The sequence below is a fragment of the Vidua chalybeata genome, chromosome 30 (assembly GCF_026979565.1).
Source record: "Vidua chalybeata isolate OUT-0048 chromosome 30, bVidCha1 merged haplotype, whole genome shotgun sequence".
Classification (NCBI taxonomy): domain Eukaryota; kingdom Metazoa; phylum Chordata; class Aves; order Passeriformes; family Viduidae; genus Vidua; species Vidua chalybeata.
Window position 1 is genome coordinate 358,715 of NC_071559.1, and position 64,452 is coordinate 423,166.

General features: G+C 51.7%; 2 protein-coding genes, 1 long non-coding RNA gene and 1 pseudogene across 6 annotated transcripts; 1 reads left to right on the forward strand and 3 right to left on the reverse strand.

Moving 5' to 3' along the window:
• Window positions 1-6,125: 6,125 nt before the first annotated feature.
• LOC128801502 (uncharacterized) lies at window positions 6,126-6,586 on the reverse strand. Its single transcript, XR_008435194.1, has 2 exons — window positions 6,536-6,586; window positions 6,126-6,487 (listed from the first exon to the last, which is right to left on the reverse strand). It is a non-coding gene; the product is annotated as an uncharacterized LOC128801502 (long non-coding RNA).
• A 14,778-nt stretch (window positions 6,587-21,364) lies between these two features.
• On the forward strand, window positions 21,365-22,871 carry LOC128801495 (olfactory receptor 6M1-like; annotated as a pseudogene).
• A 12,675-nt stretch (window positions 22,872-35,546) lies between these two features.
• Window positions 35,547-36,563, reverse strand: LOC128801425 (zinc finger protein 3-like). Its single transcript, XM_053967299.1, has 4 exons — window positions 36,512-36,563; window positions 36,243-36,325; window positions 35,872-36,137; window positions 35,547-35,760 (listed from the first exon to the last, which is right to left on the reverse strand). Exons 1-4 carry the CDS (start codon window positions 36,561-36,563, stop codon window positions 35,547-35,549), a joined length of 615 nt encoding a protein of 204 aa, XP_053823274.1.
• Window positions 36,564-48,996: 12,433 nt separating this feature from the next.
• On the reverse strand, window positions 48,997-53,703 carry LOC128801582 (serine/threonine-protein kinase pim-1-like). 4 transcript variants are annotated; one of them, XR_008435215.1, is made up of 7 exons: window positions 53,015-53,703; window positions 52,845-52,895; window positions 52,274-52,640; window positions 51,542-51,718; window positions 51,148-51,299; window positions 50,047-50,908; window positions 48,997-49,774 (listed from the first exon to the last, which is right to left on the reverse strand). XR_008435215.1 is itself a non-coding variant. In XM_053967580.1 (5 exons), exons 1-5 carry the CDS (start codon window positions 53,576-53,578, stop codon window positions 51,193-51,195), a joined length of 1,266 nt encoding a protein of 421 aa, XP_053823555.1. In that variant the 5' UTR covers window positions 53,579-53,703; the 3' UTR covers window positions 51,037-51,192. The 4 variants fall into 4 exon arrangements, 2 of the variants coding, with proteins under 2 accessions (XP_053823555.1, XP_053823556.1); XR_008435216.1 differs by lacking the exon at window positions 52,845-52,895; XM_053967580.1 differs by lacking the exons at window positions 48,997-49,774; window positions 50,047-50,908 and having other exon boundaries at window positions 51,037-51,299.
• Window positions 53,704-64,452: the final 10,749 nt, after the last annotated feature.

Here is a 64,452-nt window from a genome sequence, read left to right on the forward strand (position 1 = left end):
CGTGAAGGCTTTTTATGCCTGCGCCTCATTTTAAGCACAGAAGTAGCTGCGTTAATTCAAATTAAACAAAACCACCAGCTGTCCAAGGATCGGGGGTTCATCTAATCCATATGTAGGTTTTTCTTGGGGAAAAACATTTTGCAGAGGTCAGCAAGGTTTACTTGGTGGTTCCTACAGCACAAGGCTTTCCCTGCTGTTTAGAGCAGAGGCTCAGCCAGCCATGGGGCCAGGAACTGGCTCTGACCAGGCTCACAGGGGACCAGGGAGCAGAGCCATGGCACAGAGCCACCCTGATGGACCACAGAGCCACCCTGATGGACCACAGAGCTCCTGCTGAACAAAAGAGGGGGGAAATGAAGGGTTTTGCTGTCACAGGTGCCAGTGCCCGGGCACGGAGCTGGTGTGCCCACCCTGCATGTGAGCACGCACATGTGTGCCCCCAGTGCCTCACGCAAGGCTCGGGATCCACCTACAGCCCTCAGCTCGCTGCTGGGCTAGGGAGTGCAGCAGCCTGCCAGCACACAGGCTGCACAAGTATTTCCTTTGATTGGCTCTAAATTTACATGCTGCTAAATTAAACTAAATGAGGTCTTTTGAAAGAAGATAGGACTGATTAGTTCCGTTCAAACACTCCTTCATTACTCATCCCTCCATCAAGTCTGCTCCTACTCCTATCCAGGTTTTAAAGAAGTTCCTCCCCTACACACAGTCCGAAATATCTTGCTTTGCTGTCCATCAGGATGGCACATCAGATAGGAGAGTCTTCCCTCCTTGAAGCAACCACTTTGTGCCCAACAAAGCAGAAAACCTGCCCACAGCAGCACCCAACACCAGCTCCTGCCCCCAAAGAGCCTCTGCCCCCAGAAGCCTTCAGGGACATGGAGGGAAGCCTCCTCTCCTTCCACTCTTTCACTGGTACCTTGTCCCTCCACTCCTCTTTGCTACTTCTTCCTCTCCCTGCTCGGTTTTGCCAGAAAAAGAAAAAGCAACCCCCCACATCCCACTGGTCAGTGGTGGACAGGAGAGGGACAGAGCAGGGAGCAGAGGTAACAGTGCACCTGATGTACTTCTGCATCTTCCAGAAACTCCTGAGCAGGGTCTTCCTGAACAGCAGCCTCTACCTCTGAGCCACCTCTACCACATCAACGGGATTTTTCTCATTAATTGGTTTTGGAACAGATCTGGATTTCTGATACCCACAGCATCCCTGAGCAATGAGTTCCCCTGCTTAACTCACAGTGCAGGAAAGCATCACCTCCCATTTCCCCCTTCAGTGCCTCCTCTTTTCTAAACGGTCAAAGAACCACCTCAAGGACCCACAAGCCCTTATTAAACCACAGCTGGAGTAGAAGAAAAGCCCCCTATTTTCATAAGCCAACAGGTGGCCAGAGCCTCCATTTCTCTCGTGGGACAGGGCCAAGAAAAACCAGGCTACAACCAACACCCAGGCTCCTGAGCTGGCACACCCAGAGCACAATGCACAGCCTCAAACGCCCTCTGCTCCCAGCAGATCTTGATCTTTGTGCCCTTCTGGACAGTCCCACAGTCATGACCTCAGTCCAGCGTGACCACAACACACAATTCTTTCTCATCTCAGAATGAACTGCTGCTTTTTACACAGGTAACAGGTTTTTGGGTTTGGCTGAGTTCTTTTCAGTTATAAAACAAGTAGCAAAACTGGAATAATGAAAAATAGATGTATCCCTCAAACTTTATCTGCAAGCCTGGAAATAAAAAGAATGAAAAAAAAAAAGGAAAAAGAAATTCAACAAAGCAGTGGCTGAAAGCAAATGCACACTCCCAATAAAAATAGAGCTCACGTGTACCGAGGAGGCTGCTAGCAAATGACAGCACAGCCTCTTTCAAGCCTCCAGCCTCCTGCCTGCCTGGCAGATGATATCTGCACAACAATTAGCACTTTGCTTCGGTCCCAGGTAGGCAGGAGGAGCCAACATGTGCAACAGGGGGCTCTGGAGCTCCTGGAGAGCAGCCTGCACAGGCTGACATCTCCTTACAGACAGACACACACAGAGGGCAGGAGAGGATTTCCACATTGAGTGTTCTGTGGACACAACGGATGTCCAGAAACAACCCTTGCAGCCTGTGAAGCAGAAAGGGTGGTCATGGTGACCCCTTCTGCACAGGGAATGTTTGCTTGGATTTGAGGGCATCTTTGGGGATCCAGCACATATAGCAGCCAGGCTGGACTAGGGAGGCCACAAATTCCCCTTGTGCAGAGTGCAGGGGTTGATTTTTTTCTTAATAATCCTTTTTTGTCAAAGAAAATCAGATACGAGGGAAAGAGCAAAGGGTCAGACTCTGAGAAGTCTCCACTGCTGGCAGTAACCCTCCTGTCAGAGGAGGAGATGTTGCTGGCTGCGAGGTTCTGCTCCACAGCTCCAGAAATCCCTGTCTGTGGGAAACAGCAGCCCAGAGCTGTGCTCCCCATTAGCAGGGACGTTCCACTGAGGGCAGAGCTGTGCACAGGGAGCTACGCAGCTCCCACAGTCACAGTGACAGCTCCAAGGAAGCCAGGAAGAGGAGCACATTTCATTAATGCCTCCTGCTGTGCTTTCACATCCTGGCACAGAGCCCACGCTGCCCGTCCTGTGCCACTCCAACAAATCCGCCGGGAGCCTCATCTGAGCTCTGACCTGCTGCTCCAGGAGAGAACACAGACATCCCAGAGCTCCACAGCCCCAACATCAGCCTCTGACTTTGCAGCCAGCTGGAAGCCAAATTCCAGAATCGTTGAGGTTGGAAGAGATTTCCAAGACCATCAAGGTCAAGCTGTGCCCCATGCCCACCGTGTCCCCAGCCCAGAGCACTCAGTGCCACCTCCAGTCCTATCCAGGACACCTCCAGGGATGGGCACTCCAAACTTCCCTGGGCAGCCCCTGCCAAGGCCTGACCACCCCTTCCATGGAGAAATTCCCGCTGATGTCCACCCTGAGACTGCCCTGGCAGAGTTTGTAGGCCATTTCCTCTTGTCTTGTTCCTTGTTCCCTGAGAGCAGAGCCCGACTCCAACGTGGTTCCACCCTCCTGGAGAAGATCCCCCCTAAGCCTCCTTTTTTCCAGGCTGAGTCCCTTTCCCAGCTGCTCCTCACAGCACTGTCCAGTCCTTCCCAGCTCCATTCCTTTCCCAGACACGCTCCAGCCCCTCCATGTTTTTCTTGCCATGAGAGTTCAGAACTGGATACAAGATTGGAGGCCCCTCAGCAGTGCCAGCACAAGGGACAGGCACTGTCCTGGTCCTGCTGCCACCCCAGTGTTGATACAAAAATACCAATTATCTCTAAGAATAAGCAATAGCAATAAGCTAATCCTTGTTTTCACCTAGGGATGACCTGAGGGAGCAGGATTGGTATTACAGTCTTGTAAAACTGCCTGCAGATGAACAAATTCAGGCCAGATTTCTGTCCAGGCAGCCTCGCTGAGATGGCAATGGGAGCACCAGCAGCACATCGTGTGCCTCCCAGCACAAAGCACCAGCAGAGCTCCCTTGCTGAGTGCAGGGCAGAGATGGGAACCCTCAGGAACGCGGCCCAGGCACCTCCAGCTGAACCACGGCACAAAGACCTGCCGGCACTTGCAGCCTCTGCGGCTGAAGGGGAAGTTTCCTGGGCAACAGCCGCTCAGGGAATGATCTCTAGCCAGCAATGCACAGGGGCTGTGGGATTGGAGAGGCTCTCAGGACACAGAGTGCACTTACAGCGAGCCAAGATCCCCTTCACACACAATGTCCTTCTAATGGGTGGCACCCACGGCCAAGCCCACCATGACAGGCTGGGTGATGTGCAGTGCCACAGAGAAAGAGAAGGAAATGTAGCTGACCTGACCTGCAATTTTCCTCCTCTGAGCAAGAGGGTCCCTCCGGAGCTGGCCGAAAGGAAGTGCCGCTTGCCGGCGTCTTTCGGCAGAAGCGGCTCTTCGGAGCGCACCGCTGCCGCTCCAGTGATCTGTGCGCAAAGTAGCCGCTTCTTGTCCTCCGGCAGCCGGAGATCGCGGTAGCTTGCAAGAGGCGAAGAACGAAGCCGCGAAGAAGCCGGCTTGCGTGGGAAGCTCGCAGGCTGCTGCAGGACGGTGGCTGCTGCTCTCCTGCCTCTTGAATTCACTCTTGGCATGCCAATGGGAGGTGTTCCAGGACAACTTTCCTGGGTTCTGACGTAGTCCTGATGCATCCCACCTTGGAAAGTCCTGCTGCTCTCCAGAGGCTCCGAGATGCAGAGAACACGGTGGCAGCTGCTGAAAAGAAGGGCAACTGTGAGTTGGTGAAGAAGCAAGAACCTAGGCAGCTGCCTGTGCTTGGCAAGGAGCAGCTGCTGGATTCTTGCAATTGCCTTCAGTGCGCACAGAAGCCCGCTGATCTGCTGCTTGGTTTTTCGCCTTCAGTCAATTGCACACTACTGCTGAAGCTGAGGCAGGCTGTTCAGCTTTGCTGCTTTTCAGCATTTCATCTGCCCTTCTGCTCTGTGACAGCTCTCCAGGTTTCTTGCCTTCACCAGGCTGCAACGTGCTCGCTACTACCAAGAGCTGGGCAGGAGTGGGCAGAGAGCACGGCCATCTGCCAGCAGGTTGCAGCTTGCCCAGGAAAATGCATTGTCCTTGGCATGTGCAGCAAATCTTATTTCCTGGCAAGTTAGGGCTAAGTGAGCAGTGCTGGTATACTTTCTCCTTGAGAACTGGAGTGGAAAAGCTTTTCGCTAAGATGTAGGCGACTAGAGAGGCAGAATACGCAGCTCCGGAGCTGGCCGAAAGCAAGTGCCGCTTCCAGGCGTCTTTCGGCAGAAGCGGCTCTTCGGAGCGCACCGCTGCCGCTCCAGTGATCTGTGCACGAAGTAGCCGCTTCTTGTCCTCCGGCAGCCGGAGATCGCGGTAGCTTGCAAGAGGCGAAGAACGAAGCCGCGAAGAAGCCGGCTTGTGTGCGAAGCTCGCAGACTGCTGCAGGACGGTGGCTGCTGCTCTCCTGCCTCTTGAATTCACTCTTGGCATGCCAATGGAAGGTGTTCCAGGACAACTTTCCTGGGTTTTGACATAGTCGTCATGCATCCCACCTTGGAAATTCTTGTTGCTCCCCAGAGGCTCCGAGATGCAGAGAACACGGTGGCAGCTGCTGAAAAGAAGGGCAACTGTGAGTTGGTCAAGAAGCAAGAACCTTGGCAGCTGCCTGTGCTTGGCAAGGAGCAGCTGCTGGATTCTTGCAATTGCCTTCAGTGCGCACAGAAGCCCGCTGCTCTGCTGCTTGGTTTTTTGCCTTCAGTCAATTACACACTGCTGAAGCTGAGGCAGGCTGTTCAGCTTTGCTGCTTTTCAGCATCTCAGCTGCCCTTCTGCTCTATGACAGCTCTCGAGGTGAGACAGAGATTTTTTGAGTTAGGTTAACAAAATGAATGAAGCATTTCTAATTTAGCTTGTAGTGTCATGTGTTGAATTTTCAACCTTTTACTTAAGAAACCTCTGCCTAATACAAAGGGCAAAGGAAAATGCAAATTTCTGAAGCTTCTTGCATAAAGAACAATACCAGAAGAAGCAAAGAACCCAGATAAAGAAGCTCCTGTGTCTCCAAGCCTATCAAGACTGACAGACGTACTGAGATAAGCACTAAAGGACCAAAAGCGCACACGCAGAGAGGAAAAGTTCAAAAGTTCAATCATGAGGAAGACCACAATCTTCAGCCTCAGGACCACCGAGAGACCCCCGTACGACCACCACAGCAAACCACGCTTGCCCAGAAGGGCGTGGACTTACTTAGCATGAGAAGCGAGGACAGGCGGGGCCAGGGGTTGAATACGCATGAAAAAGTTGTGCAGTGTATTGCATATGGAACGTCTTTAAGAATAAAAGTGTGGGTCAGACTGAGGCTCGGGGCACAAGTTTTGGAGAGCTATCTCACTTGTGCCGGGCGCTGACGTACCTACCCGCTTCATAACTACCCCAGGTTATGGAGTCTATTGATTTATTCCGCGTATCGTTTCAGTTGGCGACCACGAAGGGACTGCTCTGCTCACCCGCAGGTCCGGTTGGGAGCAGACACCCTCAGGCGCCACGGGGCTTTTCCCCGGAGGGACTCTGCGCCTCGGCTGTACACTGCGGGGAGCAGACCATGGCCCGTCGACTAGCGGATGAAAGCGGTATGTATTAATTTATTTTCTTAAGGTTGGCACTGATAAGTCGCAAAAAGATGTTTTTGCGCGCAGGTTTGCCTAGGGGCTTGCAAGCAGACCGCCATCGGGGGAGAGGCCGGTGGCGGGAGGACCTCCCCAGCTGAAAGCGCGGCTCGGGGAGGGCGAAATCGCGATTTCAGTGTGTGGTGTGTGTCCCGATTGCAGTGTAGTGTGTCTGTTACGTCCGGACGTGCGTGCTTGTGCGTGTGTGTGTATGTGTGAGTGGAACGGTGATGCGCGGTGCGGCGTTGCTAAGATAGAGAGACGCGGCGCGGCAGTGCTAGAGAGCGCATGCGCAGGGCAGCTCTCAGCCCACACTACCTGCTAGTGCGGGTAGTGCGCATGTGCGGGGCAGCTCAGCCACACTACCTGCTAGTGCGGGTAGTGCGCATGCTCGGGGCGGCTAGCAGCCACTCTACCTGATCGAGCGGGTGGGGTGCATGCGCAGGGTGTCCCAGGGTGGGTTGCTATCATCCTCAGGGGACTCTTTTGGATCTTTCTGATAATGTTCATTATCTCGGTTGCTTTATTTTTGTTTAGGCGTTTGTTGCTTAAAACGTTGGGAAGTGCTTATTTAATAAATAAAAACGGGGGAGATGTAGGAGGAGGGGTTAGGGAAGGCAGTCTAGGGTTGCTATGGGAAACAGCAGTTGTATGAGTTCTCCACCCCCTTTGGAAGAGAATTGTACCCTCCCCCTCTCCTGTCAGCTATTGTTCAAGTCTGCCCCTTAGCCTAGAATCTTCTCTGTTCCACGTTTTCCCTTTGGTTCTTCCACCAAAAACACTCCTTTCCCTTTTCCCCACTGGTTATATTTCCCCTCCCTTTAGCCTTCTCCAGATTGTACCCTCAAATGCTAAACCCTCCTACCCCTACGCAGTAAAAGAATCCTCACCCCGCCCTTCGGGGCTCTCAGAATCTGCCTCCCTTCTGATTCGTTGTCTCCCTGTTTGCCCCTTATACGACCCTTCAATCAACGAGCAGGATTTCAGCAGCCCGAGTGTCCCTCCTGTTCTTCTGGTGGACCCTCAGATGTACCAGCTATCCGAGCTTCGTGCCGAGTGCCTAAAAGCCCCCACGGCTCGGCAGTTATCATCCAGAACCGAGGAGACCAATGTGACGTCATGGTACCTCGTGGAACCAGGGCTCCATTTTTACCGTCCAGAACCATGGAGACCCTTGTGACATCATGGAACCTCGTGGAACCAAGGCTCCATTGCTATCGTCCAGAACCAAGGAGACCATTGGGACATCATGGAACCTCGTGGAACCAAGGCTCCATTGTTACACTCCAGAACCAAGGAGATCCTCGCGACATCTTTGAACCTCGTGGAACCAAGGATTCATAGTTACCATTCAGAACTGAGGAGACTATTGTGACATCATGGAACCTCGTGGAACCAAGGCTCCATTGCTAGGAGTTGAAAACCAAGGAGACCATTGTGATATCATGGAACCTCGTGGAACCAAGGCTCCATTGTTACCGTCTAGAACCTAGGAGACCCTTGTGACATCATGGAACCTCGTGGAAGCAAGGCTCTATTGTTACCGTCCAGAACCAAGGAGACCATTGTGACATCATGGAACCTCGTGGAACCAAGGCTCCATTGTTACCCTCCACAACCAAGGAGACAATTGTGACATCATAGAAGTCAGTGGAACCAAGGCTCCATTGTTACCCTCCAGAACCGAGGAGAGCATTGTGACATCATAGAACCTCGTGGAACCAAGGCTCCATTGTTACCCTCCACAACCAAGGAGACAATTGTGACATCATAGAAGTCAGTGGAACCAAGGCTCCATTGTTACCCTCCAGAACCGAGGAGAGCATTGTGACATCATAGAACCTCGTGGAACCAAGGCTCCATTGCTACCCTCCAGAACCAGGGAGACCACTGTGACATCATGGAACGTCATGGAAGCAAGGCTCCATTGTTACCCTGCAGAACCAAGGAGACCTTTGTGACATCATGGAACCTCGTGGAACCAAGGCTCCGTTCTTTCCGTCCGGAACCATGGAGGCCATTGTGACATCATGGAACCTCGTGGAAGCAAGGCTCCATTGTTAACAGTCGAGAACCGAGGAGACTATTGTGAAATCATAGTACCGTGTGGAACCAAGGCTCCATTGTTACCCTCCAGAACCACTGAGACCACTGCAACATCATGGAACCTCATGGAACCAAGGCTCCATTATTACCCTCCAGAACCAAGGAGATCATTGTGACATCATGGAACCTCGTGGCACCAAGGCTCTATTGTTACAGTCCAGAACCAAGGATTCCATTTTGACATCATGGAACCTCGTGGAACCAAGGATTCACTGTTACCCTCCAGAACCAAGGTGACCCTTGTGACATCATGGAACCTCGTGGAAGCAAGGCTCCATTGTTAACAGTCGAGAACCAAGGAGACCATTGTGACATCCAGGAACCTCGTGGAACCAAGGCTCCATTGTTACCCTCCAGAACCGATGAGACCATTGTGACATCATGGAACCACGTGCAACCAAGGATTCATTGTTACCCTCCAAAACCAAGGAGACCCTTGTGACATCAGGGAACCTCATGGAACCAAGGATCCATTGTTACCTTTCAGAACTGCGGAGGCCCTTGTGACATCATAGAACTCGTGGAACCAAGGCTCCATTGTTACCGTCCAGAACCAAGGAGATCCTTGTGACATCATGGAACCTCGTGGAACCAAGGCTCTATTGTTACAGTCCAGAACCAAGGAGACCATTGTGACATCATAGAACTCGTGGAACCAAGGCTCCATTGTTACCGTCCAGAACCAAGGAGATCCTTGTGACATCATGGAACCTCGTGGCACCAAGGCTCTATTGTTACAGTCCAGAACCAAGGAGACCATTGTGACATCATGGAACCTCGTAGAACCAAGGATTCATTGTTACCCTGCAAAACCAAGGAGACCCTTGTGACATCATGGAACCTCGTGGAAGCAAGGCTCCATTGTTAACAGTCGAGAACCAAGGAGACCATTGTGACATCATGGAACCTCGTGGAACCAAGGCTCCATTGTTACCGTCCAGAACCAAGGAGAGCATTATGACATCATGGAACCTCGTGGAACCAAGGCTCCATTTTTACCGTCCAGAAGCGTGGAGACCATTGTGACATCATGGAACCTCGTGGAAGCAAGGCTCCATTGTTAACAGTCGAGAACCAAGGAGACCATTGTGACATCATGGAACCTTGTGGAACCAAGGTTCCATTCTTTCCGTCCTGAACCGAGGAGACCATTGTGACATCATGGGACCTCGTGGAACCAAGGCTCCATTTTTACCGTCCAGAACCAAGGAGACCATTGTGACATCATGGAACCTCGTGGAACCAAGGCTCCACTGTTACCGTCCAAAACCAAGGAGACCATTGTGACATCCAGGAACCTCGTGGAACCAAGGCTCCACTGTTACCGTCCAAAACCAAGGAGACCATTGTGACATCATGGAACCTCGTGGAACCAAGGCTCCATTGTTACTCTCCAGAACCAAGGAGACCCTTGTGACATCATGGAACCTTGTGGATCCAAGATTCCATTTCTATGCAGTGAAGCTTCATGGAACCAAGGAACCAATGTGACACAGCAGGGCTGCATGGAACCAACGGTCCACAGAGATAGTGCGGATCCAAGGAGACCATGGTGATGCTGTGGAACCCCATGGAACCAAGGGGCCATTGTGACACAGCAGAATCTCTTGGAATCAAGGCAACCGGCTTACGCTATGGAACCTCATGGAGCCAAAGGGCCACTGTGACATTGTGGGGCCTCATTGGAACAAAGGACATGGTTGATAGGACAGAAGCTCCTGGAAACTATGGGATATTGTGACACTGCAGAGCCTCATGGAACCAAGGAGACCCCTGTGACACTGAGAACCTTATGGAACCAAGCAGCCATTTTCACCCTACAGAACCAAGGAGACCATTGCTGACAGAACAAAACCTCATGGAACTGAGGGGCCGTTGTTATACAGCGAGGCCTCGTGGAACCAAGGGGCCGTTGTGACACTGTGGGGCCCCATGGAACCAAATATTCATGGTGACACAGCAGGGCTGCTTGTAACCAATTGTCCATTGTGATACTGCAGATCCAAGAGAGCGGGTGACACGACGGCAGTTCATGGAACCAAGGGGCTGCTGTGACACACCAAGGCCTCGTGGAACCAAGGAGAGCATTGTGGCAGTGCAGAACCAAGGAGGCCATTTTAAGAGTACAGAACCAAGGGTCCATTGTTATACAGCAGGGCCTGATGGAACCAAGGGGCCATTGTGAAACTGTGGGGCATAATGGAGTCAAGGACAGCACTGATACTGAATTGTGCTGGATATAAACCTTCTCACACAGTTCTGAGTATTTGAAAGTAGATATTATTCATTACATACAGCATGGCAGTCATTTGGCTGATCCTACATCCATTTGAGTGCAGTGAACATCGAGTGAAGAATTTTTTGCAGACACACTGATTACATATTCATGAGCTATCCCCACTTCCTTTGACATTATTTGACATAGTTGCACCCCTTATCAGAAGTCTTTATGTGGTTCTTTGGGGTCTGTCTCCAACATCCAGTGTCCTTTTTAGATGGCTGTTCCTCAACTCCTGCTTTTGAGTAAGGACAATATCATTGTTTTGCATAACTTCTGCTTTGTCAGCCTTGCAGAGCAGAGCTGGCATCCTGCTTGTGCCTTGCATGAGTTACATCCTTTATCTGTTTCTCCAAGGTTGTGCTGTTCTGTTCTACTGCCCTCATCAAGTCCCCCCTTTTCTTGAGACTCAGTTCCTTATGGGCACCGGTCTCTCAATATCTCTATTTTGTTTTATAGTGTAGGGCACTATAACACTGAATCGTGATGCTAGCTAAATCCATACAGCAATTATTGTGGTGACCATTATAAACAGATGTTTTGACCAAACCCAGCTGGGTAACCATGAAGGAAATTTGGTCCAGATTTCTTTAAATCCCCAGGAGGTTTCATCTTGAGCTGTGCGTTGAAAGAATTTTTAAACTATAACACTCTGTCCCAAAGTCAGTTCCTTAGCTTTCTGGATGAAGAGAAGAATAGCTGCTACTGCCCTCAGACAGCCCAGCAGCTCTGGCTGACACTGTCTGGTTGCTGTGAAAAGTAGGCACAGCCCTGCTCCGGTCCCCAGGAACTGTGACAGCACTCCCCGTGCTGGGTTTTGTCTCTCACATGGAAAAAACAGATCCAATGGGTCCATGGGGTTTGAGAGTCCCAAAACAGGGCCCGCATGAGGGCTCACTGGAGCTGTGAAAAGGCAGCCCATGCCACACCAGTCCAGACTATAAAGCCCTGCTGAGCTGCCTGAGCTCACACAGAGGCTTTAGCAGCAGCCCATAATTGCTGATGCACAGCTGACATCATCCCACACCCCGAGAAATGCCTGTGACTCTCTCATTGTTCATGGCTGTGGGACTTGCCAAATTGCTTCTTTTCCTTCCTGTCCCAACCTCCTTTGTCCCTGGAGGATTTTGAATCCCAGGTAGGGTTCTGTGCTCTGGACTGTTTGTACTCTGTATCCACTTAGTCCCAGAAAATTCCACAATGCCACAGTCTGATCCCTGAACTGCTGCTGAGTTTCAGTTTCAGAGATGAATGCCATCTCCAGACTGGAACAAGACTCCAAAGAGGGTTCTGATGTTTCCATTCCTCCAGTTCTTTTGCCACTTGGTTTCCATATATCATGGGGGTATTTTTAAACTCCTGTGGTAGAACTGGCCAAGTCAGCTGGGCTCTTCTCACTGTGTTTGGACTGTCCCATTCAGAAGTAAATAGTTGTCCTGGTTTAGGACAAAATTAGGGGAAAACATCTCCAAAGGAGCCCCTTATAGGAAACAAAACCCTCCACAACTTCCCCCACCACCGGGTTCAGGAGGAATTTCTTCAGAGGGGAAGTGGAAAAAACTTGTTTATTAAGGAACAACAAAAAACACTCCCCAGCACAAGAGAAATAGCCCGAGATGACAACAGATGTTTTCACCAGTCCAAGGGGGTTGAGCTGTATCTCTCTTTGCCGCAGAGGGTACGAAGCTTCTCTCGCAGACCCTGGGGGAGCTCCTGCCCGGAGTAGGTCCGATATCTTCGGGCGGCGGGGTGGGGAAGGGAACAACAGAAACCGGGGAAAAGGAAAAAAAAATGGTGAAAAAGCAAGCAAGCGAAAAGCAAAGAAAAAAAGAAAGGAAAACAGAGCTAGCAAAGCAGGCAGCCAGCGGCGAGCAAAAGCAGCAAGGCAAAGCCAAGCAGCAAGCCAGCAGCAAGCCGGGGCGGGGTGGGGGGGGGAAGACAAAACAAACTGAGAGCAGGGAACAGAAACCACGATTGGGATAATAAGCATGAAAATGTCCTGTCCCCACGACATTCCACCCCTTATCACATATCGTGAACATGTTACTGAAACTTCCTTCCTGCCTGCTCAAACCTTCCACACTTACACATTCTCTTTCATTCTTACTTGCTCTGACTTTCGACCCTTTCACATTTCCTTCTGTTTCATGTCTGTATGATCTAACGTACAGACAATGGTGGTCACGCTTAACAAACAATGATATCATCCCACAATCAGATCTCCCTGAGTACACAACGGTTGTCCCATCTTTCTGCATTATCCGCCAGGTATAACCTGGTCCTTGAGCAAAGACAATCCCACGAATGGGTTTGCCTGTACTCGAGGCAGGATTAATCCATACTGTCTTCCCCAACAAATCTCTGACATGGGCCACTGGGACTTTATCTCCATCTACTATATTGAGGGACTCAGACTGGGCAGGACCTGCTTGGTTGGTGGAACCTCGAGTGTTAACTAACCAGGTGGCCCTGGCTAAATGCTGCTCCCAGTTTTTGAAAGATCCCCCACCCAATGCTTTCAAGGTGGTTTTTAACAGTCCATTGTACCTCTCCACCTTGCCTGCAGCTGGTGCATGGTAGGGGATATGGTACACCCACTCAATGCCATGTTCCCTAGCCCAGGAGTTGATAAGGCTGTTCTTAAAATGAGTCCCATTGTCTGACTCAATCCTCTCAGGGGTACCATGCCTCCAAAGGACCTGCTTTTCAAGGCCCAAGATGGTGTTACGGGCGGTAGCATGAGACACAGGGTAGGTTTCCAACCATCCTGTGGTGGCTTCTACCATTGTGAGCACGTAGCGCTTGCCTTGGCAGGTTTGAGGCAGTGTGATGTAGTCAATCTGCCAGGCCTCCCCATACCTGTACTTGGACCACCGTCCCCCATACCATAGGGGCTTCACTCGCTTGGCCTGTTTGATGGCAGCACACGTCTCACAGTCATGGATAACCTGAGAAATACTGTCCATGGTTAAATCCACCCCTCGGTCTCGTGCCCACTTATAGGTGGCATCTCTACCCTGATGGCCTGAGGCATCATGGGCCCATCACGCTAGGAACAACTCCCCCTTGTGTTGCCAATCTAAATCTATCTTTGACACCCCTATCTTTGCAGCCTGATCTACCTGCTGATTGTTTTGCTGTTCTTCATTAGCTCTACTCTTGGGGACATGAGCATCTACATGGCAAACCTTCACAGGTAGTTTCTCTACCCGGGTAGCAATGTCTTTCCATTCTTCAGCAGCCCAAATTGGTTTTCCTCGACGCTGCCAGTTAGCCCCTTTCCATCTCTCCAGCCATCCCCACAGAGCATTGGCTACCATCCATGAATCAGTGTAGAGGTAGAGCTTTGGCCACTTCTCCCTTTCTGCAATGTCTAGGGCCAGTTGAACGGCTTTGAGTTCAGCAAGTTGACTTGATCCACCTTCTCCTTCAGTGGCCTCTGCGACCTGTCGTGTGGGGCTCCATACAGCTGCTTTCCACTTCGGATTCATCCCTACGACGCGACAGGAACCGTCAGTGAAAAGAGCATAGCGTGTTTCCTCTGCTGGCAATTGGTTGTAGGGTGGAGCCTCTTCAGCCCGTGTCACTGGTTCTTGTTCTTCATCTGTGACACCAAAGTTTTCACCTTCAGGCCAATTTGTAATCACTTCCAAAATCCCAGGGCGATTCAGTTTACCAATACGGGCGCGCTGCGTGATGAGGGCAATCCACTTGCTCCATGTAGCACTGGTGGCATGGTGGGTAGTAGGAACCTTTCCTCTGAACATCCACCCCAGCACCGGTAGTCGGGGTGCCAGGAGGAGTTGCGCTTCTGTACCAATCACCTCTGAGGCAGCTTGGACTCCTTCGTAGGCAGCCAAAATTTCCTTCTCTGTTGGGGTGTAGTTGGCTTCAGACCCTCTGTAGCTCCGACTCCAAAATCCTAGCGGTCGGCCTCGAGTCTCATCAGGCACTTTCTGCCAAAGGCTCCAGGACAGACCATGGTTCCCGGCTGCAGAGTAGAGCACATTCTTGACCTCTGGTCCCATCCTGACTGGGCCAAGGGCTACTGCATGAGCAATTTCCTGCTTAATCTGGGCAAAAGCTTGTTGCTGCTCAGGGCCCCAATGGAAATTGTTCTTCTTGCGGGTGACCAGGTAAAGAGGGATCACGATCTGACTGTACTCAGGAATGTGCATTCTCCAAAAGCCTATGGCGCCTAAGAAAGCTTGCGTCTCCCTCTTGTTGGTTGGTGGGGACATAGCTGTGATCTTGTTGATGACATCTGTAGGAATCTGATGCCGCCCATCTTGCCACTTCACTCCCAGGAACTGGATCTCTCGAGCAGGTCCCTTGACTTTGCTCCTCTTGATGGCAAAACCGGCTTTCAGGAGAATCTGGATTATTTTCTCTCCTTTCTCAAACACTTCTGCTGCCGTTTTCCCCCACACAATAATATCATCAATATACTGTAAATGTTCTGGAGCCTCACCCTTTTCTAGTGCAGCCTGGATCAGTCCATGGCAGATGGTAGGACTGTGCTTCCACCCCTGGGGCAGTCGATTCCAGGTGTATTGCACTCCCTTCCACGTAAAGGCAAACTGAGGCCTGCATTCTGCTGCCAGAGGAATGGAGAAAAACGCATTAGCAATGTCAATAGTGGCGTACCACTGTGCTGCCTTGGACTCCAGCTCGTACTGGAGTTCCAACATGTCCGGCACAGCAGCGCTCAGTGGTGGAGTCACTTCATTCAATGCTCGGTAGTCCACAGTCAATCTCCATTCTCCTTCAGATTTACGCACAGGCCAAATAGGGCTGTTGAAGGGTGAATGGGTTTTGCTAACCACCCCTTGGCTCTCCAGCTCACGAATCAGTTTGTGGATGGGGATCACGGCATCTCGATTCGTTCTATACTGCCGGCGATGCACTGTCGAGGTCGCAATTGGCACTCGTTGCTCTTCCACCCTTAGGAGCCCTACTGCAGATGGGTTTTCTGTCAGTCCAGGCAGGGTGTTTAATTGCTTAATGTTCTCTGCCTCTACAGCGGCTATTCCGAAAGCCCACCTGAGTCCCTTCGGGTCTTTGTAATAGCCGCTCCGGAGGAAGTCTATGCCCAGAATACACGGAGCCCCTGGGCCGGTCACAATGGGATGTTTCTTCCACTCCTTCCCAGTCAGGCTCACCTCAGCTTCCACCAGGGTCAGTTGTTGTGATCCCCCTGTCACACCAGCAATGGAAACAGGCTCTGCCCCCACATATCCCGATGGTATTAGCGTACACTGTGCACCAGTATCCACTAAAGCGTCATATTTTTGTGGCTCTGATGCAGCAGGCCATCGGATCCACACCGTCCAGAAGATACAGTTTTCCCATGCCTCTACCTGGCTAGAGGCAGGGCCCCTCTACGCCTGGTTATCCTTCTTTCCTTGGGCATATGTCTTGGAGGTTCCCTCAAGGGGATCAGACATGTCATCATCATCATCATACCTGGCTGTTCGGCTACGGGCAACTGGGGCTGCTTTCCTTTTCTTACCTTCCTTCAATTCACGCACCCGTTGTGCCAGAGCAGCAGTAGGCTTCCTATCCCATTTCCTCATGTTTTCTCCAGACTCACGTAAGAAGAACCACAACTCAGCTCGTGGGGTGTACCTTCTCTCCCCAACAAGGGAACGTCTGCGTTGGGTGCCAGGGCCTCTAATTTGTACAGCTGAGATTTGGAGGAGGTCCTCCTTAATCTCTTCCCTGAGTTTCTTGCGGCTTTCCTCTATTTTGCCTTCTAATTCCTGCAGTCGTGTTTCCACAGCTGCAATTCTGGCATGGGTCTGGCCATGTACAGCATCCGCATATGCCCAAAGTTTCTTTGCCATATCGAGTACAGTCTCATATACCTCCTCCCGCTTCATTATTGCTAGAGCAGAAGCGTATTCAGGTGGCCCAAGTCGCACCAGTTTCCTCCACATTACAGGTGTGCATGGTACAAGGTCCGGATTCCTAGTTGTTACGTCATCTGAAAAAATGATCTCCACCACTGCCATCTCCCTCAGGCATTGGATCCCCTGTTCTATGGTCTTCCATCGTGTCTGCTGAACATAGAGGTCATCGGCACACAGATATCTTTGTGCTACGCTGTCCAGGACCCGTTCCCAGAGGCTGTGAGGGCTAGCCCCCCTCATCATGCCTTGGTCGATGACAGGATCATGTGACAGGGACCCCAAATGCCTTGCTTCAGTGCCATCCAGAATGGTAGCCTCCCCTGCCGCATCCCAAAGGCGGACCAGCCAACTAATTATAGATTCGTCGGGCTGTCGCCGATAATCCTTCCTTAGGCCTCGAAGGTCCTTCAGGGAGAAGGAATCAATATTAGCCTCTGATCTTGTGCCAGTTGCTTTGACTCCTGATTTTATGTCAGGAGGTGTTGAGGGTCCTTCTCCTGCATCATACTCATCATTGTCATCCACTGGTCGATCGGTCTTCTCTGTGCACTTTCCACTTCGCGTGCTAGTAGCCACAGCCATTGGTTGAGGCTTACAGTCTGGTTTAGTTGCTGGCTTCGAGCCTGGGCTGTTGGCTGCAGCCTGAGTGACTGGGATTGCTGCTGGTTTATCTCCCTGCCCCCCTTCCTCTGTCTGCTGCCCTACAGTATCGAGCAGAGTGCAATAAGCATATGCCAGGGCCCAGCTCACTGCAATGATCTTTTTCTCCTTAGGGTTATCCTGGCATTTCCCTTTCAGGTACTTCGCCGCCTCAGCTGGGTTCTGGATGTGTTCAGATGGAAAGTCCCAAACTACAGGATCAGAAAACTCCTTTAAAATTTGACCCATATCCTTCCATTTCCCACACCACTCAGGATTTTTCACCCTTGGTTGTACTCCTAAATCAGAGGTCTCACCAGCCCCTCTAGAAATCTCAGCCTTCATCTTATATAAACTGCAGACAGTATAGAGAAAGGTTATTAAATTAAATAACAAAAAGATGGTGTCCTTGGCAGTCAGGGAGGACAGGGCATTTCCTAATAGAGATGTAAACAATTTGGAGGAGGAAAAAGAAAGCAAAGGCTGAAAAACCTCCTCCCCCATAACAAATTTAGCACACAACCACAACCACGAATTATACATTCCTGGAGCCGATAACAACATTTTTAAAAGCCCCTTGCAAAGTATCACAGCCAAGCCCAGCCCGATAAATATTCTAGTTAGTGTCACTCTGCTACAAAAGCTACGTATTAGGGACAATACCGGAGCTACTTCTGAATAAGAAAATAACTCCAGGGACCATAAAGCTATCAAAACTTCAAAGAACCCTAATGACCACAAATAGAGGCAGGCTTTCACTCCAAATGACATTATAACTTTAAAAAGAGACATACCAATATTCCCACAAAACAGTTAAAGCCAAAATATTGTTAGAATAAAGTTTTTTCCACTTTGTCTAGCCTTCCCTGTACGGGCCACCAAATTATTTGTCCTGGTTTAGGACAAATTAGGGGAAAACATCTCCAAAGGAGCCCCTTATAGGAAACAAAACCCTCCACAACTTCCCCCACCACCGGGTTCAGGAGGAATTTCTTCAGAGGGGAAGTGGAAAAAACTTGTTTATTAAGGAACAACAAAAAACACTCCCCAGCACAAGAGAAATAGCCCGAGATGACAACAGATGTTTTCACCAGTCCAAGGGGGTTGAGCTGTATCTCTCTTTGCCGCAGAGGGTACGAAGCTTCTCTCGCAGACCCTGGGGGAGCTCCTGCCCGGAGTAGGTCCGATATCTTCGGGCGGCGGGGTGGGGAAGGGAACAACAGAAACCGGGGAAAAGGAAAAAAAAATGGTGAAAAAGCAAGCAAGCGAAAAGCAAAGAAAAAAAGAAAGGAAAACAGAGCTAGCAAAGCAGGCAGCCAGCGGCGAGCAAAAGCAGCAAGGCAAAGCCAAGCAGCAAGCCAGCAGCAAGCCGGGGCGGGGTGGGGGGGGGAAGACAAAACAAACTGAGAGCAGGGAACAGAAACCACGATTGGGATAATAAGCATGAAAATGTCCTGTCCCCACGACAGGACATCTTGACTTTCACTACTCCAAGAGATACAGAAAAAGCCACTTTCAAATTCTACACTGTCAACCATTTTAATTTTTCACTCTAGGTTGTTAGCAAGGTACAAGGATTTGCTACGGACGGGTGTATATCCTCTACTGTCTCATTTATGGCTCTAGGATCCTGTACCAGCCACTAATCCTCTCCATGTGCCTTCTTAACTGCAAAATAAGGCTATTAAATTTGGATTCATATTCCTTCAACAGGCCTTATTTTATAAATTTTTCTTTTATAAATCTAATCTTTCTTTTCTTTTATAAATCTATCCAAGGGATAATAACTGTCATGGATAGAGTTTGTTAAAGCGGTTATGCAATGCTGTTCTCAATACTGTACACTTATCTGTTTTCTATATAATGTTAAGAGCTGATGGGTTGTTGTTGAAGTTATGACTTACCTGTTTTATCTTTCTGTATTCTGAAACCCAGATCCTTGTAAACCCTCTCCCTCGCGTCGGGTACTCTTGCCGCTGCTCCCCGAGAAGGTTTCCGGGTTCCCAAGATGCCTCGCGGAGAGTGCATATTAATTATCATATCTCCAGAATTACTAAAATCTGGATTATCCCTAGAAAACAAGCCCAGAACTACAAATTACCAGTGCTCATGGGTCGGGGACAGTCTCTGGTAGCAGGAAGAGTGCATAAAAACATTCCGGACTGGTCACTGCAACTTAGAAGAAGCCAAAAGAGGATCACCTCCTAAGACTGCGAGCCGATTGACGAGTCTCGGACGTGTTCCGAAGAAGGTGGAGACTTCCGACCCTGCCGGTATCCGACAGGATCGAGGCCCTTCCTCCGTTCGCCGGCTCAAGGGAGCAGCGGTGGCCTTGCGAACCCCGAGCCCCCTACCCCTTAAGCTGAAATCTCTTAATAAAGGCCTGTTTGGTTGGAGCACAAGGTCTCCTAGGCCCATTTATTTCAATAACCCTTTACAACTTTCTTTTCTCAAAGGGTATTGCTTCTGCCTTACTGGTCCTGCTCAGGGTTTCAATTTGTTTCTCACAGGCTCTGCTTTTCTGGGTCACTGGGGCACCTCTCCAGTCCAGACTACCAGATTTACTGCATCCTCAAGTGATACAGATGGCAGATGGATCACATCTGAAGATTGGAGTGCAAAAACAGAGGCTTCCACATAATTAGATTTTGGAGTAATAACCTGCATTTTGCCATTTTAATCTTGATTTTAGCATTCAGGTTTTCCAATAAATTGTCCAAGGAGAGGCTTAAGTAAATTGAGTAGATACAAAAACTGGGGAGTCACCCATTGTTTTCCTAATTTAAAATCAATGGGCTGGAAAAATGGCTGAGTTTCATGATCCCTGTTGCACCAATGATTGTTATAGAATCATTACTCAAGTTTCCTTTTACTGTATTTAGCACAGAGCAACCAGCTCCTGTAGCCACTAAAAATCCTAACTCCTCATTGTCCCAGCTTAGCTGTGACCGGATGTTCTGCTGGGAAAGAATCCTCTGGTCCCCCGCAGTGACCATCGGTGATGGCCACGAGAGGGGAGTTTCGTGTTGTACCTGCGGACAGTCCCTTTTCAAACGCCTCTCTTTCTTACAGTGTGCACATTGATTAACAGCAAGTCTCTTTTCTTCCTTCCTCTGCTCTCTTTGATGAGCCCTCAGGGGAAAGATTGACTGAATTGTGGAATAACTCACTTTGGAAGAGTGTCCTTTGCAACAGAGCCTTCAACTGCATCAAATGTGGCTTCACTTACAGCTGTTCCGATTGCTTCTGATAATCCGCCTGCCCTGTGGTCTCTGGAGTGTGGAAGCATCCTATGGAATTGGAATTTGCTCAGTTTTACTCAGCTGTGCAGCAGAAGCTGCTACAGGGGGGTCTCTGAAGCAGTCAGAGCCTCCACCCAGGGTGGGGATCACTGCATTTATGCACAAGAATCAACCTGGGCACAGCAGGATGTGCTCATCTCTAGGGCTGCCCCGAGTCCCCACCTGGAGAGCTCCCAAACATTTCAGTCCCACAGTTAATTTTGAAGGTGACTCATTTTTGCTCATTTTAGAGTTGGTTCATTTTGAGGGCTCTTGACTGAACTCAGTCACTTGGTTTCAAGTTGATGGCCTGTCTCAGACCAGGCTCTCCTCTGCTCTGTGTGGACAATGAGATGGAAGAGCCCTTGGGCCACCCAGGGGACCGATGACTTCAGTGCTCTGGTTGCACATGAACAGAGCTTTGTTTCACTGCTTCAGACCCTCCCTCTCCTCTTCTCCCCTGGCATTTTAAATAATCCTATTTTCACAGTCATCTGCTCTGCTCTTCTCCATGTTGAAAAGCAAATCAAAAAACCTGAAAAGGAGAACACCAGTCTTTATTGCATATATTTTTTCTCATACATCTTTTCTTAGCTGTGTATTTTGGTTTCAAAATAGAGTAACTGTTAATTAATCAGGGATTTGAGACTTGAAAAGTGAGTTTCATCTACTCCCCTGCAGGCACCCAGGAGAATTTGTTTTCTCGAGGCTCCCTCTGTAGCCAGTGGAGACAATAGAACATTTGGAGGCTGGGTACTACCAACTGGCACATAAAGCAAAAATTACAAATCTCTTCCTGGCACTTTTCCCTTGCTCTGCACAGGTTCATTTTGGTGCAGACAGGTGACAGCTCAGATTGTGACACTCTGTGTGGATCCATAATAAATTCCAGTCCTCATTTAGAGTACTAAAAATCCAAGTTCTACTTGGTCCCTATTCTGCCCTCCCCATTCCTTTCCTGAAGAGAGAGAGAGGAAAAAGCTGTGGAAGAAAGCAGAGGGTTGCAAAAGAGATACTTGGGATTGCTTCTTTTGGAAGCAACAGTTCCTCAGGGACTCCTGGTCCAAAGGCAAGTACTGAAAAGCAGAAACAAGGAAGTTCAATGCACAGATTTGGTGTAATTTCAGCGTTTAGTGTTTGTGCTGTAGATGAGAGGTGTTTGGTGCATGGGTGTGACAGATGTTTGCAGTAGGTCTGAGTGAGCTGGGAATTTCCCAGGAATGGGGGGAAATAGCCAATAGCTCCTTAGAATCCTCTGTTCTGGTGAAAGAATTCTTTGGGAGTGTTTGGAAAAGGTAGAAAGAACACAATAAAATCTCTGAGGTCTCTACCTGAAATGGGAAAGAGAACAATCAGGGTGTGAGAATTGTTTGAAGCACAATCTCTGTGCTCTATAGCAAGACTGCAGGAAAAGAAAGCAGCAGAGAAGGAAGGATAGAAATGTTTGTCCAGACTGTGAAATGATCCCACTTGGTTTTGCCATGTTCCTGTCTCAGCAGGATGAGCTGGAATTCAGCATGGGACCAGAAAATGAAACAGCAGTTACTGAGTTCATCCTAGAGGGTTTCCCAGAGCTTGATCCAAGACTGCAGGTATTTTTCTCTCGGGTCCTTCTGCTCATATACCTGACAACAGTGATGGGGAATGCAACCATCATTTTCCTTGTGTGTGTGGATCACCAGCTGCAAACCCCCATGTACTTTTTCATCAGCAACCTGGCCTTCCTGGAGATCTGCTTTACATCCTCCACAAGCATCAAATTGTTTGTGATGCTGAGCTCTGGTCAGAACACTCTCTCATGAAGCAGCTGCTTTGCCCAGAACTATTTCTATTTTGCCCTGGGCTGCACAGAATTCATCCTGCTCATTGTCATGTCCTTTGACCGCTATGTTGCCATCTGCCAACCTTTGCTCCATGCTGCCATCATGAAGCCTCAGCTCTGTGTCCACCTGGTTGTTGCTGCTTGGGTCCTCGGCTTTGCCCTGCTGAGCTACCGGCTGTTCTTCCTCTCGGAGCTGTCTTTCTGTGGCTCCAAGATCCCCCATTTCCTTTGTGACAACTCCCCCTTGTTCAGACTGTCCTGCTCTGACACCAGCCTGCTTTGGAAAATAGACTCTGTCTTCTTACCGTGTGTCGTGCTGGGTTCCTTATGTTTGACTCTGGCATTTTACACCTGCATCCTTTTCTGTGTTCTGCATCTTCCAGCAGCCTCTGGGAGGAAGAAAACTTTGACTACGTGTTCTTCCCATCTCATCACCTTGTCCATTGCCTATGGGAGCTTCATTGCTCTCTACACGTGTCCTGCAGAAGATGTTTCCTTGAGGACCAACAGAATTGTAGCTCTGCTCAACACAGTCCTGTACCCATTCTTAAATCCATTCATCTACAGCCTTCGGAACAAATCTGTGATCCTGGCCCTGAACAAATCCATTGCCAGGGCAAGAACAAAGCTTTTCCCCTAACCATGGTGCATTTCTGGAAAGCCATCCCAAGAATCTGATGTCATCTGTTGCACACTACCAGTGCCTGTGAGTGCAGCCTCCAAACAGGGCTGCCTCAGGAGACTGATGCTCCTGCAGGGTTGTGTCAGGTTAAGAGGTAAGAGACTCATCTGCACACCCAGACAGGGCACCAACAATGGCAGGAGGAGAAACTCAGTTCATTCTCTGCCCTGGCTGCTCCCAGGCCCATCACTGGAGCTCCCTGGAATCCAGGAGGGAGCAGCTGGGGACCTGCTGAGCCACTCAGATGCTCACAGGTGTCTCTGGCACCAGATGGGATCCATCCTAGGGGGATGAGGGAGCTGGTGGATGAGCTCCCCAAGCTGCTCTCCATCATTTACCATCAGTCCTGGCTCACCAGGGAGGCCCCAGAGGACTCGAGGTGCCAATGTGAGCCCATCCCCAAGAAGGGCTGGAAGGAGGATCTGGGGAACTTCAGGCCTGTCAGCCTGACCTCGGTGCCCGGCAAGGTTCTGGAAAAGATCACCCTGAGTGCCATCACAGGGCACCCGCAGGATGGCCGAGGGATCAGAGCCAGCCAGCGTGGATTTCAATGTCTGCATTGATGATCTGCATGAGGGGACTGAATCCACCATCAGGAAATTTGCAGATGACACCAAGCTGGGTGTGAGTGTGGATGTGCTGGAGGGTAGGAGGGCTCTGCAGAGGGACCTGGACAGGCTGGATCCAGGTCCAACAAGGTGAGGTTTAAAAAGTCCAAGTGCCGGGTCCTGCACTTTGGCCACAAAAACCCCTGCTGCGCTACAGGCTGGGGACAGAGCGGCTGGACAGCAGCCAGGCAGAAAAGGACCTGCAGGGACTGATGGACAGCAGGCTGGACATGAACCAGCAGTGTGCCCAGGTGGCCAAGAAGGCCAATGGCTCCTGGCCTGGATCAGGAATGGTGTGGCCAGCAGGAGCAGGGCAGTGATTCTTCCCCTGTACTGGGCACTGGTTGGGCAGCACCTTGAGTGCTGTGTCCAGTTCTGGGCCCCCAATTTAGCAAGGCCATGGAGGGCCTGGAGCGTGTCCAGAGAAGGGCAGCAAGGCTGGTGAGGGCTCTGCCACACAAGTCCTGTGAGGAGCAGCTGAGGGAGCTGGGCTTGTTTATCCTGGAGAATAGAAGGCTCAGGTGAGACAAGACAGTGTCAGGGCACAGGTTGGACTTGATGATCTCCAAGGTCTTTTGTAGCCTGGCTGGTTCTGTGATTCTCTGAAACCACCCTTGGAGCAGTTGCAGGAGGAGCCCTGGGCCTCCTCTTCAGAAGCTGCAGCAGCCCAGGTCCCTCAGCTTCTCCTCACAGCCCCAAAGCCCATCCTGTCAGTCCTGCAGAGCCTCTGCAGCCCCTTCTCATTGCCCAGAACAGGGAGCCCCACAGGCAGACACAGCAGCCCAGATGTGCCCCCCTGGCCTGGGCTGCCTCTGGCAAGGGAGCAGCACGAGGCCCTGCAGGAGCCTGCAGACAATTCCTGCAGCACTTGTGGGATGATCCTGCTCCCCAAGGGCCGTTCCCATGGTGCCAAGGCAGGAACTGCAATGGGGAGTGGGGCCAGAGAGGAAAGGGCAAACAGGGATGGGCTATGTGCAGGGGAGGGAACAGGGCTGGGCAAGAGGGAGAAATTTGTATCAGGAAGAGTAAAGAAAGTAAAGGTAAAGCCAAGGAAATGCTCAGGGCAGTTTGGGGGTGGCTGCCAGGCAGCCCTGGCTCTGAGCAACAGCGTCTGCAGTGGGACAGGAAACTCCCAGCTGATGGGAACAAACTTTCTGGCTGAGTGTAGAGGCCAGGACAAAGCTGAGTGGTTTCCCTGGTGTCCCCCAGCCCTTCCTGGCCCCAGGTTCATGTCCCCACAGCAAGAGCATGGGGGTGCTCCCGCCTGCTGTGTGCAATGCAAACAGGGGCTCCTGAGCCAGTGCTGCTGTGTCTGTGCCTGCAAGGATGCGGCACTTGTGTGAGCTGGGGGAGAGGCCAGGGCTGCAGAGGGGGGATGTTGTTGGCAGCTCCATGAGGACGCTCTGGGACACTGCCCTGGCCTGTCCAGCACACTGGGGATGGATCAACCCCTGCTCTGCTGCTCCTTCCCGTCTCCCCCAGGGCCCTTGCAGAGCATCAGCCGTGCTGTTTGCCCCCAGCCTGCCCACGGCCAGCCTGGGGCTGCTGACGGGGGTTTTCTGTGCTGAGCATTGGCCTGGCTGTGTTCTTGAGAGAGCCTGGGCAAGGAGCCTGGAGCCCCCAGGCCCTGGCCTGAGGCGTCAGCGCTGCCCCAGCAGTGCCCATGGCCTGTCCCTGCTGCAGCCCCGGCACTGCCACCCCCAGGACTGTGCCGGGCCCCGAGAGCACTCAGGCCCTGCAGCAACACCAGGGCCACCAGGGCAGCAGGGCAGGGCCACAGGAACAGCACTGGCAACACGAAGTGCTGCTGCTGCTGGGCACACCTGCTGTGCCAGCACTGATCTGCCCCCAGCTCTGCACACAGACATTGCTGCTGCAGCTCCAGAGAAGGCAACAAAAGGGCATCTCTGCAGAAAACTTTGCTGGCAGATCCTTGAGTTCCTTTAAAGCCACCAAGAGCGCAGCCCCTGATTGACACAGTCTGTGGCCACAGGGAAGGTGGAGAGAAACAAAATGAGAAATGGCACAAACAAAGACATTGCTTTGTGGACGATATTGAAAAAGAAAAACAAAGAAAACGAACCTCCAAAACAAAACCAACAAGAAGAATGAAGATTACTTTTATTTGAAGTGATTTGGCGAAATTGGCTAGCAGTTTAATGTTCCTGAATGCATCCAGTCATCAGTCTCCACAGTGCAGCCTTGAGCTCCTGGTTCCTCAGGCTGTAGATGAGGGGGTTCAGGGCTGGAGGCACCACCGAGTACAGAACTGACAGGGCCAGATCCAGGGATGGGGAGGACATGGAGGGAGGCTTCAGATAGGTAAATGTGCCAGTACTGAGGAACAGGGAGACCACGGCCAGGTGAGGGAGGGAGGTGGAAAAGGCTTTGTGCCGTCCCTGCTCAGAGGGGATCCTCAGCACAGCCCTGAAGATCTGCACATAGGAGAAAACAATGAACACCAAACATCCGAATCCTAAACAGACAAGAAGCCCCAGTTCCCTGAGGTAGGATTTGGAGCAGGAGAGCTTGAGAATCTGGGGGATTTCACAGAAGAACTGGCCCAGGGCATTGCCATGGCACAGGGGCAGGGAAAATGTATTGGCCGTGTGCATGAGAGCATTGAGAAAGCCACTGGCCCAGGCAGCTGCTGCCATGTGGGCACAAGCTCTGCTTGTCCCGTAGTGCAGGGGTTTGCAGATGGACATGTAGCGGTCGTAGCACATGATGGTCAGGAGGGGAAGCTCTGCTGAGAGGAAGAACATAATGTAAAAGAGCTGAGCGGCACATCCTGTGTAGGAGATGGTGCTGATGTTCCAGAGGGAATTGTGCATGGCTTTGGGGACAGTGTTGCAGATGGAGCCCAGGTCGCTGAGGGCCAGGTTGAGCAGGAAGAAGAACATGGGCGTGTGCAGGTGGTGGCTGCAGGCTCCGGCACTGATGATGAGGCCGTTGCCCAGGAGGGCAGCCAGGGAGATGCCCAGCAAGAGGCAGAAGTGCAGGAGCTACAGCTGCCGCGTGTCTGCCAGTGCCAGCAGGAGGAAGTGGCTTATGGAGCTGCTGCTGGACATTTGCTGTGGCTGCACATGGGGACCTGTTCATGGAGAAAGGACAGCGACCAAAATCAAAGCCATTTCCCATACACCCTCCCCAGGAATACAGACACACTTCTGTGTTCAAGAGTTCTGAGGTTTTCTTCATAAGCTCCCCTATATTTGTCCTGGGGTTCTTGGATATCAGAAACCCTCAGCATTTCTGCTGCTGTCAGGGAGAACAGAGCAAGTGCTGTAAGACAAAGTGGAGAGTGGAGAGTGAGGGGAGATGGTCTGTCATTCTCACCTGTTCTGAGTTTCTCTGGGCTTTAACCTTTCTCTGGGGGAGGTTGATCAGCTTCCCACATTTTCCCTAAAAAACCCCCAGGTACAGTGGAGAGCAGATGGAGCCACCACAGCCCAGCTCCACATTTGTAGCCACGGACTCACATTGCTCATTTCACCTACCCATCAGCATTTTCAGTGTCAGAACACCTCTGTCTTTCCCCATCAATCTTATAACTCAGAGATGCTCTAGGACAGGTTTGCATCCTGGATTGGAGCTCCCAGCTTGGACTGAAATCTCAGGGAGACTTCCAAGAATCCTTCTGATGGCATTGGATGAAGGGAGATGCAGCTCCTTCCCTGGCTGCACTGACAGCATTGCCCAGAGCCGGGCCCTGGGGACAGCTGTGTCACCCTGAGCCAGCTGTGCCCCCTGCCAGAGCCCCCAGTGCCGGGCAGCTGCTCCCAGCCCTGTGCTCTGCAGAGGGAACTGGGCCCGGGGCTGCAGAGCTGCCCCACGGCTCTGCTGCAGCTCTGCCTGCACAGGAGGGGCTGCACGCCTTGGAGCCCCGGCCCTGAGGGCAGAGGCTTGGCTGGGGGCACAGGAGGGAGGGGGCTTGTGCAGAGGGAGGGGCTGCACTGGAGGGGATCCTCTGGACATCTCTAAACTCTCCCTGCCACAGCATTTCTGGGTTTTGTTTTCTCTCCTTGCCTGATCTTCTCTCTGCTTCCTGGAGATTTTCCTCCTGCAGGTGTTTCCCTGTACCTGATCTCTCCGTGCCAGCACTCACAGACCCCAAATCTCTGTGCACTCCCCTTGGCCTGACAAAACCCTGCCTGTTTGCAGGGCACTGGCTGGGGGCAGCTTCTGTTTGCAGCTTGGAGAAAGGACAGCTCAGACTGAGCCTGATGGCTCCAGCAGAGGTGATGCTGCTGCAGTCCATGGGCAGAGTGGCTGAAAGCACATTAGGGATCTCCTGTGAACCTATTGATCACTAAAAGTAGCAGTTCAGATGTCTCAGGTGCTTTTCAAAATTCATAATCCACCTTTAATATTTATCCCCCCTCCCTGTCATTCTCCAATAGCAGGAAACTGAATACAAAGTCTTAGGAGCCTATTTCCTCATTTTGTCAAAATCCTTGCCTTGGAAATATTCCATGACTGATCAGAACCCCCCAGAATGTCAGAGCTTCATGAGCATTTCACCTGCCCTGCACCAGAAATACTCAGAGTTGTACTCACAGGGTCTGTGGGCATTGGGATGTTCCAGCTTGAGGAGATCACTGCAGGAGCTGCAGCTGCCTTGTCCTGCAGCCAGAGGTTCCTGTGCCAAGGGCTGGCAGTGATTCTGCCCCAGGCACTTCTCAGCACCTTCCCAGCCCTGACTGATTGAAGCTCTCTGTGCCTCTGGGCTGTGCCCGGGCTGGCTGCAGGCAGTGCCCCAGCCCTGCTGGGCTGGGCCCTGAACATCAGGCCCTGAGAAGGAGCTGCAGAAACCTCTCAGAACTCGAAGTCAGAATCCAACTCCAAAGTTTCTTTGACTTTTAATGGGTCCCACTGAGGGACACGACTGAGAAAGTGTCCCCAGGCCCCAGGCAGAGCAGAGAACTGGAGGCACTGATGACAGGTGGGGACAAAGAGAAGCCAAGTCCTGGTGGCCTGGGGCACAGCAGGGTCTGTGCCACCAAGGGCTGTCAGGAGACACCTTGTCCTGAGGCCCTGGGGCCTCCTGGCACAGCCCCAGCCAGGCTGGCCACTGTCAGCCCCTTGTCCTGCCCTCAGCATCTCCCCCTAGCCCACATCCCAGTGGCCTCAAGGATCTGCTGGAAGGAGTCCCTGGGGAGCCTGGCTCAGGAATGGCCCTGAGGGCTCCACAATGCTCCCAGGGACTGCAGGTTTTTCAAAGGATTTTGGCTTTTGCTTTTGCCTTGGAGTCTCTGAGAGCTTTGTGCCATCATGGCCTCCAATTATCTGCTGTAATTAGTCCCTGAAGAGGCTTTGTCAGGAACAGCACTCAGTGGGGCTCATGAATGCTTCAAGGTACTCAGTTATTTTAAGGTACTTGGTGTTTCCCTTTAGATGCAGACTCTGTGAGAGGTTTGTGCAATCATGGCCCCAGTTATCTTCTTTAACGAGTCCCTTGAGAGCTTTGTATTGACTTTCAGTGGGACTCAATAATGCTTTGAGATACTCAAGATTTTTAAGGTACTTTGGATTTTCCTTGTGGTAAATAGGGACAGGTGTGATGGAAAGCAAGACCCTTCCCCCCTCATCCTGTGATAAGTAATCAATCACCCCTGAGACAGGTAGCCCCTCCTAATGTCGCTTTCTGTTCTTTTCTTCTCTCTCCGACTTCCTTGTTTTCGCCCGGACACTCTCTCCTGGGGCACTGGCCAGGCGCTTCCGGGAGCCGCCGGAGAGAGAGAGGCAACAAACACCTTTGTGGGTTCATTTGATACGGACACAGCTGTTTAGAGAGTGCGAGCAAGACCGGGATAAAGAGACTCAAGAGATTGGACACTTGTTGTGCAGTCCAAAGTAGGTTGTATTTGCCCGATCGCCGCACATACAAGTGACCCCGATCAGGGGTCCAGGCAAAGGTTTTATAGGGAAAAATAAGAGATAAGGTGAAACCAATAGAACAATTCCCAGTATGAATACATTATAGGTAAAATCCAATGGGAATAACTCCAGGGGGAAGGATGAATACACGTAAAAATACAGAATAGAAACTCCAGCTTTAGGTTTAGGAAACAGAAACTCCCATCTCAAATTCACAAAGCCCTTTTGCTCCGTTTGCGTAGCTGCACACTGCAACATCCTAACTCCAGTAGTTTTCCACTCCTTACTAACTCTAGCCGGACCCACCGTCCCCCTTTGACATAGTAAGACCCCTTGACTATTTAACCTCACGAGATAAGATAATAAAAGCCATTTGACCATCCACCACATTGGTGTCTGTGCATGTCAGTGGCCTGAGTGACCCGGGCGAGGCTGGGTTGCTGTGCTGTGTCTTGAAACCGGGTCGCCTGCCTTCTCAGCAGAAGGCAACATTCCTTTCCATACTGAGAGGTTTTTTGTGCCATTTTGAGTCTCTGAGAGGTTTTTGTGCCATCCTGGCCTCCAGTTCTCTCCTCCAAGGGGTCCATGAGGAGCTTGTGTTAGGGATAGACCTCAGTGGATCCCATTAATGCTTTGAGACACTTTGGGCTTTTCTTCTGCTTTGGACTTTTGGAAAGGTTTGTGCAATCTCCTCTGAGGCCTGAGGTTCCAGGGCTCAGATCCAAATGCACCACGGGGCTCATTAGGATCAAGCAAGTCCGGATAAGCCATGGCTCTGCCTTGATTTCCCTCTGGCCTGGTGCAGTTCATCAGTAAGTTTTCCTACTACAGTTATGGAGAATTATTTCAAAGAGCTTCTAAGAGATATTTATTCCTATTTTAAAGGGTATATTTTATTACTGTTCTCTTTTTACCAGAGGTGATTGCAGTATTCAGTGATTCATAGTGATCCAGGGATTCTCTTAAGAAGGTCTGGCCTGCTCAGAGAAGCTGTGCCTTGTGATGTGACCCAGTGGGGACAACCTTGCTCCACATTCCCCAACCTGTCTTGCCTCTCTTTACTCATCTGGGGCCTGCTTTGCTTGGAGAACTCATTGCACGCAGCCAAAGAAGGGCTTTCTTCTTCTTTTTTAAGCAATCTAAATCTCCCAAGTTGCCCACTAAAAACAGACACCCTCCTCAAGGGTGTGCCAAGACCAAGCTGCCTCCAAGGAGGTACAATTGCAGTGACACTCGTTGGTGCCGCCAGGTGCCACGGCCACGGCCACAGGGACCCGTTCCTTAGTTTGGTGCCACGGCAACCAAGGCCTGGAGCCATTGTGATGGTTTGTTGCCATGGAAACCTGCCTTGGGCCCCTTGCTCAGGGCTGCTGTCACTGCCCAGAGCCAGAGGGGATCCCTTGGTGGGGGCTTGTGCCACGGCCACCTGCCCTGTGCCGCGCTGGCCGCTCAGGCGCCGCGGAACCAGCAGCAAACGCCAGGGCCAAAGGCCAGGTCAGCCAGACAGAAAGGGGCCGTGCTGGGCACTGTTTTCATGGCAACCCTCACTGGCTGTGACACCTGGGTCACCTGTCCTGGCAGTTGCCATGGAAACCCGGCTCATTGGAAATACAAGGGTGGACAAAGGTTTTAGTAGGGCCTGTCACAGCAGGACAAAGGGGAGTGGTTTTAAACTAAAGGAAGGGAAGTTCAGATAAGAACGGATAAGGAGGAAATTTTTGATGATGAGGTTGGTGATAAAGCAGTACAGGTTCCCAGGGAGGTGGTCAATGCTCCATCCCTGGAAACATTCAAGTCCAGCTGGGACAGGGCTCTGAACAACCTGATCTGCCGAAAGATGTCCCTGCTCATCGTGAGGTTTTGGTGAGATGAGCACTGCAGAGCTCTTCCCATCTAAACCGTTCCAGGATTGCATGGGCAGAAGGGGATTCTCAGTGGACTTTGCTGGCTGGTCCTGGTACCTGATCTCCACAGTCTCTCCTGTCCTACTCAATCTTCTTCATCAATGTTTGTTTCCTGCCGTTTCTGAACTTCTCTTTGCGTGTCTGTGTGTGACTGCTGAGCAGGGACAAGGAGGCAATGAGGCCCCAGGCCTGCAAGCGTCACTTGTCCCCTCCTGGACCCAGGGCCAGCAGCCACAGCCAAAGTGCTGCACAGGTTGGCTCTGTCAGGGCCTTGCAGCTGCTGCACATGCCTGTGCCCTCTGCAGCCCAGGCTGTCCTACGGTGTCCCTGCCCTGCGCCTCTGTCCCTGCAGGCTGTCCTCATCCCCCGGCTGCCCCACCTGGCTGGCCCCTTCCTTTGCTGACAGCTCTGCCTCCTGCCTGCCCCTGCCTGGCCACACAAAGCCTTGGGCTGCTCCAGGCTCCTTCTGGGGACATGTTGCACCACAGCCCTGTCCTGGGAGGGAAATTCCTTTCTCCTGGTGTCCAGTCTGGGCCTCCCCAGCTGTACTTGGAGTCTTTATTTCCTTCTCATGCTTATGTCCTCTATGAAGAAAAGCTCCAGCCTCTCTGAAACCACCCTTCAATCTCTCCCAGGCTACTCCTGTTCTGTCCTCAATCTCCACCCTACTGAGCCCAGAGCCCACAACCTCTACCTGCTGATTATGTGATGAGGCCTCCAAACCCCATCTTGGGAGATTTTTGGGTCCTCTCCAAGGTCTATGAAAACGGAAACTGTGATCAAAGTTATTTTCTCCCAAAACTTGCAGGGACAGAAGAAGGGTCAATATCTCTAAGCTGAATGTAGGTCAATTAGAAGGAGGAAATATTTTACAATGATGAGAGTGTGTCTTAATTTAGGGCAAATTTGGGAGAAGACCTCCGGAAGGAGCCCCCAGAAAGCAAGCCCCCCCCGGCCCCTCCCCCCACCTGGTTCGGGAAGGATTTCCTCAGAGAGAAGTGGAAAAAAACCTGTTTATTTAACAAGCAAAACACTCCCCAATACAAAAAAAAACAATACCAGATGACAAAACTCTTTCACCGTTCTGAAGAGATGACAAATTCAGAAAGTGTCTCCTGGGAGTGGTTACCCAGCAATCAGTCTCTGGCTTTGGGGATGGCTGATGCAGGTCACAAAATGCAGACTCTCTGTGTTTCTTGATGTTTCCCAGGTCCAGGTCCAGATCCAGAGCAGGTTCAGATGATATTCAGGAAAGGGAAAGGAAAGGGAAAAAGAAACAGTCCAGGGTAAGAACTGGACTGCCTAGCTAAACTAACTAATAAAAGCAAACGCAAAAGCAAAAGCAAAAGCAAAAGCAAAAGCAAAAGCAAAAGCAAAAGTAAGCAAGCCAGCAAGCAAGCAAGCAAGCAAGCCAGCCAAGCCTCTCCTAGACACAGACCATGGGGGGAGGTGAGCCGGCTGATAACAAGACAAAACAATCCTTCACTTTCAGAGTCAGGCCTGAAGGCACAGAACATAATATCAGGCATAAACAGAACACATGATTTGGGATACGCACCATACCGTCACCCTAGGACAGAGTGGCACAAAACTGCAACTGTTTTTCCAGAGAAGTGGATGCCTCATCCCAGGAATGCTCCAAGAGCAGGAGCTTTGTGCAACCTGAGACAGGGAAACCCCGTCCCCTCCCCAAGGATGGAATTCCTGTTTTGTGGGTTCTCTGATGTGCTGGGTGCCCTCACAATGCTTCTGGCCAGAATGTCTGCTGAGGGCAGCCAGTCTGTTGCAGGGGCTGTGACCTCACAGCCATCACCATCGCAGCCCTGTCCCCTGGGCCTGGCTGTCCCCTTTCCTCTGCCCCTGCCTTGTCTCTGCTGGCATGAAGAGTTTTGTCATTAATATCTTGTCCCCAGGGTGCTGGGGCCAATGGCTTCCCTGTCAGGCTCCTGGAGCAGAAGTGGCTTTCCAGAGCCCAGCCAGAAATGAGCCCTGAGGCAGCAGCTCTGCAGTGCTGGCCACCAGACCGGCTTGCCAAGGGAGGCTTCTGGCCATGCCCTGCAAGCAGCTGCTGCTGCCAAGGTGCCTTTGGTGCCTCAGGCTCTCCCTGGCACAGCTCCCAGCACGGCACTCTGCCCTTGTGCCCGAGGCCTTCCCTGGGCTGGGGCTGGCCTGGGGCTTTTCCTGCAGTGGGACCTGCCCTGCTCATGGCACAGGAAAGGCAGTTCCTGCTGGAGCAGGAGGCTCTGCCTGCAATGGGCTCAAACCACTCCAGCAAGGCCCTGTTGACTTCAAAATTGGTTCCCAGAGCACTATATTAGAATAATTGTTATAGCTTCTGGACTGTGGAGTAAATAACTCTGGTTAAGATCCTTCTGTCTAATCACGATCAGAATCAATCAGAGCTGTATTTATATAAATATTTCTGGTATTCCATCATTAATCCTGTGGGACAAATTGCGTTAAGGTCCTATTCCACCTGTCCAATCTTTTATACCTTTGACAAATTGTGGGGCTGGGATTGGATCCAGTCACTCCCAGTCTCCTCTCTCGGGTCCTGCAGGGGTTTGAGGCTACATGGTGGCTGCTGGGTGTCATTTCTCCACCTCATGACTCAGCAGGAGTTTCTCCAATAAAGAAATAAAGCTTTTGCCTGAAGCTCCCTCTCTGCCCATGCCAGGAACCCCTGTGATTGCCTGTGCCATCCTGGCTCTTTGGCAGCCTGGGAACTCCTGGGATGTCACCGTGGAGCCCCCGTGAGTGCCTGTGACAGATCGGTGCCTGAACAGCCCAAGGTGCCCTGGGATGTCACCAGACATGGAATGGCTGTGAGTGCCTCTGGCCACACAGCTCTTTACCATCCCCAGAAACTCCTGGGAGGTCTCCATGGAGCCCCTGTCTCTGCCTGTGACATTCCCGCTCTTGAACAGCCTGGAGACTCTTGGAAAATCCCCATGGAACCCCTCTGAGGGCCTGTGATAAATCTGATCCTCAGCAGGATCACCAGGACCCATTGCTATGGTCAGTTTCCATGGCAACGATCATCACCTCCTGTTGCTGTGCTCAGTTTCCATGGCAACCATCACCAGTCCTTGTTGCTATGGTCAGTTTCCATGGCAACCATCCCCATCCCCTGTTGCTATGGTCAGTCCCTGGGCAGCTCCATGGAGACCCCATGCCAGGGGTGGTTGCCATGGACACCAGCTCAGGCCTGGAGCCAGAGCCCGTTGCCATGGCAACCATTGGCAGTCCCATCCCCAGGGTCATGGGATCCCAGAGCCACAGAATTGGCTGAGCTGGGAGGGAGGGACCCATCAGGATCCTCGAGGCCAACTGCTGGCCCTGCACAGGACACCCCAACAATGCCAGCCTGGGCCTGGCAGCGCTGTCCAAACGCTGCTGGAGCTCAGAGAGCCCTGGAGCTGTGACCCTTCCCTGTGCAGCCTGGGCAGTGCCCCAGCAGCCTCTGGGCAAAAACCTTTTCCTGAGATCCAACCCGAGCCTGCCCCGACTCAGCTGCAGCCGCTCCCTCCACTCCTGTCCCTGGGCACCAGAGTGAAGAGGTTCCCACAGCCCCAGCCAGGGACCCGCTCCCAAGGCTGCTGCCGTGGCCACCAAGGCTGGCACCAGCTGGGATGCTTGGTTTCCACAAGCCGGGGTTCAGGAATGGGATTCCCCAATTTCCTACTGCCACTAAAACCACACTGCTGCTCACTGCCCTCCCACCTCCCATGGAAAGCACAAAAGGCAAAGATCCCAGGCTGGGATAAGAGCAATTTACTGGGAATAGCAATGAGACAAGGAACAAACAGGAACAGAAACTATATTGATAACAGAAGGGATAAGAAAAACTATTTACAGGGAAAACTACATCACCACCAACTGTCTCTTCCCAGCCACGTATTTCCTCCTGCCTGGAAAGGACACCCTTCTCCTCAGGGACAGAGAGAGAGAGTCCCTTTCCTGCCCCTGGCAATGACCTGAGGTGGGAGTGAATGTCATGACAGGGCCATGGCCAGACCCTCATGTTCTTCACTCCCACATAATGCCATTAGCAGGGGCAGGAGAAGGTACAGGTGTCTTGCCAGCATGGATCACTGGGAACATGGGTCACCAGGGCTCTTCCCAGTGTGGGTTCTCCAGTGGGAGATGAAGCTGGAGCGGTGCATGAAGCTCTTCCTGGAGTTGGGGCATTTGCAGGGCTTCCCTTACCGGTGACTCCACTGCTTTCTGGTCAAGTTCAAGCTCTGGGGGAAGTTCTTCCCACACTAGGGACACTCGCAGGGCCTCTCCCCAGTGTGGATGCGCCGGTGCCTGACAAGTGTGGAGTTGTGCTTGAAGCCCTTCCGGCAGTTAGGGCAGCAGAAGGACCTCTCCTCGGTGTGAATCCACTCATGCAGGAGGAAATTGGAGCTGGTCTGAAACCTCTTCCCACATGTGGGGCACTCGTAAGGCCTCTCCCCGGTGTGGATGCGCCGGTGCCTGATGAGGTGGGAGTTGTGCTTAAAGCTCTTCCCGCAGTCAGGGCAGTGGAATGGCCTCTCGTCTGTGTGAATCTGCTAGTGGCAGAGGAGATCTGAGCTGGTGTGAGACCTCTTCTGACACTCAGGACACTCATAGGGCCTCTCCCCAGTATGGATGCGTTGGTGGATGATGAGGTTGGATCTGAAGCTGAAGCCCTTCCCACACTTCCCACATTCGTAGGCCCATTCCCCAGTGTGGATCATCTGGTGGCGGATCAGGGTATTGCTCCGCCTAAAGCTCTTCCCACACTCCAGGCACTTGTAGGGCTTCTCCCCATCATGAAGCTGCTCATGGACCACCAACTCCGAGCTCTGTCTGAAGCTCTGTCCACTGTCCTGGCACAGGGTGGGTCTTTCCTCCTCAGAGCACCCTGGGCTGGGTTTGCAGCCCCTCATTCTGTGGAATCTCTGGGGCTCTTCCTTCCCATTGGATTCCTGCACCATGGAGCCGCTCAAAACAGCCTCTGCCACGAGGTTCTGCTGTGGGGATTTGTCCTCCCTGGTCTCCATCCTCAGCTCCTTGTCTGGGGGAGGAAGGACAAGGAGAGGATGGGATTTGCCTCCGTGCCAAAGGGAAGGGAAAGGAGATCCCCCCAGTGCATCCCCAGCAGGACGGCGTCAGCAGCGGGGTTCTCCAGCAGCCGGGGGCCATGCTGGGCTGGGAGATGGAGCAGGAGAGAGGGGGAAAGGGGCACTGACTTCCTCCTCACCTGCCTGGTTGTCCCAGGGCACCTTTCTCTTCCTCGCAACCTTCTCCTCCATCCAGCCAAGATTTGGGGATGGGAAATTCTGTTTTGGGAGGAAAACAAGGGATAAGCACGTTGAGTTTTGTACTGGTTTGAGGGCAAACCAAGGGGAGAGGCTAATCCAGAATTACAATTTAATAAGAAATTAAAATCAAAGCAATGATACAGAAACCCTGGCTTACACGGACAGAGTCAGGATGTAACCTGACACACCATTGGTCAGGGTGGTGGTAGCCATCTGATGAAATGGTGGCTGCAGTCCTGTTGGAGTGATGAACGTGATTCTGTCAAAGGGGTAATCCTGCAAAAGGGTCTGGTCTTCCTCTGTACTTCCAGTGGTGGTTATGGAGCTCTTGTCCTCTGGGAATCCAGTAGGCAAGGTGCTCCTGGTGTTGCAAGGGTGAGATTATATCCAGGTAGGAATGCTTGGTTCCTCCCCCTGGGCGGACCATCCCACAGTGGGATGATGTAATTTTATCAGTCCTGCAGTGACACTCAATGGCTCATTAACAGAAGATGGCCCCTGGAGGGCGTTATCAGGGCTGAGTCATGGCCGAGATAAAGAACACTGCCCCACCTGTTTATAACAGTTGTTGAAGATGGTGACTGAAAACATACTTTTGGTTACATCTTACATTGTCACCTGAAAGAGTGAGGCAATCCCTGCTCGGGGTGGGGGGTGAACACCACCCCCCTTACCCAAACTGGCTCAGGTGTAAAACTCCCATCCTGGGAAGGCCATGCACACAGGGGAAAATGTCACACTTGCCCCGCCCCAGGGGAGGTCTCTGTCCCTGTCACTCCCTTGCTCTCCCCCCGTTGCTCGCTCTTTCCATCTCTGTCTCTACCTCACATGTTCTGTTCAATAAAATCCACTTTGGATTTGGTCTTGTTAGCACCTTAATTGGGGCAGAGGCTTCTCTCTAACAATTTGATTAACCAGATTACAACATTTTTTGGGCGCTGTGAATTTAGGCACTGTTGTCTGACACCAAGTGCCTTTGACAACAGCATGGTTCCCTCCTCTGAGGAGGCTGTGGTTGGTTCTGGAGGAATTCTTGGAAACTTGGATGCAGCTTCCTCTGAGGGACTTATGGGAGAACCTATGAGGAAAATGGCTGTTGTGGGTGGCCAGTGTAAAGAAAATACTTTGTTGTCCTTCCTTGAAAAGTTTGTTCAAATCACTGGAGGAAAGGGAGCAAATGATACCAGTGAGACTGACAAGGATCATTCACCACAATGTGAGGAACACAAGGCTGCCAGAAGTCCTACAAGAAGCCTAGTTCAAGTAGCTAAATTCCCTAATAACTCCCGAATTCACAGGTTTCAGGGCTTTGCCAAATGTGAGAATCATTATTTTCTTCGTCCCTGTCACCTTTTTGACAGATACACAGAGCTTTCCCTTCCTTTTAATAATCTGTATTGGGCCGAATTTCCACTTTTCTTTTATCGGAACCTGCCAGCAGCTGAGCTGGAGCTGTGCAGGAACCGATGAAGTTTGGAATTGCCACAGAATTGCTTCTATTGTCGGTTTGTTCATGTTTGGGATTTGTTTGCATTTCCATCACAAGTGACTTGTGGGAAGAGCAAATATTCCTCAAGGCACTTTATGTAGGCTTAAGTTTGATTTCTGCTGAGTTTATTTTGTCCAGTGCCCAGGGGGTGCTCGAGGGGTCTGGTCACGATCCACTTATTGCAGGGTGTCGTGATGGTTCTTTTCACCGATCCCAAAAGTGCAAAAAGGCAATCAACAAGAGACTATCAGTTAATCACAACAAATGCACCTTTATTAGGGGCCAGAACAGTAAATGCGATAGTGGGGATCAGAAAGGAGATAAAAGGATAGAGAGAGAGAGAGAGAAGAGGGGTATGGGAATAGCTACCAACCCAGGCGAGATCCTCAGTGGTCTGGACGATGGGGATCCGTCTGTCATGTTGGGGGAGTTTCCGAAGTTCTGGTCAACTCAGGGGTCCAGTTATAGTCCACAGAGGAAAGAGGGGGGAACATGCAGGACAATGAGAGTCTGTTGTGATTGCTGCGGGGGAACAGGTGAGTCCACTGAAACCACCAAGGCAGGACGAACACAATGAAGAATAAGTCCATTTGAGCTACTGAAGGAGAACAGGTCATGTCATTAGTGGTCACACCATCCTTTTCCCCACTCCCTGTGGTAGGGGTCTCAGTCTCAGTCCTTGGGAGGGGGTTTTCGATCTCCGTCTGTCACAGTGGTGACGAGGCAGATGAGGGGTCTTCAGTGAGAGACCACTAGAGTCACCCCAAAAGTTCATTCGGCTTAAATGGTGGAGAGTGGGTGAATATGCAGTAGGCCGTTCCTTGCTGGGTCCATGCCAGGTCCTTGCCAACTCCTTGCCAAGTTCTTGCCAGGCCTTGTTCGGAACAGCTAACCTAAGGTACAGCAGTTGCACCTGCACGGCCACTCCCTCCAAGCCGGAACTGTAGTGGGGGGAAGGGGTTTCTCCTCATGGCAATCGGTAGGCAAATGTGGGGGCTTCAGACGGCCTCTTACAGGTTTCTGTGCCTCTCGCCCTGAGGGATGCTTGGGAGGGGCTTGGATGGGTTGTCCCTGCCCCTGTCACCCCAGGCCATTCCCCATGGGGTCTCCATCGTTTTCACTCCAGGGAATTCCTGCGGGGGGTCTCCCTCCCTCTCACCCTGTGCCAGGAGAGTGCTCATGGGAGTCTTTGTCTCTCTCAGCCCAGGGGGTGCTCAGGGATTGAAACAGGGTATTTTACAGGATAAATTTAACAGGGTAGAATCCATTTGTGTTTAGGTGAAATGTGCTGCTTTGAATCATTAGTAGCTTGCTAGCATAGGTAAAAATATGCTGTTTAGTCCTCTAGTTCTGCTGCACTTGTAAAATCTGCCCAGCTGAGAAGAAAGAATGTGAATTTCCAAGCTGAAGAAATAAGAGAGGCCCCTTGAACTTTGAAACAAAGAGGAAAAAAAAATCCAAAGCTGAGTCTGTAAGAGATGAACAAAGTGACCAGAGAGTTCTCTGTACAAGGACTGTTCTCTGTACTAGGACTAATGGGGTTCCAGAGTCCATCAGGACTCAGATCTAAACTGGAAATTCATTGGGAAGAAGTGATTTGCTGACTTAATACCCCAAAAAATCTCACCTGCTCTGTCCACTTGTTTCTTCTGCTGGCATCAAGCAGTGCTGCATGATCTTGGAGGTCTTCTCCATCTAAATAATTTCCTTCTTCACCCTGTCTAAACAACCAAAACTGGGGTGAAATAAAGAAATTAAGCAAATAGACCTAAAGCTGCACCATTTACCAGGATTTGGGGGTGAATTTGGGGTTGGTTCACTGGAATATTTGGGAGGATTTGGGTGTTCTGAGGCTATCAAAGGCAGGGGACATGTCCACAATCTCATAGGTGTGCTGGCAAAATGTGTCCACCTGAGCCCACCTGTTCTCCAAGAATTCTAATTGTCTGTCCCAGTCCCTGGCCTGGGTCTCCCCATTTGGGATGTTCCCCCAAAGTGCCCAAATGGCTGTTGATCCTGGCTGTAAATGTTCCTGTCCACCAACCTCTCCTGGTCAGTGCCACGGGAGGTGGGAGTTTAGGGGCTCCTGGGGGGACTGGGAAGGACTTCTGTCCATCTTGAGGGTATTTGTGGTGCTGGGAGGGGGCTTGGCAGGGTCTGTGAGGGAGGTTTGGGTCCCAGACAGGGCTGCGTGGCTTGCAGAGGATTTGGGTGGGTCTTGGGGGAGATGCAAAGGGGTTTTGGTGGTTCTTGGGGTCATTTATCTTGCAGGGAGTAGTCGGGGGAGTCCTGGCTGGGAGCTGTGGGGTAGTTTCAGGAGTCCAGGAGTGGCTGTGGGGCTGGGAGGGCATTTTTGGGTGGCTGTGATTCCCCCAGACCCCCAAAGCTGCCACCAGACCCCACTCCCCAAGATACTGCCAGGGGTCAGTGGCTCCATGTTTGGGTTCATCCTCCTGGCCCTGAGGGCCGTGTGTGTCCCCCCCAGACCATGTGTGACACTGCCCATCCCATTGTCACCCCTTTGTCCCTCCCCACAGGGCTCCCACCCCAGCTCCTGCTCCCCCAGGAAGGAATTTGGGGAGGGGGCAGAGGGGGTGCACAGCCCCCGCTGGGGGATGACCCTGGCCCAGCCCCTTTGTTCAGCACCAAGCTGGGCTCGGGGCCGCAGGAGGAGGAGGCCGGTGGGAAGCAGATCCTGCAGCTGGGACAGTGCTGGGGGTCAGGGCAAGGTCCTGCCCTGCACACCTGGCTCAGGTGTGACCCTGCCCCGGCAAGGGAGCGGGACATTCCCATCCCCACGGATCAGGGCTGGGAGCAGCACTTGTAGCATGGACATGGAAATACTGGGAGCGACTGGGAGCACACTGAGGGCGTGAATTATTCCCCCCGCCTCCACCTTCTCAGGCCGCCCTGCCAGCTGAGAAATGCTCGCTGGGCCTCGGCCTTGGCCAACAGCCCCTGGGCTCAGCTCCTCTGGAGCTCATCACAAACACTGTCTGCTCCAGGTGCTGCTGCTGCCCCACCAGCTCCTGGTTGCTTTAGGAGCAGCCCTGGGAACTGTTTTTGTTCCCTCGGTGGCACAACATCCCTGTTCTCACCCTGCCAAAGAAAGCTGTTGATGCCAAGTGCAGCCAGGATGAACCATTGCTGGGACTGAAGCCCCTCTCTTGGGGCCCTACAAACAGCGCTCCAAAGGGAGCCCCTTTTAGCTCTCCTGGGCCAGCGACTCCCTCTGAGTGGGGCCTCTCCGAGCCAGGAACTCTCCCATTTGCTGCACTCGGGGGATCCTGAACAATGAGGGAGCCTGGGCTGATCCCCCCACTCCTCCAGGCTCGACCCTTCCCCAGCTGGGGAGATGCCAAAATATCTGCAGGGAGCATTTCCCTGCCCTCAGGGGAATTTCTCACAGGTGCCTTGCACTGACTCTTTGTGTCTGTGTGCACACAGGAGTGCCTGTGCTCGGGAAATGTGGCAGAAATGCTGCTCTCTGAGGGGTCTGAGTGCCTTGGATAGCTGAGCCAGTCGGGCCTGTAAGTAAGGTCAAATCACAAGGTGTAAGTGAAGTTAAATGCTGCTAAGAGTTGTTCTTTTGCTAAGTTGTTATGTTTAATATAAGTTATAAGCTGAGTTAAATACTGTTAAATGTTATTCCTCTGTTAAATTGCAATGTCATAGGTTATTAGTTAGGTTAAATGCTGTTAAGTGCTGTTCTTTTGTTAAATTGTGAAGTTTAAGGTAGAAGTTAAGGTTAAGGTATGAGTTAAGTCCTGTCAAGTTTGAGCTCTGTTAAGCTTTTAGGCTGTATTCTTTTTATCCTTGCCCTCACTGTCTTTGTGTCACACACACACAGGGCCAGTTCTCTGATAATTTCTGGTTTGATTACCTGGATTTTGTTTGGTTTTGTTGTTGCTTTGTTTCCTTGGAGTGCCTGAAGTGTCCAGTCAGGAGCAGAGCGACTCTTGCCAAGGAACTTTGCTGTGCTGTCACTTAATATTAAAACTAATCTTAATATTAAATTAAATGGGTTTTGCTGATCCCTTGCCAGGGGATTTTTTCAGTGCTCTCAAGCCCTCGTTGGTAACAGGGTGAAGGAGCCCTGGCCCAGGCTCTGGCCCTGGGGGACACGGGGACGCTGCCGGGGGGTCCCTGTCCCCCTGTCCCACCCCCCACAGCCCCGGCCCCCATCCCTGTATCAGGCTCTGGGGTCGATCTCGTGGAACATCCTCTGGGGGAGGCTGCAGTGCCGGGGGCGGGGGGACCCGGGGGGCCAGGGGACCCCGCTGTGCACAAGCAGCGTTGGACTTCTCTGGGGGAACTGTAAGGGGGGGCTGGGGTGGAGTGACCTCCCCAGTGACCTCACACAACCCCTGTGATGTCACACAGCCACCTTTGATGTCACACAGCCACCTTTGATGTTACAACCCACTTCGGGATGTCACACAGCACCCTTTTGATGTCACAGAGTGAACTCTGAGATGTCACTCTCTGATGTCAGAGTTGTGCTGTGATATCACCGAAGACTGATGTCACAAAGTCACCCTGAGATGTCACTGTCTGTTCTTTGATGTCACCCTGAGATGTCACAATCTGTTGTGTGATGTCACAGCCTGCTCTATGAAGTTACACAGCCACCTGGTGATGTCACAACCCACTCTCTGATGTTACAGAGCCACCCTCCATGATGGAAGAATCTGCTCTATGGCCTCACACCCTACTCTGTGATGTCACAGTCCGCTCTGTGATGTCACAAAACCCTCTCTGAGATGTCATACTGCCACTCTGTAATGTCACATCACACACTTTGACCTCACAGCCTGCTCTATGATGATGTCACACAGCCATGCCATGATGTCACAGCCTGCTCTGTGATGTCACACAGTCCCCTCTATCATGCCATAGCTGCTCGATGATGTCACACAACAAACTCTGTGATGTCATAGCCTAATCTGTGACCTCACACAACCCACTCTGGGCTGTCACACAGCCCCTTTCTGACATCACAGCTGCTCTGTGCCTCCGGGACACAGCCACAGAGGTGCTGCTGTGACACAGCCCCCTCTGGGACATCCCACAGCCCCTGCCAGTGCTGAGCCCCTGTGAGCTCTGTCTGTGCCCTGCTCGTGTCCCTGGCATGCCCTGGCAGTGCCCCAGCCCTGCTGGGCTGTGCACAGGAGCTGCTCCTGGCCCGAGCCATCTCTCTGCAGTGCTGCCCTTGCCAGGAGCTGCCTCTGGGCCAGGAGCCTGGCCCAGCTCAGCAGCACAGACACAGCACCAGGACTTTAATGACCCTCTGGGGCTTTGGTGCTGTTTGCATCAGACCCAGTCCCTCAGAGTGTGCTCAAAGAACTTCTCAAGAACTCCAAGTGAGATTGAAACACTGCAGTTTCTTTTACTTTGAAGAGATCCCTGTGAGGGACACAACTGAGAAAGTGTCCCCAGGTTCCAGTTAGAGCAGAACACTGGAGGCAGTGATGACAGCTGGGGACAAGCAAGGGAAAGGTGTCTCTGGTGCTGAGCAAACCTGGATGTGTTTCAGGAATGCAAAGGGCCAAGGCTGAGCCCCAGCCCCTGGCAAGGCAGATCCTGTCCCTCCCTCCTTGCTCAGGGCTCTTTCCGGGATGGGCACTGGCATGTGGGGATGTGCAATGCCAAGGGCAGGACCATGGGGCGGCCCCTGCCAGGCTGCTGAGCAGGGACAAGGAGGCAATGAGGCCCCAGGCCTGCAAGGGTCACTTGTCCCCTCCTGGACCCAGGGCCAGCAGCCACGGCCCAAGTGCTGCACAGGTTGGCTCTGTCAGGGCCTTGCAGCTGCTGCACATGCCTGTGCCCTCTGCAGCCCAGGCTGTCCTACGGTGTCCCTGCCCTGCGCCTCTGTCCCTGCAGGCTGTCCTCGTCCCCCGGCTGCCCCACCTGGCTGGCCCCTTCCTTTGCTGACAGCTCTGCCTCCTGCCTGCCTCTGCCTGGCCACTCAAAGCCTTGGGCTGCTCCAAGCTCCTTCTGGGGGATGTGTTGCACCACAGCCCTGCCCTGGGAGGGAAATTCCTTTGTCTTTACGTCCAGTCTGGACCTCCCCAGGTGATCTGTGTGGCATCATTTTTTTCTCAGGTTGTTTCATATCATGAAGAAGAGCTCTACCATCTCTGAAACCACCCTCCAAGTCCTCTCAGGCTTCTCTTGTTCTGTTCTCAGTCTTCACACCACTGAGCCCAGTGCCATCAGTCTCTCTGGGTCATGTGCTTGAGGCCTCTAATCCCATCTTGGGAGATTTTTGTGTCCTTTCTAGGTCTTTTCAGACCTAGAAATATTGTGGTCATAGTCCAAGAAAATTTGAAATATTTTTATTGGCCTGTAGTGGCAGAGGAAGGGACATAGCCTTTAAAATGCTCAAGGATATATTTAGATTTGATATAAGAAAGAAATCTTTTGTGATGAGGTTGACAATTTGTAAACAGGTGATCCATAGAAGTGAATGTCCCATCCCAAAAAGTGTTCAAGGTCAGGAGCTTTGACCATCTGTTCCAGAGTTAGTTGTGCCTTCCCACAGCAAGGGGGCTGCAGTAGATGATATTTTAGGGCCATTCCAATTTTAAAAACAGAAGATAAAAAATAATTCAAGGAAAGTTCTGACACCTCCTCATGAAAGACTCACCCAAGGGGTCAATGGCAGAGCTTTCCAGCATGACCTCGCCAGTTGAGCATGGAGGGTTCTGCATTGAGTCTGAGATTCATGATGGAAATTCACAAAGGGCATCTGGGGAATGTGCAAGATTTCCCTTGGGGTGCCTAAGAGAGGACCACAGGAAGGGAAATGGTTGCACTATGGTGGTTTGTGAAAGAGCAAACATGAATCAACAGAGAAAAGGGGATGAAAGAGCTGGTCATGTGTAAAGATGCATCCCTGGCCATGCCCTACAGCTGATCCCCACAGTCTGTGGCATTTTCCTAAACACTCCATTGCCAGCAACTACCTGGGACAAGGGAGCTCTCTCTGCTCTGGGTCCTGAGGGAGTCCAAGTGCCAGATGCTGGAGTGGGGACCACAAATCATCAGGGCTTGTGTCCTTTGGGGGCCCAGGCATGGTGAGAGACTGGTGTGTTTGCACACAGCACTGGTGTGTGTGGGGCTGGGTGTAAGCACCAGGGAACATCAAACCCAAGCAACCAGCGAGCAGCAGAGGCCTGGGAGCTGCTGTGTGGGATCAGCTCCTGCAGGGATCCACATGGTCTGGATGTCTCTGCAGCTCTGCCTCACATCCTGCCATGGCAGAGCACACAAATAGCCCATGCCTGTGTCCCTTCTCCACTGATTGTACTTTGGCCTGGCCTGGAAACCACCAGAGGTCTCTCCCAGGAGGAGTCCCTGTGTATTTCCCTCCCCCATGGCTCTGCCCTTCCTGATCCAGCAGCTGTGGGGCAGCAGAGCTGGGGCAGTGCAGGGACAGGGCTGGCCCTGACAGAGCTGCTGTGGTTTAGGAATGGTGCTCTCCAATTTACTACTCCCACTAAGAAGACCACGTGTCTCCCCAGGCAGATATAGCCACCATCATCCCCCACACCACAGGGGTTTACCCACCTGGGCCTGTGTCCTGGTTTTGGACAAATTAGGGGAAAACACCTCCAAAGGAGCCCCCTATAGGAAACCAAACCCTCCGCAACCCCCCCCCCCCCCCCACCGGGTTCGGGAGGAATTCCTTCAGAGGGGAAGTGGAAAAAACTTGTTTATTAAGGCACAACAAAAAACACTCCCCAGCACAAGAGAAATAGCCCAAGATGATCACAGATGTTTTCACCAGTCCAAGGGGGTTGAGCTGTATCTCTCTTCGCCGCAGAGGGTACGCAGCTTCTTTCGCAGACCCCGGGGGAGCTCCTGCCTGGAGTAGGTCCGATGTCTTCGGGCGGGGGGGGGGGGAACAACGGAAACCGGGAAAAAGGAAAAAAAAAAAATGGCAAAAAAGCAAGCCAGCGAAAAGCAGAGGAAAAAGAGAGGAAAGCAGAGCCAGCAAAGCATGCAGCCAGCATCAAGCAAAAGCAGCAAGCCAGCTAAGCGGCAAGCCAGCAGCCAGCCGGGGGGGGGGAAGGAAGACAAAACAAACTGAGGACAGGGAACAGAAACCACGATTGGGATAATGAGCATGAAAATGTCCTGTCCCCACGACAGCCTGCTTGATCTTAGCCCATGTTTCACATTCAGGGATAACCTGGAGATGGTGTCCATGGTTAAATCCACCCCTCGCTCATGAGCCCGTCTGAAGTTCCCATCTCTGCCCTGATGACCCGAGGTGTCCAGAAATAACTCAGCCTTGTGTGGCCAGTCCAGACCCTCCTGAGACACCTGAATCCTGGCAGCCCCATCCCCCTGTCCATTGTTGCAATGCTCTTCAGTGCCTGACCCTTGGACATGTGAGCATCCACAGGAGGGACTTTCACAGCCAGCTTCTCCCCTGGGCAGCGATGTCTTTTCCCGGTCCAGCAGCCCAGATGGGTTTCCCTCTGTGCTGCCAATTGTCCTTTCTCCATCGTTCCAGCCACCCCACAGAGCATTTCCCACCATCCCCGAGTCAGTGCAGAGGTGCAGCGCTGGCCATTTCTCTCGCTCAGAGCTCTGGGTGTGGTCCCCGTGCTGCAGTGACTGCAGGGAAGGGGACCCCACAATGGGACATTTCTTGGCCAAATACGGACAGAAATAGTGACAAACTGTCTGTGACTCGGGTTTTGGCCTCGCAGCCGCCGCCGTGGTTTGCAGGGAGCTGCAGTGTGGCACGGCCCTGGCTGTGCCCGGCAGCGCTGGCCTGGGAGAAGGTGTCAGTGCCAGCTGGCCCAGGGAGCTGCAGCGTGTGGGGAACGAATCCCTCCTGGCCTCCTGCCCCAGGGTGACCCTGCAGGGCCTCATGGAGCCAAGGGACCATTGTAGCACTTCAGGGCCGTGGAATCAAGGTGACCTTTGTGACACTGTGGGGCCTCGTGGGACCAAGAGGCCATTGAGACACTTCCCAAGCAAGGGGCCACTGTGAAACTCTGGGGCCTGAAAAACTGATCCTGTATCAACCAGATAGAAAACTTCTATCACAATCTGGCTATTAGAAAGTGTTCTGCCAATCAAGAGGGGAGATTTAAAGAACACAGACACCAATGGAAAGAATGGTCTTATTTTACTATGAACATAAAGACAACACAAAAGTAAAATGACATATTCAATAACTATATCAGTTGGCTTTAGCAACAAGCCAATGTCAGCAAGGCAATGCACCTAATCATTACTGTGGGAGAGAAAGGAGCATGATTGCCAAAGATACATCCCCAGTTGCCTAAATACTTTACTACCATCCAGAGTCTGCAGTCGCTGGAGAGCCCCGTTTCACAGTGAGGATCTGGAGAACCCTTCCCAGCAACGGGCAAAATCCTGCACTGTGCATCCACCCATAGGTGAGCTCTCCAAATTCACCCCAAAAGTGAGTCTAGCTTTTATAGGCCCAAATCAGTAACTCAAAGTGACTTGATTATATTTTTAGCACAGGAACTCCTGGATCTGATAGCACACTTCCTGACCAGCAGGGACCAGGGTTTGGCCAGAGCCCAGACCTCGAATGGGAGCGTTTTCCCCTAAAATACCCTACAAACAAGACTCTATTAATGTCAACTGGGAAAGTTTCTTCAGATTATACATTTCTTGCAGCTAACTACACCAGGTTATACGGTGCTGGCATAAGCATCATTGTCATGTATTTTAGGTAAATAATACCAATGGTGTTGCTCACACAGTGCCCAGGATTTGCGCTGTCAGTCAGCTCTGGCCGAGGCCTGCTGCTCAGGGGCTGAGCCTGGCCGTGCTGGACTTGCTGCCCATCACCGAGGAGGAGAGGCAGAGCCCTGGACAGGTCTGCAGCCGTGACAGGTGAGCCAAGGGTGGGGGGACAGTGTGGCACCCACGGGACAGCTCAGCATCGCCGGGGACAGCCCGGCAGCCATTGGAAAGCCTGGCATCCATAGGGGCACCCTGTCATCCACTGGGAGAGCCTGACACCCATGGGGACACTCTGGCATGCCTGGGGACAGCACGCCACCCCCTCTGCCTCACCTCTGCTGCCATGGGCACCCATGGGGCAGGAGGGGTCTGGGGGCTCCCGGGGGTCCCCGCCCCACTGAGCCCGGCGGTTGCTCCACAGCCGCGCTCCGGCCGGGATTCCAAGCGGTGCCAGCTCCGCCGGGACGAGGACGGACACTTGTGGTTGTCGGGGGTGGCGCGGAGGTTCTGCAGCCTGCGGGAGCTGCTGGGCACCTCCGGGCGCTGGGGGCTGCAGGCACAGGGGCCCAAATACGCCTGGAGCCCTCCTATTCCCTCTGTCCCAAAGGTGACACCGGGAGATGTCCCAGAGAGGGAGCAGTGACCTCAGGAAATGGCCGTGATGTCACAGATGAGCTGTGTGGTGTCCCAGAGGGGGCTGTGTCATAGAGGCACTGACGTGGTTGTGTGTGAGAGAGGCACAGAGCAGCTGCAATGTCAGCAAGGGGCTGTGTGACATCACAGAACAGGTTGAGTGAGGTCACAGAGAGGGCTGTGACATCATAGAGTGGGTTATGTGAGGTCACTGATCAGCTAAGGCATAACAGAGGGGACTGTGTGACATCACAGAGTGGCTGTGTGATACCAGAGAGCAGTCTTTGATATCACAGGGCAGCTGTGTGACATCAGAGGGTGGTCTCTGACACCACAGGGTAAGTTGTGACATTACAGAGCAGGTTGTGACATCAGGGAGTGGGCTGTGACATCACAGAGCAGACTGTGACATCACAGTGGGACTGTGTGAGGTCACTGGGTTGGTCACTCTGCCCCAGCCCCCCTCACATTTCCCCCCCAGCGAAGTCTCCCCTGCTTGTGCCCAGCAGGGTCCCCTGTCCCCCTGGGTCCCCCCTGCAGCTGGAGCAGGGTTAGGGAAGGGCCTCCAAGGTGGGGCTTGATGAAGTTAAGGGTTAGTAATTAACTAATAATTGATTGCTTCTCAACACAATGTTTAGTTAGCTGGGTTTATAATGAAGAATATAGAAACTGACAAATAGCTTTTAGGAACATAAGACAATTGTGGGCCTCCTCTGTTCTGAAACCAATTGAAGACAAGGAATGGGAGTTCTACCAAGGTTCATTTGTCATATTCTCATTGAAAAGGTAGAAAGGTCAGAATGAGGAAGACTTCATTTACTTCCTCATTTTGGGACCCCTCCCCATGAAAGGGACCACCAACCCATTTCAAGGAACAAACTACGCATGCTTAATAGCTTTTGGAATGATTAGCATCCGAAGCAAGGAATGGGATGTACCAAAATGATGAATATGTATTTGTATTTTGGGTATTCAATTATTGAGTGGATAAAAGGACTCTGTAATAATTTGAAAGGTGTGGTGTGTATTTGGGAGCTATCCCGCACGCTGCCTGGCGTCGCAATAAACATACACTTTCTAACTTTAAACTGTTAGAGAGTTTTTGTCCATCACAGTTGGATATTGGTGCTAGATCAATATCCATATTTCTTGAATAAATCAGTGGCATGTTTTCCCTTGGAGGTGTACACTCTGCAAACTTAAGCTGTGTTGCTGAAATGCTCAAGCAAGTCTGTGCTGCAGGTCACACCATTTCTTCTTTGGCTGATTCTGGCCCGGTGCTGAGCGCCAGCAGAGCCCTGGCAGAGCCCAGAGCAGCCTCAGCATCCACAGAGCCCGGCTGCAAGGAGAGAAACCAGAAAGTGCCCCTCAGCTGAAGGCTCCTGTCCCCTTGTCCCAGCCGCCCGCGGTGCCCAGGCCATGCTGGCCGTGCCCAGAGCGGTGCCCAGAGCTGCCCATCACTGCTGCCTTTGGGAGCAGAGCAGGAGGGCAGGACATGCAGGCAGCCACGGCACATCCAGCCCTCAGCAGCTGCCCGGAGGAGGATGCTCCTGTGCTCGCTGCCATCTCCCCAAAGCTCTGATCCCACCATGCCAAGCAGATGGGACCCACCTGACGCCATCCACTGCTGGAAGAAAAGCTGGTCCAAAACGATGTCCTCAACCTTCTCCAAGGGCACGGCCCATCCACGCCGCAGCTGCTCCCAAGCACTTCCCCATCCAGACTGGACCCCACCTAGAACGCTTCCTCTAGAAAAACACACAGAAATGATTGACAATAGATTACATACAAAAAGGGGAAACAAGAAAACAAGAAAAATCATATCTCTGACAGGGACTTGAGGAAGGCCCAACCCCTGCATGCCAGGGAAAAGCCCACCCACAGGTGAGGGAAGCCCAGGCTTTCTCCCTTTCCCCCTGCACTGCCCCCCAAAATAACCGTGATCCCAAAGCAAACAAGGGCAGGGGAGCAGCCCAAGCCCTTCCTTGCCTGCAAAGCAAAGCAGCCCCTGCACAGGTTCTGGAGTCCCACCTCTGCTCCCACCATGGGGGTTGGTTTGTGTTGGACTGGCTGCCCCAGCCCCAGCCCCAGCCCAGGGCACGGTGGGTGGCGGGGGCTGTTGGCAGGGCCAGGAGCCCACTCCCATTTCGTACCCATCCCAGCCCATCCCCCCAGCCCTGCCAAAAGCAGCTGGGCAGCCGACTGAAGGATCAGCTGCATCCGCCCCAGCAAAGGGAGAACCTTTGGTTCCCTGCCAGGCTGTGCAATGCCCAAATCTGGGAGCATCTCCTTGCGTGTGGACTCATATGCAAATTCCCTGTGGAGCCTGGCTTTGGAGAAGGTGGCAGAATCCAAGTCCATCATCTTCAGTTGGCCAGGCCGAGGAAGAAGTTGTCATCCTTGATGGAGTCCTTGCTGTCTCCAGCAGCAGCAGCCCCACCTAGTACAGCTTCTCCAGGGGCTCCTTCTCTTTCTGTGGGGGTGAGACCAGGCTGTCAGGGTTCTGCCCAGGGCCCCAGCTGTCAGGGAACCAGGACAAGCAAAACCAGCTCGATGGTAGCCACCAGTGCTTGCCACACCAGTTGTCCAGCTCCGCTCCAGCCCAAGAGCTGCGTGTTCCCTTCTGCTGACCCCTGCTCAGAGCTACAGGCAGGACAAAACCTGTCTGGTTGGCTTTGCCACTGGTTGCCAAGAGATGTGTGGAGCCGTTACCTGCCAGGCCCCTGGATCCAACTGCACGTGGAACTCTCCCATCCTCTAGGGCAGAGGAACACCCCGCACCCAAGGATCGCAGAAAAGCTCTTCTAAGGATGGCCTGTCCAAGGGCTGCATGGACAAACACCTCTTAATGACATCCTGGCACTCTGGGGAGAGAAACCAGAAATCACCAGTCAGTTGGAGAAGTTGCCCCCCCTGTTCCCATGCTCAGGCCATGCTGGGTGTGCCCAGAGCTGGGCCTGAACTTCCCCATGGATTCTTTGTTTGGAGGAGAGCAGGAGAGCAGGACTTGTGCCACCTCCTCAGCAGCTGCCAGAGCGGGATGCCCACGAGCTGCTGCTGTCTCCCAGCACTGGTATTGCCCCCGTGGCCAGAGATGAGGATCCACCTTGAGAGAGCCGTCGTGGGAACAAGATCCGCCCCCAGATGATCTCCTGACCCCTCCTGAATGAGTGCTTCCCCATGACCAGGTGGTACAGCAGGAGGCCCAGGGACCAGATGGTCGCTGCCTCGCCGTGGTAGCGTTGGTGGTGGATCCACTCTGGTGGGCTGTAGGACAGGGTTCCTGTGGAACACAGACAGAGTTCAGCAGGGAGATGCTGCTGCTGCTCCCAGAACCTGGCCCCAGCACCCCTGGGCATGTAGGGGCTGCCCCAGTGGCATATGGGGTGACTGCTGCCCTCTCACCAGCACCTGGGACTTGTCTACAGACTCAGGGCTGGAAAAGAAGCCACTGGTGCTGGAAGAGGGCAGCAGAAACCCTGGGAAGGCCCAACCATGACACACAAAAGAAAAATTCATCCAGTGGTGGAGAAACCCACTCGACTACCTGCCTGCACAGCCTCCCAAAAATGTGAACAAGCCAAGGCAAACAAGGGGAGTAGAGCAGTCCAAGCCCTTCCTCGCCTGAACACCAAACTGTCCAGGGCATGGCGTCAGAGCCGCCTCTCTGCTACCCCCATGGGGGTTTTTGTCAGGCTGGCTGCCCCAGCTCCAGCCCCAGCCCAGGGCACAATGGGTGCTGAAGGCTGTTGGCAGGGCTGGGAGCTGGACCCCCTCACACCCCCACCAAAATCAACTTGGTTCCAGCATTAATCCGGCATCCCCTGGTAGGGCTCACCTGCAAACTGGATGTAGGCTGTGTCTTGGAGGAAGACGCCACAGCCAAAGTCAATCAGTTTCACCCGCCCGGTGGCCAGGTCGAGCAGGATGTTCTGGGGCTTGATGTCCCTGTGCAGGACCCCGCAGCTGGCGCAGTGCCACACGGCCTCCAGCACCTGGCGGAACAGCCCCCGCACCTCCTCCTCCAGCAGGAACCTCCGCTCCGCCAGGAAACCCGACAGGTCCTGGCACTGCTCCGGACGCTCCAGCACCAGCAAGACGCTGTCGGGGAGCTCAAGCCACTCCAGGAGCTGAATGACAGCAGTGCAGCCAGAGGCCACCCTGGCCAGCAGCACGATCTCCAGGGGTGCGCTGGTGCCGTCGGGCTGCGGGAGGAGCGCGATGCCGTCAGTGGGGCTGAGGCCGTGCCAGGGCTGGGGAACCCCTCAGCCAGCCCAGGATGCTCTGCATGCCCCGCTCAGCCCACGCCCGCTCTCCCTGCAGGGCTCCTGGCAGCTCCCACCCTGCCGGGCCCCGGCTCATCCCCGCCTGGCATGGCCCGGCTTCTGCCGCTGGGACCGCTCACTCACCAGCTCGCCCCAGTGCCGGATGCGATCCCGCAGCACCCTTTTGATGGCCACCTGCGAGCAAGGGAGAGAAGCGGGTTCAGCTCACCCCCCGCCTATCCCAACCCCATCCTCCTCCTGCTTCTCCTCCTCCGCCCCCTCCTCCTGCGCCCACTGCCGGCCCCGCCGCTCACCGGGGCGCCGTCCGAGAGCCGCGTGGCCGCGAAGACGCAGCCGAAGCCGCCACGGCCCGGCAGCGAACCCAGCCGCTCCCGCTCCTGCAGGGCCTCCTGCGCCTTCCCTGCGGGCGGGACGCGGCTGTCAGCGCTCAGCCCGGGGCCAGGAGCGGCCCCCGAGCGCCCCTCAAGCGCCGCGGGCCGGCCATCCCCTGGTGTTCGCTCCTGGCAACGGGACAGTGGCGGCTCGGGGCCGGCGGCCGCGCTGCCGAGCGGCGGAGCTCGGGCCGGGGAAGCCGCAGAGGAGGCGGCGGCAGCAGCCGCGCCGCCTGTGTCCTCCGTGGGGCCCGGGAGGAGCCGGGGCCGGGGCCGGGGCCGGGGCCGGGGCCTGGCTCGGGCCAGGCGGAGCCAAAGGGAGGCGATGCCTCCCGAGCCCCAGGCACTGATGCCCGCCCAGCAGCGCCAGTGCCAGCACGACCAGAGCCGGGCGGAGGCGAGACCGCGGCGGGACGGCCGGGGCCGGGGACGGGACAGCCCCGCCTGGGGCCGGGGGCGGGAAGGGGGCATGGCCCGGCCGGGCATAGGGAGAGAGAGACCGGGAGACGAGGGGACAGCGGGAACGGGAGAGCGGGAGAGGGTGCGGGACAGCAAGAGAGGGAGAGGAGATGCAAGAGGGACTCGACAAAACTGCTTCTTTCGCTGCTTTCACTGCTGCTGCTGCTGCTGCTGCAACTGAAGCAACTGAAGCTCCGGGGCCGTTTGTCCCCGTGTCCGTTTGTCCGTTGCCCGATCGCTCCCACGCCCAGCCCCGCGCTCCCGGGGGCAGCCCCTGAGCCTGTCCAAACACGGGAACTTTGCCGTGTTCAGCCCAGACCCAGAGTCTGGACTCTGCACAGTGGCACAGGAATCCCCTTGGGCGCTGCTGTGCATTGTCCCTGCTGAAGGTCAAAAACTCTCGGAGCGCATTCCCTGAATGCAGAATTTGTACCTCACCCAGGCACTGCACTTCCCTATCCAGCACTGCTTTCCAAGAAAACCAGGGGAAGCCACACTGTATGTAGCTCATGGTATTTTCCAGTGTCTAAAACTTGCCATGTCATGAATCTTAGAGTTGAGATCTTTTTGGAATTAATGCAATGGAGAAATAGTGCAAGATGGAAAAGGAGAGCATAAAAATAAACAGAGAAAAGCATCTTGGACTGCTTCTTTCCATTTTCATTTCATTTCTTAAAGCTGTTTCAGTTTTCCGAGAATCTTCTCCGCAGTCCTGTTTGCTCTTTCCAAGAACCTTTCCTGGAGAACGAGGTGCAGCTTCTGTCTCAAGATGTGCCACCAGCTGCAGCTTCTCTTGGCATTCCACACTGTGTGTGCAGCAGGACTCTTGCAGCAAAGCAGGACAAATGTTTGAAGAACTTGACAACTTGTTCTTTCTTTTCCTTGTGGTCTGGGCAGTTGTGCCATTGGTAAGGTTTTCATTGTTATTGTTCTACCCTAAGAAAACATGATGGGCTACCAGGAATCATTAGGGAGCACAAGCCTGACTGAATGCAGAGAAAGAATCTGCAGAGCCTGCAGCCAGAAATGGAGAGCTGTGTGATAATCATTGCAACATCTCCATGGATATCTTGAAAATTATCTAGGAGATGAAAATGGCCTGACAGAGGGAGTTTGTTTCTGTGTTCAGATTAGATGTTTCTACATCTCATGCACTGATATAAATCAGGAGTTCAATCAGCTCATGGAAAGCACCAGAACAAGCTGGACCTCTCAGGAGATGACCGAAAGAATCTGAAAAGAAGAAATGCAGGCAATGACTTGGTGGACTTTGTCTGAAAGAAGTGTCATTTTTCCCTTATAATTTGTAATCCATCTCCTCTGCAATGATCTTTTGGAAAAAGGCCATTTTCACCCCAGATTCCCCATGAAATGGGAAGGCTGAGCTTGTGGAAGTGCCTGAAAGATGCCCTGTTCCTCTGCAGGGACACTCAGGCTGAAACAGGAGCCTGAGCCCTCTCTGGGGAAGCCTCCTCCGAGCTGGAATTTGTGCTGTGCTGGGAGAGGAGGAGGAGGGGGAGAACGCTGGGTGCTGTGTGGCAGGAGCAGGAGGTTTGGGCCGCAGGACATTCCGTCTGCGCTGCTGCCCCGCAATGGGTGGGAACGCTGTGGGGAAGACTGGGGGAAACTGGAGCGGACTATGGATGGCACTGGGGGGAACTGGAAGGGCCTGGGAATGAACACAGGTGTACTGGGAGGGAGTGGGCTGTACTGGGAGGGATTGGAGGGGCACTGGGGTTGTACTGGGGATGAACTGGGGATGCACTGGGCTGTGCTGGGAGGGACTGGAGGGGTTGAATGGGCTGTTCCCGCCTCCACCACCTCCCATTTGGCAAGGCTCGCGCCCATCATTCACCCACAGCCAATCATCGCCAGGGATTGTGGCTTTGGGGGCGGTGCCTGGAGTCAGGGCTGTCTTTTCTTTTGCCTACAACTCCCATCATGCCTTGCAGCCATATAGAGCCCCATTGGAGCCAGGACTACAACGCCCGTCATGCCCCGCGCTCCACAGAACCCCTGGTATCCGTCCCCATCTGTCCCATAAGTGTCCCCCAGACCCTCCAGGATCCCCGAGTGACCCTCAGCGCCCATTTGGGACCTCCCAAAATTTTACTGGCAAAGTACAAAAAAGCAAGAAACTTTGGAAAAGGATTTAATACAACATCCAATCCAACATAAAACACTCTAGAAGTAACTTAATTCACTCAGCCCATTTAACCTGGAAACCTTTAAGCACTTTAGTTGTTGAGGTACCCAAAAAATGTTCCATAAAAAGAGCATTAGAAGGAGAGAAAAGAGACAGAGACGCAAAGACAGAAGCTCTATAGAAAGACACGCACGTGGCTCCCAGCTCCTGGCGTTCCAGTGTGGGTGAGACACAAACCCCAGGGGAAGGCAGAGTCCATAGCAGGGGCTGACCTTGTGCTCTGTGTTTTAAGGCCCTGGGCCTTTGTGGGCCTCTCCCAGATGGGATTTCTGATTGCTTGGGCAATCAGGGCTGGGTTAGCGCTGTCCCCTCTGTGTGACTGATTGACAGCTCAACCCAAGGTGTCTTGGGACATCGATCTCATCCAGCCTCTGATAGCGACCACGGTGACACTGGAGAACCTCATGGAGCCATGGGTCAGTTGTGACAATGCAGGTCCAAGGACACCATTGTAGTAAATAAAAGGGCCAGGAGACCTTGTGCTCCTTTCTTGATAAGGCCTTTATTAAAAGATAGCCTAAGGGGGCCGGGGTACGGGGTTCGCGACGCCGCCGCTACTCCCAGGTGAGTCGACGTCCCAGAGGAGGGGTAGACGATCCTGTCGATTATGTCAGGGTCAGAGTCTCCACTCTCGGAGGATACGTCCAGAGACTCGATTATGGCTCGTTGGTCTAGGGTGGTGACTCCGTTCAGACCTCTCTCAAGTTACGACGACCAGCTCTAGGGATGTTGAAAGTTTTCTCTACTTCTTTGAGACTTCCCTGTCCTGTGGATGTGGATTGTTGAGCAGGTCCTACTTTGGTTTGTGGTTTAAGTCCATTTTTAGTCCTCTGCTGGGGTCCGGCAATCAATATGCAGCACGCGCAAAGCCTCCTGGGAATCCGGAAGTCGCCTCAGGGAGCAGCGGCTAAGTTACCCGACGCCATGAAGGGGACAAAGAGGGTTCAACTTACTAGGAAAAGGGGTTCCAAAACTAGGGGAATACAACTGGAGCGTGGACCGGGGATAAGGACAAATGCATCAGGTAGGGAGAATACAAACAGGGGTGGAATCAGTGAATACATTCAAGCGAACTTTCAAACTGTGGAATAAACAGACAAAAGGTTAAACATACAAACCAATGGTTAAACCTTAGATTTATTCATAACAATCCCCCCTCTCTTACTTTGACCGGGCATGAGCCCGTGTCAATTAGCCGTTTCTGGCTCCTGATGGTAAAACTTCCTCAGTCTTTGGTATTTGTCGTACACTTCCCTGGCTGTCATTCTTTCTGTGCCCTCTAACCTCATTATTTTAGTTTTCTTTTTCCCTCTTTCTGAGGAGATTACTAGAGAAGTGGGAATTACACTGCCTGATTGAATTGCGGATATAATTATCTTAATTAAGCATGGTATAAGGCAGGGAAGGAATAGCAGTCCAGCTAACCCCGCTACTGCAATAAATGCTACCTTTTTCCACCAACTACTCTTCCATGACCAAAAATTATCCCACCAGTCTGTGTCAACAAGCGGAGTCCACTCTTGGGTTCCAACATAGGCAATTTTCCTAATTTCTTTAGATATGTTACGAATTACTTCACTTCTATCGTCTATTTCAAGGCAACACTCCGTGGTGTTAAACTTTCCACATATTCCTCCCTCATCCGCTAGCAGATAGTCCACAGCTAGTCTTATCTGATATAGGACAGTGCGGGTTTGGGAAAGTTGTTCACTAACGTGGTCTAGGGCTAAGGCAGTTTTATTTGAAATGGTTTCTATTACCGCTTGGAGTCTGATTATACGGTTTAACATGTATATAGGGGTCCGGTACCCCCACGAGCCATCCTGCACCCAGGTGGCAGGTCCATAAGTCTTAATGATCTCCTCAGGAGTCCATGTTTTTCCTTTCCATTTCTGAGTTCCTCCCAATTCTACTAGGCTCCTTTTTTCCTTTTTTGAAGATGTTTTCAGATTATCATACAAAGGAACTCCTAACCCGGGACCTGCTTCTTTGGGAAGTAGGAAAAAGGATGGCTTTATGATCCCTATTGTGCAACTGCCTGCCCAATCCCCTGGTAGATGTGTGTAAGCGGCTTTCCCACAAATCCAAAAAAGATCTCCCGGAGCCTTCCAGAACCCTTCCCCAGTTTCATGTGGGAATTCCCAAAACTTTGATATGGACCTCGTTCCCCAAAAGGGGTGAATTCCTTTATCTGCACATTCAAACAAGTTGTAACCCTCATTATATACACACCCCCTTTCCTTTTTACTTATACTCCAATACCGGTTGGGTTCCTGGGGAACCCAACGCATGATGAATGGCGTTCCTTTTGTTATTAAATATCGCTTACAAGCCATCCTTCCCACTGGGGTGTGGAACTTGTTTCCCGTTCGTAAAATGCACTCTTCTCCAATCACACTGTTCTTTAATTCCCACCTCTCCTTTCTCCTGTACTCTGGTGTCACTTGTCCCTCCTCTATTTGTTTGATTTCCAAAATTTCTCTTGGTTTGAGGCTTATGCCTTCCCAAGGCCACACATCTGACATTTGTGTGCTCCCACAAACCCAGCATCGGGTTATGTTTAACTCTTTGCTGATCTTCTCTACCAAATCAATGAATAGGTTCTTTCCACCTAGATCTTCCCATTCTTTGTTACTAGTTTCCATATTCACTTTCTTTTCTTTAATCATATCTACTTCCCCTTCATTTATATCTTTTTTCTGAAAGCATAACCAGTTATCTTTCATGGGACAGTCCCCTAGGTGTCTTTGCCTAAAAGAGGCCGTATTCTTCGTGATCCAGTAGACCTTCCCTCCCTCTTTACAAGTTTCCAATTGGGACTGATTATAACAGGAAGGACTTAAATTGGTATGTACTTTTACTAAAGACTCTAAGTTTTCCCCGTCATACAAGGGATGGTAACACTTGATACAGGAGTCTATTCCTCCTGTACTAGAGAGGCCCATAACCATGATTATCATCACTTTTATAAAGGGTTGTCCCATTTTCCTCAGGAGTCCAGTAGGAGTCATTCCCCTTTGACCTCCCCCGGTCTTGCCTCCTGGGATTACCTTTTGTGTCTTCACTGCACAGGGGAACTGAGTCTTAAGGCCTTTAACCTTGTCCTTCCTGTCTCCCTCCCTTCTTCCCTGTTTTGGAATTTGCTATTCCTGAGGGGCAGTTGTCCAAGGAAAGATAGGTCTTTTACGGAAGTGGAGCTATCCTTTAAGGGGGTCTAAGGTAACTGTTTCAAAACATTCAGAAGACTTAAAACTTATTCACTTGTAATGGTTACACCATACCGAAACCATGTAAACAACAAAACTGTTACTGGTGCAGTTTAGCAACTGTATCAGCTCTTGGGAGTTTTCTTTAATTTCACCTTTAGGACTCCAGTGGGTATGGCAGTCCAGGCTGGGGTACTGTCTGTTGGCTCAGCCTCTTCCCTTGGGGGTTCCACAGGTCCTTTTACTCTTGAAATGTGCGTCCACCCTTTTTCCTTGGTCCTGACAGCTGTGTGTGTAGTAAGTAGGACTTGAAATGGTCCTTCAAATCATGGGGTAAGAGGAGTAGTAGTCCAAGATCTAATTAGAACCCAATTTCCGGGACTGATGTTATGAGTGCTTATTTCTAACGGAGGTGTCTGGGGGAGATATCCCTTTTTCCTGAGTTCCTCTAGTGTTTTTATGATGGTTTCTAAATATCTTCGGGATGCTTCTTCTCCCTCTACATGTTGCGCAATACTGTAAGGGGAGATTAGAAATGGAAGACCAAACAACATCTCATAAGGAGACACCCCCAGGTCTGCTCTGGGTTGAGTTCTGATCTGAAGTAATGCAAGAGGGAGACACTTTACCCAGTCTAAACCTGTTTCTAAAACCAATTTGGTGAGTGCTGTCTTGATGGTCTTGTTCATCCTTTCTACCCTGCCAGAGCTTTGGGGATGCCATGGAGTATGTAACCTCCATTTTATTCCCAGAGCTTCAGTAGTGTCATGCAGAATACGAGCTGTGAAATGGGGGCCCTGATCAGAATCAATATTGTTGATTAGCCCATACCGGGGGATAATATTTTCTAATAAAATTTTTACTACTGTCCCCAAGGTCTCATTTCGGGTGGGGAAAGCTTCTGGCCAATGAGTTAGGTGATCTACAATCACCAGGAGATGTTTATATCCTTTTGCCGGGGGCATTTCTGTGAAGTCAATCTGCACATTTTGGAATGGTCACTTAGCCAATTTTCTTCCTCCCGGTATTGGTTTCCTCATCACCTTTTGGTTTACCTTCTGACATGTTAACCCTGTGTTATTGCCCAGGCTATGTCGTATATTCCTACACAAACATACTCCCTCAAAAATTGATCACACAGTCCTTGTGTCCCCCAGTGAGTAAGTTGGTGTATCTCAGCTAGAACTCTCTGTGCTAGAGCTTTACATATAAACTTCCTCCCATCTGGAAGAACCCACTCCCCTTGGGGCCCTTGTTGCAGTTTTAGTTCTTGTATCACTTTTTGTTCTCACTCTGAGAATACCATGGGTTCCCTTAAGGCATCCCCTCTCCCATTTATACTAGTAGCATCTGTTAATTTTAGAACTCTGACGGGTCCTTTTGGGTCTTGGGCTGCTTCTTTCGCAACTATATCGGCCGCTCGGTTCCCCCTCACTTCTAGGGTGTTACCTCTCTGGTGCCCCCTCACATGTACTACTGCAATCTCTTCAGGTTTCAATAATGCCTCTAAGACGGACTTGATCATTTCCCGATGGGCTAAGTCTTTGCCTTTAGAGTTCAGGTAGCCCCTTTCCTCCCAGATTTTACCAAAGGTGTGGACAATACCAAAAGCATACCGAGAATCAGTGTAAATTGTTCCACACTTCCCGTCTAGAAGCTCTAATCCCCTCCTTAGAGCATACACTTCACATAATTGGGCAGACCAATGTGCTGGTAATTTTCCTTTCTCTTGGACTTCTAGATCTCTCTCATCAGATACTTTTATCACTGCATATCCTGACATTCGCTTCCCATTCAGTACTCTTATGACCCATCACAAAAATATATTTCTCCTTGTCTGAGGGGTGTATCACCTAAATCCGCTCTGACTTTTGTCTGCAAACTAATAGCTTCTACACAACAATGTTCTAAACCAGGGGCTGGTCCTCCAGACAGAAATTGGGCTGGATTTACTAATTTGGTGGTGACTAATTCTAGATGTTCTGAACTCATCAACATAATTTCATACTTTAGTACTCGGGCATCGGAGAGCCACTTGTGTGCCCCCTGGCTAAGGACGCCCTTAATATCATGCGGAGTATATACTCTTATTTTTCCTTGAAATGTCAATTTCTGAGCCTACTCAACTATAAGAGCTGTTGCTGCTATGGCCTAGAGGCATGTTGGCCATCCTCTGGCCACGGGATCTAGGAGTTTTGATAAATAAGCAATAGGCTTCTTGTGATTGGCCCATTCTTGAGTTAAAACTCCGTGTGCTATTCCTTCTTCTGCATTAACGAATAAATGGAATTCCTTCTTTAAATCGGGCAACCCCAGGACTGGTGCCGTGATAAGTGCTCCCTTGAGTCTTTCTAACCTTTCATCATCTTCTCTTGTCCATTCTATTGGGTCCGAGAGAACCAGCTTTTCATATAGAAATTTGACGTTCTGGGTGTAATTTTCCAACCATAATTTACAATAGCCGAATAAACCTAATAATTTCCTGATGTCTCTTTTTGTTTTTGGGGCCGGAATTGATACAATCCCTGAGATCCTTTCAGGGTTCAATTTTTTGTACCCGTGTCCAATCATGTGTCCCAGGTATATTACCTGAGGTTCCACAAACTGTATTTTGTCTTTTGATACTTTCAGTCCAATTATCCCTAAATAGTTTAGTAATCTGATGCTGGTTCTCCGAACTAGCTCCTGGTCCTTCCCCGAAATTAAGAGATCATCTACATATTGGAGTATCTGTACTCCTTCCTCAGGGGTGAAGGTCTCTAGAACTTTTTCCAGAGCTTGCCCAAACAGGTTAGGAGACTCACAAAAGCCCTGTGGCAACCGAGTCCACCTTAGTTGCATCCTTCTATTCCCCTCAAGGTTTTCCCACTGAAAGGCAAACCAGTCCCTACATTCCGGAGCTAATGGACAGGCCCAAAATGCATCCTTCAAATCTATGGTTGTGAACCATGCGTGATGATGAGGGATTTTATTTAGAAGGGTATAGGGATCTGGTACAGTAGGGTGTCTTGCTATTGTTCTTTTGTTGACCTCCCGGAGATCTTGTACTAAACGATATTTCCCTTCAGCCTTCCGGATTGCCAAAATCGGGGTATTATGCGGTGACATACACTGCTCTAGAATACCTTCGTCTAGCAGAGATTTGACAATGGGCTCTAAACCCCTTCTGTTCTCTAACGACAATGGATATTGTTTGACCTGTATAGGAGGTCCTTCTGTCATCTGTACCTTTAAAGGGGGAATATCTAACTGCCCATATTTTCCCTTTTCAGCCCAAACCTCTTGACTTATTTTCCCTAAATCTATTTCAGTCAACCTCAGCATTTTAACCACCATCCTTCCCCCTTGAGGAATTATTCCTATTCCTAACTGGACCTGGAGGTCTCTACCCAGCAGATTAGTATCTAAGTCAGGGAGGTAGACCAAGTCCACCTGACCCACCCGGGAATTTCCTTTTACTAGTATTTTTTTCAAAACTGGCGCTGAAAAGGGTCTACCCTCTGCCCCCACGACTTCACAAGTCTCACCTCCCATTGTTACTCCCAATGGAACTTGGTTAATACTAGAACGATCTGCGCCAGTATCAACTAAAAACTCAAACTCTTGAAAATAGGGACCTACTTCTAAAGTTATCAAGGGCTCAATAGAATGGTACATGAGGTCCTCTAACACATAGAGCCCCTGACACCACTAGTCCTGCCCTCTTAATATTCTTTCAAGGGCCTCCTGCTCTCTCATGATGGCTTTATCTCGAGAGGCTTTTTGACAATCCCTCTTAAAATGTCCTACCTCTCCACAATAATAACATTTTGAATCCTCAGGCCACCTGGGCCTCATTCGCCAAGCTGCTACATAAGCTTTATTAAGGGGCGTTTTCCCACTAGGTGGATTGGAGTTCTCCTTCCCTTCAGCTATTTCTTTCCCTACCCCTACACTTTCTCTTGCCACTGCAGTCATCATCCGTGCTTTGCTCTTGGCTTTCTCTTCTTCTCTACGCAAGTACACTCTTAAAGCCTCTCTTAACAAATAATTGATTCCTTTTTCCTGCCAGTCCTCCAGCCTCTCTAACTTTCTCCTAATGTCTGGCCATGCCTTGGATACAAACTGAACCTTTAGCAAAACTTGGCCCTCTTGGCTCTCAGGATCTATGTTTGAGTATTGCTGAAAGTTCTTTTTCAACCGGCCCAACCAAGTAGCGGGGGTCTCATCCCTCTCCTGACAACAATCAAACGCCAGCTTAGAGTTGGTTCCTTTGGGGACTGCCTCTCTTATTCCTCTGATTATCAGAGTCCGGTACTCCTCCATATTCCTCCTATCTTGCGCCTGGTTGGGGTTCCAGCCTGGATCTTCTACAGCTAATTTACGGTCTGCAGGAACCCCAGTTTAATTCTCCCTGTCCCAAATTCTTATGGCAGCAGCTCGAACCAACTTCACTTCCTCGGGACTAAATAATATTTTTTAAATGGAGGTGAGCTCCCCCCAAGTATAAGTATTAGGGCCAAGAAACTGATCAAGTTGTTGTGCTACCCCTACTGGGTCCTCTACTAGATTACCCATTTCTTTCTTAAAGCCTCTTACCTCTGAGGAAGTAAGAGGTGCATTTACGTATCCTACCCCACCAAAAACTCCCCCCATAGGTACCTCTCTTAAGGGGAATAACCGATCTGTCCACATAGTTCGGGATCTTGTGTTACAATATGGACCCTTATCTAATCTCTCCCGTGGGGTCTTATTGTGAGGTTGGGGGGGTTGCAAATCTTCAGCTTCAATGGAATTATCTACTGAGGAGTGAGATTCTCCCCACTGATGAGGAGGCTTAGGGACCACCTTTGGTGATGGAGACATGAACATAGGGGTAGCAATTTTTGCTAACGGGTGTTCAGAATAAACTAAAGAACTCAGGGTACATGGGGAAGAAGTAGGGGTAAAGAGGGAGTCAGGGAGTTGGGATGGGGCAGGGATGGGAATCTGGGGCTGGGAGGCTTGCGGGTTACTGGGGGCATTAAGGACAGGGGTCTGTAGGGATGACCGAAGAGGGGTTAAAGGAATTACGGACGATGATGGGGTAGCAAATGGGGGAGGCAAGGGAGAAAACACCTGAGAAGGAGGGGGACGTACTGAGACAAGAGGTTGTGGAAGGGGAGTCTGAGGAGTGGGAGAAGTAGTTAAGGGCGATGAGGCAGATGAGGAACTGGTAGTTTGGGACAGAGAGGCTTGCAACACGGAGATAGGGTCAGGAGAAGAAGAAAGTAAGGGAAGAAGGGTTGGAGGGGGAAGAGGTATAGGAGCAAAGTTCGGTGGAGGGGGTAATGGAATAGGATTAAGTGGTGGTGGTAAGGGTTCTGGGGGACCTATAGGGTGAAGAGGAGGAGGCAGGTGATATAGGGGATACCATGGTTTACTCTTTTCTTTCTGTTCCCTGTCTGGCTCCTCCTTGCATTCTTTTAACTTGCAGATCTTAACAGACTTCCTTCCAGTCTTTTCCTGTC

Excerpts from the sequence above, each read along its gene's own strand:
- LOC128801582 (XM_053967580.1), bottom strand. The coding sequence starts at position 53,578 with ATGCCCGGCCGGGCCATGCCCCCTTCCCGCCCCCGGCCCCAGGCGGGG. Across the intron at positions 51,719-52,273 it reads AGCCTACATCCAGTTTGCAG|GAACCCTGTCCTACAGCCCA; the intron begins GTGAGCCCTACC and ends TGTGTTCCACAG. Across the intron at positions 51,300-51,541 it reads CCCACGACGGCTCTCTCAAG|AGTGCCAGGATGTCATTAAG; the intron begins GTGGATCCTCAT and ends TTCTCTCCCCAG.
- LOC128801425 (XM_053967299.1), bottom strand. The coding sequence starts at position 36,563 with ATGGAGGAGAAGGTTGCGAGGAAGAGAAAGGTGCCCTGGGACAACCAG. Across the intron at positions 36,138-36,242 it reads CTGTTTTGAGCGGCTCCATG|GACAGTGGACAGAGCTTCAG; the intron begins GTGCAGGAATCC and ends ACCCTGTGCCAG. Across the intron at positions 35,761-35,871 it reads TGTCCTGAGTGTCAGAAGAG|GCACCGGCGCATCCACACCG; the intron begins GTCTCACACCAG and ends CCACCTCATCAG.